Source organism: Phyllostomus discolor, chromosome 2, assembly GCF_004126475.2.
Source record: "Phyllostomus discolor isolate MPI-MPIP mPhyDis1 chromosome 2, mPhyDis1.pri.v3, whole genome shotgun sequence".
Taxonomy (NCBI): domain Eukaryota; kingdom Metazoa; phylum Chordata; class Mammalia; order Chiroptera; family Phyllostomidae; genus Phyllostomus; species Phyllostomus discolor.
Window position 1 is genome coordinate 167541763 of NC_040904.2, and position 70001 is coordinate 167611763.

Below are 70001 nucleotides of genomic sequence, written 5' to 3' on the forward strand. Positions count from 1 at the left end.
TTCCCCATGTGTAAACAATCTCTCCCGCATTTTTCTTCTGTTTTATCTTGAATTTTCCTTTATGGTGATGGAGAATAATATTAGGCACCAGTACTAAATGAATTTCATAAGAGTTGGCATCTAGAATGCTATATTTAGCTGTCAGTTCTAGCTTAGACTGGGTAACCCATAAGAAGTTCTCAAGCAAAGATTCTCCTTAAAGTATCTTTCTAGGGAGATTCGGGAAACTTCAGTGGTAGGCTTAGAGACAACAGGACTTCTGGTTGTCTGTATCATGCGGCAAGTCTCTATCATGACCCCAGCCCTTAAACATGCTACTTGAGACAGCTGCATTTGAGTAATTTTATTGAGGCAGAGATGGGGGAACATTCAGAGCTTCTAAAGACCTTAAAGAATTGCCCTGCTTTCTGGGCCACCTTCTTCAGGAGCCATTTTCAAGGACGGTCTCACAGGTCACAGCTGGCCAGGTATTTGGACAGATCGTTGTTTTCGCAGTGATTTACCCAGGCCACCCTGAGGACAGAGAAATAAAACATAGATCAGAGGCATGGTCAGAAGTCTGTAAGGGGCTGGGTTGAGAGGGAATGCAGGGCCTGTGGGTTGGAGTCCATTTATGCTGTTGGGAGAATCCCAGGTAGGGATTCTCACCCAAGACACATGGTGGGTGCTGCAGTCATGCCTGGGGTGAAAATGTCACAATATTATTCTGCTTCATTTCACACCAGGAGAACAGTCTCCTTACAAAGTCCTGGCAAATCCTATAGCACAGATGCTGCTTACATGAGCATCCCAGATACAGTCTGGGTGCGTCTCCGGCAGAGTGGCTGGTCTCTGCCCTCCATGTTGCCCTTACCAAGCAGACATCCCATTATCTCGCACAACCCTCTTGGCACAGGCAATGTCATCACTGATGTCATCATCCAGAAATTCTGAAAGGAAAAGTGGATGAGTGGGGAGGGAAAAATCCCTTTTGCTGTTTTTAACAATCATTTTTGAGAGGAATTCCCAGAGGAAACAGCCTTGAGATTCAGAAACTCTTTATCTCTGGAGTGCTTCAGTGGGTTTGCCTTTCATTTGCTGGGTTATTGTGCTTTTGCCAAGAATCTGTCTTTGAGCCTTCTTCCCTCCAGAAGGCACCCAGCACTTGAAGGGCTAGGGAGAGCCTTTGTTTCAAGTGACTGCTTAGTGTGTCTTGAGTAGCATGTGTGGGTTTGTGGAATGGTGATGCAGTAGTGTCTGTGTGAGGAACAGGATAACACGTCTGGATAGATGGGGACCCATGACAGTGAGGCTTAGTCAAGGGTCAGTGTATCTCTCTCCCTTCATTTTGGCGGGAGGATCTCTGGTGGAATCTTGTTTTAGTGTGACAACTGCTTAGGGCCCTTTTCTTCTGTAGAGTTAGCCCTCGCAGCACAGGCCAACGGGCAGGTGTTAGGGAGCAGTGTGTTCAGCATGGCACCTGTTTTACCTGCCCCCACACCACCTGGGCCCCAGAGGGCATAGAGTCCTTACTGCTGCACATTTTGTTGCAGGTATTGCTGAGGGAATCTTGTCTTTGCACCACCACTTGTTGTTCAGCTGGAAGAGCCCATAGTCACTACTGCATTGGCATTTTTTCATTAAAGGCCCTGGTGTTGAAGTTGCTCTCATGCTCAGCCATGCAGACCCCTGTGTCCAAGACAGCAAAAAGTGTGGGTAAAAAAGAGAGCGTGCTCCATAATGAGATTCATTTGTGCTGTATTAGAACTACCAGAAGTGAAAGCCCGTTAAGACTGAAATGCAAAGACCTCAAGATCCTCAATGTTAGAGGTCATTTATAATCCAGGTGTAGTTCCCAGGCTTAAGCAACAATAGCCTATGTTAAATGTGTGCATTTGGAATGCCCAGTCATCAGTCAGTCACAGTCTAACCTTTCCAGTCTCACCTTCCAGCCAAATATCTAGTTCTTGCCATGGTTTATGCAAGGGAAGAGGTGGAGTGGTGGGAGAATCCCAGGAAGGAATTTCAGAAAAACTATCCTTGGGGGGTAATACAAAAGAGAAGGTTTGGCATGGAGAACAATTAAGATATTCAAGAGAAGCTAAAATAGTTTCAGTTGTGCCTACCAATGAGATGGATGACTCTCAGTTCTTGCACCCTTGTCACTGCCTCGCCTTCTGTTCTCACGACGCCCACCTAACTCCCTGTGACACTAGTAGAACAACCTTAGACAAACTTAGCAGATGTGGGTTATTCTTTGGCAGACAAAAGAGCAGGGGGAGGGTAGGAGGCAGCACCTGTTGTGCTCCAGAGGCCTGGACTAAAAAGAACACAGAAGAAAGCAAAGCTATGGCAGTAAAACTAGAAGTGCGTCCGTTAGTCCCTGGGTAAGTCCAAGGAAGTATTCCAGGCCATTGGTGGGAAGGTGATTTGGGGAAGAAGCAGAAGAAAATCTATTATAAGTAAGATAATAGGTGGAAAGAGAGAGAAGGAAAATGAGATAGGAATTATAAGGCAGAGGGGAAGGAGAAAAGAAGAACAGGCAGGGGGGTGGGAGAAAGCTGAGTTGGGGAGAGCTTGCTGGGTTGTAGAAGAGAGCCTTTTTGGGCAGGGACAGAGAAAGGACAGAAGAGTAGTTCATACTCACAGTTTGCCAGGCTGTAGCCATGGAAGCCATCCATTCCATGAGCCTTCAGCCTGCGGGCCAGCTCACACTTGGAGAAGATTTTGGCATTGTAAGCTGCAAAGAAGCAGCTGAGGAGGGAGATGATCAGCACTGACCTCATTTTTTGCAGCTAGTGGAACCCGCAGACTGGTATGTCCAGGATGCTGTTGTCTCTTATACTCTTTGAGCACAAAGTGTCTGCGTGGGCAGTCGTGCTGGCATCTGTGCCAGGAAGAAGGACTTGGCTGCCCAAGGCTAATTCCCCAAACTGCCAGTGCGAATTTCAGGGAAGGGGATGTAACCAAGAATGGTACCAGGAATAATGTCTGGTGCGGGGAGCAATCCTAGATTTGGACAAATGCATGGAAAGGGGGGGATGGCAAGAGAAGGGAGTTGGTAGGAGAAAGAAGTGTGATTTTCAAGGCTTGTTCTTTGTTGGAATGTCCCCAGAGGGGGTTGTCCTTATATGCTCTGCTGAACTTAGGCTCATTATCTGTGTTTGGCTAAAGGTATTTTCCCACTTGATCTGGTGGGAGACCCATGATGACCATCACTGAGTTTGGAGGGATTAAGGCTCTTGGCATCTGCAATCAGTAAACCACTGGTTGAACAGAAGACCACTACAGATTAAGTTCATAATATCTCTACACCTGAAAGAAGTCATTAGATCACCCAATTATACTATACACCCAACTATACTTGAATTCTCTTTAACATCTGTATTCACTGATATATGTGTGTATATTATTATAAATAAATAAATGTATATTTGTGTGTGTAATCACTTATTATCAGTAATTTGTTCATAAGATTATGGAGGCTGAGAAGTCCAGATCCAGAAAAGCCAACATTAAAGTTCTAGTACAAGTCTGAGTCTGAGAACAAGGAGAGCTGATGGTGTAATTTCCAGCCTGAGATGGAGTCTGAAAACAAGGAAAGATCAATATCTCAGCCTTTTATTCTATTTAGGCCTTCAACAGATTGGCTGGCTGAGCCTAGAGATCACTCTTTTAGTCACTGCCCAGAGTACTTCCAACGTCCTTCTCCATGTCCCTAAAGATTACCACCATGTTCCCACCACAACTATTGATTTCTAGCCACCGTTGCTTGTTTGATAAGAGTTTCTTCTTCATCTCTTGCTCATTTCCAGTCTAGGTTACCAATATTCTTAAATATAGGGTCTGGAGCTAAATGAAAAATACATCAAAATCTCTATGATTCCTGATAATTTGGAGCTTTTGGGGAGAAAGTGAAATAAATTCATCCAATGCAAAAGAAATTTTAGGAAGATCTGAAATGACTCTGGGAGGGTGCAAATAAATGGCCAAAAAGAGAAATCACATAATTTGTGTTTATAAGTAGATGGCTTTTAGTTGCTTGAACCATCCTTTTATCCCAGGGATAATTTCCACTTGATCATGGTGTATGATCTTTTAATGTACTATTTGTTTTACTAGTACTTTGTTGAGCATTTTTACATCTATATTAAGTGTATTGGCCTGTAGTTTTCTTCTCTTGTAGTATTCTTATTTGGCTCTACTCTCAGGTAATACTGGCCTTATAAAAAGAGATTGGGAGGGTTCCTTCCTCTTCAGTTTAGGAAGAATTTGCAAAGAATTGGCATTCACTCTTTGAATGACTGGTAGAATTTCCCTTGAATACACCTGGTCCTGGGCTTTTCTTTCTTGGGAGGTTTTTGATTAATGATGCAATCTTTTTGCTTGTTATTGGTGTGTTCAGATTTTCTTTTTTCACCACTCATATTTGGTAGTTATGTGTTTCTAGGAATTTATCTGTTTCTTCTAGGTTGTCCAATTTGTTCTGTATAATTATTCATAGTAGTCTCTCATGACCCTTTATTTTTGTGGCATCAGTTTAATGTCTCATTTATAATTTATTTATTTTAGTTTTCTCCCTCTTTTCTAGCTAAAGGTTTGTCAATTTTATCTTTAACCCCCAGCTCTTAGTTTAATTGTTCTCTTCTATTGTCTTTTAAAATATATTTTATTGATTGCGCTATACAGTTATCCCATTCCCTTCCCCTTGATTCCCTCTGCCCTCCACACACCCTCCCACCTGCATTCCTCCACCCCTAAGTTCATGTCCATAGGTCGTATGTATAAGTTCTTTGGCTTCTACATTTCCTATACTATTCTTGACCTCCTCCTGTCTATTTTGTACCTACCGATTGTGCTTCTTGTTCCCTGTACCTTTCCCCTGATTCTCACCCCTTCCTCTCCCTGCTGATAACTCTCCATGTGATCTATATTTCTGTGATTCTGTTCCTGTTCCAGTTGTTTGCCTAGTTTGTTTTGTTATATATATTTAGGTTCAGTTGTTGATATTTGTGAGTTTGTTATCATTTTACTGTTCATATTTTTATCTTCTTTTTCTTAGATAAGTCCGTTTAACATTTCATATAAGGGGTTGGTGATGATGAACTCCTTTAATTTTATCTTATTTGGGAAGTACTTTATCTGCCTTTCCATTCTAAATGATAGCTTTGCTGGATAGAGTAATCTTGGATGTGGGTTCTTGCCTTTTATGACTTCAAATACAGTACTTCTTTCCAGTCCCTTCTTGCCTGCAAGATTTCTTTTGAGAAATCAGCTGATAGTCTGATGGGAACTCCTTTGTAGGTAACTATCTCCTTTTCTCTTGCTGCTTTTAAAATTCTCTCCTCTTTAATCTCGAGTAATGTAATTATGATGTGCCTTGGTGTGTGCTTCCTTGGGTCCAATTTTTTTGGGACTCTCTGAGCTTCCTGGAAGTCTATTTCCTTTGCCAGATTGGGGAAATTCTCTTTCATTATTCTTTTAAATAAGTTTTCAATTTCTTGCTCTTGCTCTTCTCCTTTTGGCACCCCTATGATTTGGATGTTGGAATGTTTAAAGTTGTCCTGGAGGTTCCTAAGCCTCTCCTCATTTTTTTGAATTCTAGTTTCTTCATTTTGTTCCAGTTGAATGTTTATTTCTTCCTTCTGGTCCAAATCACTGATTTGAGTCCTGGTTTCCTTCCCTTCACTGTTGGTTTTCTGTACATTTCCTTTATTTTACTTTTCATAGCTTTTGCCTTTTCCTCTATTTTATGACCATACTCAACCATTTCTGTGAGCATCCTTATTACCAGTGTTTTGAACTGTGAATCTGAAAGGTTGGCTATCTCTTCACTGCTTAGTTATACTTTTGGAGTTTTGATCTGCTCTTTCATTTGGGTCACATTTTTTCATCTCTACGTGCCTGCTATTTAGTAAGGGGCTAAATATAGTGGTGCTATATGTGGGGGAGGGGTTGAAGAGAGAACAGTGCTGCTTGCCAGCTCTCAGCTGGCTTTCAGTCACTTCCCCTTCTACCCACAAGCAAATTGGATCCTTCTAGTGCTGATTCCTGGGTGGGTGGGTTTCTGTGTGTATGTTCTAGGACCCTGTGGGTCTCTCCAACGAGCTCTCCCTGTGAGGTTGGGAGCTTCTCCTGCTGCCACAATCCCTATAAGTTTTTATAGCAGAGGTTTCAAGGCTTTAGTTTACCATGCTGGAACCCTGGGTTGAGTGGTCTGTCTCGCTCCCCAGTTGTTCCTCTCAGTTTATCTGAACACAAATGTGAGACTGCCTGGTCTGCCAGCAGCCGCCTTTCCCACTTGGTCCTCCAGTCACCATCTTGCCATATGTCCTCTCCAGCCCACCTGCCCATTTCTGCTCCTCCTACTGGCCAAAACGAATGTTTCTTCTTTAACTCCTCGGTTGTCAGACTTCCATACAGTTTGGTTTTCTTGCAGTTCTGTTATTTTTTGCTTTTAAATTTGTTGTTGTCCTTCTTTTGGTGTGTAAGGAGGCAAAGTATATCTACTTACCTCAATCTTGGCCAGAAGTCCTGTTATGTGTGGTTTTAAGTTTCAAATAAATGGCCTAGTAGTATGCATATCATTCTGCACCTTGAAACATTTTTCATTCAAGGTGTTTACTGTTTTTGTTTTTGTTTTTCCTGCAAAAATGCTCTGTTGATTCTATTGGGTCCCAAGCATGGGAGAGGACTCCGGAGTGGTTAAAAGGATGCCTAATGGTTTCAGGGAGAGGCTCAGGCAGAAGCCAGACACCACAGGGATGCAGATGGGCCCCTCAAACTTCTTTGGGCTCCAAAGTCTCATAGTTGTGCTTGAGGGTGAGCCTTTCAAAGAGACACTCTCCTAATCCAGCCTGGGGGCTTGCCAGCCTGCAGAAGTTAGCAAGATGGTTACTCATCTTCTTGATGAGTTTTACCTCTTCATCCAGGAAGTGGTTCTCCAGGAAGGCACTGAGATAATTTTAAATAATTTGCTTCCTTGAATGCAAAAATCCTGCCTGGGGAAATATCCACCTTCATAGAACTGCTTCCTGTATCCTCATATCAACTTGCTGCTATAAGCATCAAGATTGACTGGAGAGGCCCTGGCTGCTGTGGCTCAGCTGGTTGGAGCTCCATCCTATAACCAAAGGGTTGTGGGTTTTATTTCCAGTCTGAGCACATACCTAGGCTGTGGGTTTTATCCCTGATTGGGGTCTGTATGATCCACAGTCTGGGCACCTATAAGTGGCAACCAATCAGTTCTCTCGCACTGATGTTTCTTGCTCTTCCTCTCTCTCCAAAAAAAAAAAAAAAAAAAAAAAAATAAGGAGGAGGAGAGGTAAAAGAAGAAAGATAGGGAGAAGTAGAATGGTAAAGATTTAAGAAATAAAAATAGATATTTTATAAATTGAGAATGAAAAATCTATTAAGATTTGCATATAAATTTTATTGCCTTTTAATTTCATGCATATCAATTTATTTTCACTAATATTAAAATGTAAAGTTCATTTTAGTTAGTATATTTTAAAATAATTTGTGTTTTTAAGGGAGAAAGGAAGAGAAACATCAATGTGTGAGAGATAAATTGATGGGTTGCTCTCCATGCTCCCCAACTGGGGACTGAACCTGCAACCCAGGCACATGCCCTGATGAGGAATTGAACCTGTGACCTTTCACTTTGTGGAGCAATGCCCAAGCAACTGAACCACAGCTGTCAGGGCAAAATAACTTGTGTGTTTTGATTTACATTTGTTTATTTGCATTTTTATTGATACTATTCTCAATTTAAAAGTAAATCTATTATTAGTATGAGCATAAAAGCAGTTTTAGAAGTAGTAATGCAATGCAACAATTTAAAATAATTCTATACAAATTGGCAGCAGTCCTTTGGTGTGGTTATAGAATCTGAATCAATTGTACTAAGTTACTTTGCAAAGATGTTTGTATAAGCAACCAAAATGGAAAGTGCCAATAGAGAGCGCCCCCTCTCCAAATTTTATTTCCTTTAAATCACTCTATAACTTAATTAAGAATTTGTCTAACATTTGGGTTTCAAGTTCAAGATCTAGCTTTATTCATCTAGTGATAATTTACCTGAATTATGGGAGGAAGTAGAACAGGGGGAGGATTAACTATTAGAAGTAATGATCAATATTTGTGGCCTTTAGGGTGTTCTTCCAACTGGTTGCCCTTGACTGTATGTATAAACAGTATGTACAAACTATAGTTTTGGCTGGTTCCTGCCAAATGTATTTTGAAACAGATACTTCTGATTTCTTAATCTCTAGCAGTCCTCCAAAAAAGATAGTGGTTTGAGAAACCTGATTTTTACCATAGCATCTGAGACAATGAACATAGCTTCCTAGAATATTTCTGAAAAATCCAGTGTGTTGTAAATGTCTCTTCACTACCTAGATTCACATCTCAGCCTGCAAGCAGAGCACCCTAACTAAGCCTCTTTGGGATATTGGCAGGAGCTTTTTTCCATTAGCTGTGTGCACATCTTTCCACATAGTCCCTCTTCCCATGCTGTGATCATTGCTGTTCTTGTTTGGTCTTTTTCCAAGAACCTGCATCTTTCTCTGAATGTTTGTAACTGTTCCCATTAGACATCTATCTTCTTTTTCTGATGATCCCAGTTACACTATTTTACAAACATTTCTAGGAAACGAATGGTTCTTATTGTCTGAGGCACATTTATTTTCTTTTCTCCATTTAGCTGTGATTTCTGACCTGAATACAGCTTTTTATTGCTTACAGGGAAGGGAAGAGATACAACCAAGTTATAGGCAAGCAGTCTGCTGCCATAACATCCTCCTTCCTAGAACCTGTCTTATAAGAAACAAAGGTATAAATAAAGCCAAATAGGAAACAGGACCATGCTTGGAACTCTCTGTGGATGGAGAACAAATAATACCTGTATGGACTAGAGATTAGGAAAGGGGAAGGAAAAGTGGGGCGAAATTACGGAAGGAAGTTGGCAGGCTCTGTGTTTCTTTGTGGCACGGCCAGTTTCTCTTCATCCTTTTCCCAGAACTAGGGCTTGGTGCCAGGGCTCCTGAGGCGTTCTTCACAAATAAAAGGAGGTGAAGCTGTGTGGTGCCCCCATTTCAGATTCTTGGGTAAAACCAACATGATGTCCTTGGTCTCTCTGTTCCTGGTGAGCACTCTATTCCCTGCCCTCCAGGCCAAGCAATTTACAAAATGTGAGCTGTCCCAGGTGCTGAAAGACATGGATGGCTATGGAGGCATCACTTTACCTGAATGTGAGTTTTCTGCTGCCTTGCTTCATCCCACTCTTCATCTGATTCTCTCCTCCACCCTCCTTTTCCTCCCACTTTTGTCTCCACTTTCATTGGATTATCCAATAATCTTCTTACCTTTTCTGTTTATCTGTTTACTCTTTTTCAATATATTATTTATGCTATTGCAGTTGTCCCAATTATTTTCCCTTTGCCCCCCTCTACCTGGTACCCCCATTCCCTCCAGCAATCCCCCTATAATTCATGTCCATAGGTCATACATATAAGTTCTTTGGCTACTCCATTATCTATACTGTTCTTATCATCCCCCTGTTTATTTTGTACCTACCAATTTGTGCTTCTTAATCCCTGCAAATATACCCCCATTTTTCCTGTTACCTCTCCCAACTGATAATTCTCCTAATGATCTGCCTATCTATGATTCTGTTCCTGTTCTGCTTGTTTGCTTAGTTTGTTATTTAGATTCAATTATTGAGAGTTGTGAATTTATTGCCATTTTAATGTTCTTTGTTTTGATCTTCTCCTTTTCTTATATAATTCCCTTTAGCATTTCCTATAATAATGGCTTGGTGATGATGAACTCCTTTAGTTTTACCTTGTCTGGGAAGCACTTTATTTTCCCTTCAATTCTCAATGCTAGCTTTGTTGGATAGAATAATCTAGATCACAGGTCCTTGCTTTCATTGCTTTGAGCACTTTTTGCCAGTCTGTTCTAGCCTGCAGAGTTTCTTTTGAGAAATCAGCTGACAGTCTCATGGGAACCCCTCTGTAGGTAACTCTCTGCTTTTCTCTTGATACTTTTAAGATTTTCTCTTTGTCTTTAACCTTTGGCATTTTAATTATGATGTGTCTTGGTGTGTTCCTCTTTGGGTCCATCTTGTTTGGGCCCCTCTGTGCTTCCTGAACTTGTACATCTATTTCTTTCATCAAATTAGGGAAATTTTCTTTCATTGTATTTTTACAAGATTTTATTTATTTATTTTTTTTAGAGAGGGAAGGGAGGGAGAAAGAGAGAAAGAGAGAAACATCAATGTGTGGTTGCTGGGGGCCATGGCCTGCAACCCAGGCATGTGCCCTGACTGTTTTTCAAATAAGTTTTCAATTTCTTGCTCCTCCTCTTCTCCTTCTGACACCCCTATGAGTTGGATGTAGGTACATTTAAATTTGCCCCAGATATTCCTAACTCTATCCTCATTTAAAAAAATTTTTTTTCTTCCTGCTGTTCTGATTGAATGATTTTTCTTTCCTTGTGTTCCAAATTGTTGACTTGATTCTCTGGTTTATCCTCTCCACTGTTGGTTCCCTGTAGATTTTTCTTTTTTTTTTTTAATTTTAATTTTTTTTAAAAAATATTTAAAAAAGATTTTTTTATTTATTTTTAGAGAGGGAGGGAGAGGAGAAAGAGAGAGAGAGAGAGAAGAGAGAGAGAGAGGGAAGAAGAGAAAGAGAGAGAGAGAGAGAAACTCAATGTGTGGTTGCTGGGGGCCATGGCCTGCAACCCAGGCATGTGCCCTGACTGGGAATCGAACCTGCGATGCTTTGGTTCGCAGCCTGAGCTCAATCCGCTGAGCTACACCAGCCCAGGCAGATTTTTCTTTATTTCACTTAATGTAACCTTTATTCTATCTGGGATTTCTTTATGTCAATGAAGTACCCAATGAGTTCCTGGAGCATCCTGATGACCAGTGTTTTGAACTGTGTATCTGATAGGTTCTTATCTCCATTTAATTTTTTTTTTGGGTTTTGTTCTGTTCTTTCATTTGGGCCATATTTCTTTGTCTCCTCATTTTGGCAACTTCCTGTGTTTGTTTCTTTGTATTAGGTAGAGCTGCTTTGACTCCCTGTCTTAGTGTATCTGTTAAGTTTTATGGTAAAGCCTTGGGTAATCACCAGGGCAGGGCAACCTGTGTCACCACTCTGTTGCTGTGTCGGGAGGAGGGCTCACAGAGGGGATAATGTTGCTGTCTGGCCTCTGGAGTTTTGCCTAGGAGGAAGCTGTCTTCCCACTCACACTTCACTTTCTCCCTGTATGCCACTGGTACCCCTGCAGCTGTGCTCTGGTGCTGAATACCAGAGGGAGTGGGTCTGCATGAGTCCTAAGTTCATTGTGAGTCCTTTAAGAAGAATCTTTCTTCTGCCACCCCAATCTCCACTGTTTTTTACAGCCAGAAGTTATGCGGACTTATCTGTATGCCACCTGGATCCTGGGCTGAGTGGTCTGGACTGGGGCTGGGATCCCTCACTTCTGAGGTATCCCTCCCATTTTTTATCTACCACATGTGGATGTGGGACTGCCCATTCCATCTCCATGCCTTTCCATGTCTCCATCCCTCCTACCCATCTGGATGAATGTGGCTTCTTTAAATCCTTGATTGTCAGACTTCCACATAGCTGGATTTTCTGACAATTCTGGGTGAAATTTGTTTTGTAGCCTGGTTGTATTTTTTCCTGTAGCTGTGTGTGAGGCAAGGTGTGTTTACCTATGCATCCATCTTGATGGGAAATCTGTTTACTCTTCTAATACATTTATTCTCCTATCTTTTCTTTTTCCCCCAATGTCATATCTTTTTGGAATCTCTTTTGAAATCTCATCAAAATACTCTGTGCTTTGCCATATTTGGGAATTTGCTGGAGAGCCTTTTTCTCTCTAGGAACACAGGTGCTCATTTATGCTGCACCAGGCCATCTCTGTGACACCTTTCTTCTCTTTCCTCAGGGATCTGCACCATATTTCATATGACTGCTTATGACACACAAACCATAATCCATAACAATGGCAGAACAGAATATGGACTCTTCCAGATCAATAATAAACTTTGGTGCAGGGACAAACATATACATCAGTCAAGGAACATCTGTAACATCTCTTGTGAGAGTGAGTAGCCTTTTGTACCATATTTCTCTGTTTTTCTGGAACCCACCCCTGGGATAATCTCTGGATTCATTGCCTTGGACTTCACATCAACTGTGGGACTTGAATTGAGAGCACTGAGTACGATGCTACTAGAGTTAATTATAAGCACCAAATCCCCAAACAGTCCCCTGAAGTTCACGGGTAGATAATCTGAGCTGTCTGAGAGTCTTGAAGTCCAATACCCTCCATTTTCAGAGTAAGTCAATTGATGAAGTTGATATTTACTCCATAGATGCCCTTCACCTAGGGGGAGGCATTACTGTGTTGGCTTTCTTATGGAGGAAGGCAACAGTTCAGAGAAGGACCAGACCTACTAGATCCTGGGAAGAGGAAAACTCATTACCTTTCTGGGTAATACTTAGCTCTCTCTTTTGTTCCCTGCCAGAGTTTTTGGATGATGACCTTACTGATGACATGATGTGTGCCAAGAAGATCCTGAATAGTGAAGGAATTGACTACTGGTGAATTCTTATCCCATTTTCTATGTTTCCTTTCCCTTCCTTCTTCTCATCCCTTTAGCTCCAGCATCCTTCCTCTCCTCTCTATCTCCTGGTCATTTAATCTAGAGTATAGTCTCCAAATCAACACTCATCAAGCAGACTCAGTTTTCCAAGTTTTAAGCCTCCCTCACTTCACTCCTGTTTGGCAATTGTTCTCATAAGGCTGAGACTCAGCCTCTTTTCACCTAGACTTGGACATCTAATTGTACTTGTATAGTCCTAGACCCTAAAGTGAACCCTTAGTACCACTCTATGCCTTTTCTAGCCCTACAATTGTTTTTTTTCTTTTTTTTTTTTGAGTTTTAAAAATGAACCCTACTCCACTAGTGGCTCATCAGTTTAGGAATGTCTTTCTGTAATTTTCATCCATATTGTTCCAACTCAGCCCCTTGGGGATAAAGCTAAATGAGAGTTTGAGCTAAGGTCCAGTCAACCAACTTGCCCTGTCTCCTTTCCATTATCAGGTTGGCTCATAAACCACTCTGCTCTGAGAAGCTGGAACAATGGCTCTGTGAGAAGCCGTGAGTGCCTGCTGGATGTCCTTGTTGCTTTGGCCCTTTATATGCTCCTGGAACTTCTCTTCCCCAAAGACACCTCAGTCTGCATCTTTCTACTCTCTTGAAGCTATTTTGCCTTTGAGGCCTGGGCCCTGTAGTAACAACATTGGACACTTGAGGACTATTCTCCAGGGATGCCTGACTGGTGCACTGAACTTTTGTCCCATGCTCAGTGCCCCTGATGGCACTTTCACTACAACAATGGATTCCACCTCTGTCCTAAATAAAGGGCCTGATTTTGAGTAACTGGCTGTATTTTCTTCCTGGAGGGAGAGGGAGGAAATAGGGTGAGTGGGTAAACACTGAAGCCATAGGTCATAGCCACCTTCCATTTCTACTGAAGAGGAAATAGGTTGAACTTATAACAGAAAGATGGATTTATTTTCTGTAGCAATTTATTCAACAAACTTTTATGGATCACCCAGCATATTCAAGGAACTATAGAGGGGATCCAAAATTGGCTAAAAGGCCTAATAAGAGAGGGGAGATAAACATCAGTAAGTAATTACATACAAGGAATTAGTATAATAAACATGGGAGAGGTTAGAAATATACCCTGAGCATCCACAAAAGGAAAGGCAATTTATATTTGGGTATGTATGGGACAAGGGATCAAAGAAGGATTCATGAAAGGAGTGGCATTTGAGTTGGCTTTGAGTGGTGGGTGGGATTTTGACAGGTGTAGATGTGGGATGGGAAAAGACAGCAAGGATAGGGCCTCCAAGAATCTCAAATGGCTGACTTGAGGGTTTGAGGTTTCTTTACCTGTGAGATAAGGAAATATTCTTCACAAAGAGCTGTAAGAGGAACTCTCTCTGGAGACTGGAGATAAGAAAGAAGACCCTTATAGTCAGTCAGCTTAGTAATCAAAGAATCTGGGCAGCTGGGTCCTTTTTGTTTGGACCCTGCTCTGTTACTCCTCCTTGCTGCTTCACTTGTTTTTAAGGAGGATTTTCACAGAACCTTATTCCAATGATTATGAGGGATGTGAAAGAAGGAAAATCTAGAGATTTGAGTCTGTTACCAAACAGCAATCAGGGTCCTGTTGCCTGCCACCACCCACTAGGCAAAATTCCAGAGGCAAAGTTTTGGTTATAAAGGAAAGAAATCTTTATTCAAAAGCTTCACAATTTTGGAACAACAGCTTTCCACATGCATTAGTCACTTATACCTATCAATTATGGCTAAACTCTAACACCTGAGGTCTCCTCTCATTTCCCCGTTAGTTTTAATTATCTTATTTCTATAAAGTTAGTTTACAAACTAAAACAAGATACAAAAGCTACACAATTTTGGAATAATGGCAGGCTTCTACCTCAGAGGTTGTCCCCTATAGAACACTCAAAGAATAACCCTGCCACCGTCTGTCAGACCAGCCCAACCCTAGGCTGTGCACAGATCTTATTCCCACACAAAATTCATCCAAAATGCCATCTGTTGGGAAATGCAGGCAGCTGCCCCATGATCATACAGGCCTCCTTGAGAAAGATAGCCTGAGAGCGAGCCCCAGAGCCAGCCCATCCAGGAGACCAAGAGCCCTTCTTTTATTTCAAATCTTCTAGCCCACAATTCTATGCACTCTGGAGGCACTCAGCTTCTCAAACAATCCTGTTCTAGGCAGTTTACCATTGCCTCCACCTATGGCCCCTCCCTACTTCTCCCCAGTGATCTGATCAGATCTCTCTGTGTCAAGTCTTAACATCGGTTTATGCTACTCATTGATGGGTCAAATCTGGGCAGGTGATCTCCATTCTCTGTACCTCAATTTCCTCTTCTTCAAATGAGTGTTTTAATCTAGATGGTTTTTCAGAGATCTCTTCCTGCTTTGATAATCCAGTATTCAAAAACTCCAATTTAATTTACCACATTTCTGAATTAGCTGAGTTATCTTCTAATTTATGTCTTCGTCCTGCTTTCCTAAAATACCTAATATAGCTAATTATACTGCTCCCACCTGATACACCTACTGGGGCTTTAGGCAATCTAACCTTACGCCTCTGGTTTCAGAGACTAGCAGCTCCCAAATGAGGCCCCTGGCCTGTTTAGGGACCTGTAGGGTGGGTCAAAGTGTAGAGGGACCATCTCTCAGGAAATAACTTGTATTCATCATATGATTTTAGTGTGAATTAAAACATAATGTGATGAATCTCCCAGGGGTATTGCATGCTATTCTCCTCTTAATTATGGGACAAAAAGCTGTCCCCCAAGTCTCCAGTGTTTTAGGAGTAACCCCTGTGTATGGGTATATGGTCAGGATTGGATGTTCATTCCCCATATTGAGCTCACACATCTACTTTTTAACTTATTATCCTGCCTTGGTTATACTCCCAGGGAGCCATATTCTCTGGAAAATGTAAGGGATCAGCTCAATTAAGTGGCCACAGAAGAAATGCAACTAAAGTTGAGGCTGTTTGGGGCTCAGCCTGATAGCCTTGGCCTTCATCATACAGAGAGGATCAGGAAATTTCACCTGTTGGTATACATTTATGAGGCCATAATCTTCAGATGCCTTTGCTGAAAGAAACTGACAATAAATTTGTGCAGAGGATTGTAGCCTGAGGGTCAGAGGATCAAGGACAGAGATAAGCCAGGGAGCTGGCGAGGAGGGAGTTTTGACTGATGTGGTGGTCTTGGCCTTTGGGTAGAAACAGAAAGAAGCTGCTATTGTTTATTTTATTTTTATTTTTTATTGTCTTTTTTTCCATTACTATTACCTGGTTCCCCTGACAATCATCACACTGTTGTCCATGTCCATGAGTCCTTTTTCCTTTTTGCTCCATCCTTCTACCCCTTAACTGCCCCCCCACCCCACCCCCAGCTGTCATCCTGCTCACTATCTATGAGTCTAGCTGCTCTTGTTTTCTTCCTAAGTTTCTTGGGAGCTGAATGGGAGGTGTGATGGTGGCTAAGCACTTGTTCTGCTCTCTCCAGCTCCTTCTCATTCCTATAGGCCTGCAACATCTTGAACCAGGCAGGGAGCTGCAGAGGTCCAGGCTGAGGTGGGCTGTGGGGAGGCTCAGGGGAGGGACCATCACAGTGTGCACTGTCCACAGAGCTCTGTGTGAGGACTCTGGACAGTGTCCCAAAACATGGATTCTATTTCTCTCTTTCTATCCCAGCTTTTCTTCCCTGCCTCTTTCCTCTGACATCTATATTGTTGTAAATGCAGGAATTTAAGTGGATTAATTTAAAAATGTTCATTTTAATAAGTTTTTTCCCTCACTCCCCCTTCTCTCTCATTCATTCATTCTTTTCACTTATCTAACACTAATTAAAAACCTATTAAGTGACAGGACTACTCTAGACACTGGGGATACAAAAGTTAGTAGATAGGGGCTTTGCTCTCAAGAATTACATGTTAGGAAAGGATATTTCTAAATGTGTCCCATTTTCTAGGATTATCTAAGAGAAAGGACTCTTCAGACAGACTCAATTATGCTATTACAGTTGTCCCCTTTTCCCTCTCCTTTATTCCCCTCTGACCTGTACCCCCCTCCCCCCATATTTCCCCACTGTAGTTCATGTCCATGGGTCATATATGTAAGTTCTTTTGCTTCTCCATTTCCCATACTATTCTTAATCTTCCCCCACCTATTTTGTATCTACCATTTATCTTCTTATTCCCTGTACCTTTTCACCCATTCTCCCCACTCACCTTCCCCACTGATAACCCTCCATGTGATCTCTATTTCTGTGAATATGTTCCTTTTCTAGTTGTTTGCTTAGTTTATTTTTGTTTCTGTTTTTATTTTTGTAGGTTTGGTTGTTGATAGTTGTGAATTTGTTGTCATTTTACTGTTCATAGTTTTTATCTTCTTTTTCTTAGATAAGTCCCTTTAACATTTCATATAAGGGGTTGGTGATGATGAACTCCTTTAACTTGACCTTATCTGGGAAGCACTTTATCTGCCCTTCGATTCTAAATGGTAGCTTTGCTGGATAGAGTAATCTTGGATATAGGTCCTTGTTTTTCCTGACTTCAAATACAGTACTTCTTTCCAGCCCCTGCTTGCCTGCAAGGTTTCTTTAGAGAAATCAGCTGACAGTCTGATGGGAACTCCTTTGTAGGTATCTGTCTCCTTCTCTCTTGCTGCTTTTAAGATTTACTCCCTCTCTCTAATCTTGGATAATGTAATTATAATGTGCCTTGATGTGTTCCTCTTTGGGTCCAATTTTTTTGGGACTCTCTGAGCTTCCTGGACTTCCTGGAAATCTATTTCCTTTGCCAGATTGGGAAGTTCTCTTTCATTATTCTTTCAAATAAGTTTCAATTTCTTGCTCTTCCTCTTCTCCTTCTGGCAGCCTTATGATTTGGATTTTGGAATATTTAGAGTTGTCCTGGGGTTCCTCAGCCTCTCCTCATTTTTTTGAATTCTAGTTTCTTCATTCTGTTCCAGCTGAATGTTTATTTCTTCCTTCTGGTCCAAACCATTGATTTGAGTCTGGTTTCCTTCCCTTTACTGTTCATTCTCTATACATTTTCCTTAATTTCACTTTTTATAGACTTCACTTTTTCCTCTATTTTGAGACCATACTCAACCATTTCTGTGAGCATCCTAATTACCAGTGTTTTGAACTGTGCATCTGAAAAGTTGGCTATCTCTTCATTGCTTAGTTGTATTTTTTCTGGGGCTTTGATCTATTCTTTTCTTTTGGGCTATATATATATATATTTTTCTTTTTTTTTTTTTGTCTGGCATGCCTGTTACATAGTAAGGGGCAGAGCCTTAAGTATTCGCCAGGGCGGGGACACCCAGGTTGCTTGGCTCTGCCGCTGTAAATGTTGGGGGAGGGGTCCGAGAGGCAACAATGCCACTTGCTCAGCTCTCCATTGGCTTTCAATCACTTCCTCCGTTCCCCACAAACACACTGGGCTCTTCCAGTGCTGATTCCAGGGTGGGGTGGTTGTGTGTATATTCTAGGATCCTGTGGTTCTTGTAGCATCCAGCACACGCGAGAAACCAATATCGGAGACTTTCAGGGGGTTCAAAGATGTTATTTTATTGGCCAAGTTTAACCTGTGCAGGGGCAAACTCTCAAAGTGTCCAGCGACACCAGTGCCCACAAGGAGCTGCAAACGAGAGCCACCGAGAGCCGCGTACAACTATTTTCTTATATAGGGGCAGGCAAGCAAGCGTTATACAGAAGCAGACATGGCAGTTAGCAATTCGCTTACAGAGACCGCGCGTGCGGGAATTTCAAACCAAGCATTTTGCATAAGGCGGGAAGGCAGGCTGTTTGTTCATTAACCTAGTAATCTCCTGGCTCTAGCTAAGCTAGTTTTCTATTTTCTCATTAAAAACTACAAAGCACTGCTTATCTAGCCTACTCAGGGGGAGAGCGTCTGCTAGCACAGGATGTTTGCTTAACTGCCCTATGTCTCCCTTATCATTTCCTTTTAGCTACAATGTGGTTCTTGTCTATTAGAGGAAATTTAGTTCTTAATTTCCTCATTCCCAACAGTTCTCTGCAACAAACTTTCCTGTGAAGCTGGGAGTTTCTCCTGCCACCTCAACCCCCCAAAGATGTTTTAGTAGAGGTTTTGAGACTTTATTTCCCATGCTGCAATCCTGGGTGGTGTGGTTTGTCCCGCTCCCCACTTGTACCTCCCAGTTTATCTGCATGCAAATGTGGAACCACCCACTCCACTAGCCACTGCCTTGCCTGGTCTGCCAGCTGCTGCCTTGCTGCCAGTCCTCTCCACCCTGGATGCCCATCTCTACCCCTCCTATATGTCTGGATGAATATTTCTTCTTTAACTCCTCAGTTGTCAGACTTCCATACAGTTCAATATTTTCTGGCAGTTCTGGTTATCTATTGTTTTTAAATTTGTTGTTGTTCTTCTTTTGGTTGTGTGAGGAGGCAAACTGTAACTACCTATGCCTCCATTGGCCGGAAGTCCCAATTTCTACTTCTTAATCCCTTTACCTTTTTCTCCCATCACACTGACACCCCTCCCATCTGGCAACTGTCAGAACATTCTCTGTATCTGTGATTCTGTTTCTGTTCTGCTTGTTCATTTACTTTGTTTTTAATTCAATTGTTGATACATATGTATGTATTGCCATTTTATTGCTCATATTTTTATCTTCTTAGAGGAGACCCTTTAACATTTCATATAATACTGGTTTGGTGATGATAATCTCCTTTAGTTTTTTCTTGTCTGTGAAGATTTTTTATCTGTCCTTTGACTCTAAATGACAGCTTGCTGGGTAGATTAGTCTTGGCTGTAGATCCTTGCCTTTCAACACCTTGAATATTTCTTGCCAGTCCCTTCAAGACTGCAAAGTTTCTTTTGAGAAATCAGCTGGCAATCTTATGGGAGCTCCCTTGTAGATAACTAATGGTGTTTTCTCTTGCTGCTTTTAAGGTTCTCCCTTTGGTGTTTTCATTATGATGTGATTTGGTGAGGACCTTTTTGGGTTCATGTCTCTGTGAGTCATGGACTTGTATGTCTATTTCCTTCATCAAGTTAGGGAAGTTTTCTGTCATTATCTTGTCAAATAGGTTTCTAGTTTCTTGCTCTCTCTCTCTTCTCCTTTGGGAACTCTCATGATGTAAATGTTGGTATGCTTGAAGTTGTCCCAGAGGCTCCTTACACTATCCTCATTCTTTTTTTTTTTTTTTCTTCATGTTGTTCTAATTGAGTATTTTTTGCCTCCTTACATTCTAAATCACTGATTTGGTTCTCAACTTTATATACTCTACTCTTGATACCCTATAAATTGTTAAATTGTTCTTTCTTTCAGTTAGTGTATCCTTCATTTCTGCCTGGTGCTTTTTTTATGATTTCCATGCCCTGTTTTATGCTGTTGAAGTACTAATTTCACCTACTGTTCCCCTATGTTCATTGAGCATCCTTATGACCAGTGTTTTGAACCTTGCCTCTAGTAGATTAGTTGTCTCCATTTTGTTTACTTCTTTTTCTGGAGTTTTGATGTGTTCTTTCACTTGGGCCAGGTTTCTGTGTCTCCTGCTTTTGGCTACCTCCCTGTGTAGTTTCACTCCCTGTGTAGAAACCACCCTCCCTGTGTTTGTTTCTATGTATTATGTAGAGCTGCGATAACTCCTTGGCTTGGTAGAATAGCCTAATGTAGTAAATGTCCTATAGAGTCCCGTGGTACAGTCTACCATATTACCCCATAGGGCCCAGTGGGTCAAGGAGTACCCACTGTGTACCCTGAGTATACCTTCCTCTTGTAGTTAATACTTAATTGATATTGGCAGATCAATGGGAGGGATTTACCTAGGCCAGTCAGCTGCAAAGATTAGTTATGACCACTGACACCAACCTCTGACCACCTTGAAGAATCAGCTGTGCAGGGACCCACTCCACAGGGCAGGACTTACTTTAGCAGGGAGCTGAGTCTTCCCCTTGGCTGTGCCCACTGAGTTTGTCCCTTGAGTGTGTTGCTTGTGGTTCTGTGGTGGTGCTCCACTGTGGTCTGTAGCTGTCCACTGGCTGTGCAGGCTCTGGGGTCTCCTGAGAGGTGCAGGCAAAGGTCAGCCACCACCTGTGTTCTGACTGGGGCTACCTGGCATAATCTACAAAGTGATCTGCAGTTGGCTGCTACTTGTGCTGGGTGTGGAGATGTCCAAGTGAGTCCAAGATGTGAGCCAAGGCAGGCTGCTGTTAATCCTGGGCCTGGGGCTAGCAATAGGCATAGGGCATGCTGAGGCCAGATACTGTTTATTTGAGAGAATTTAGGAAAATCTGAAGCATGAGCCAAACAAAGCCAGGCTTGTATGGAAACAGCTTGGGTGAGCCTGAAAGTTGGGTTGCGCAGAGTCTCAGGAATACACCAGGGTAAGGTAAACAGTGTGAACCAGGTTGATGGAACCTCAGATAGGGCACCTGCCTGCCTGCTTTGTGGCTCTGTGGGTGGGTGGAGGGCAGTATGGGAGTTTTCAGAAAAGGAACAGTGGCCTCTGCTAGCATTTCTGCTGGGAGAAAGCTGCTCCACAGCTCTTGGCATGATGCTGGACACTTCAGTTTCTCCCTGTATGCCTTTGGTGCCTTCCAATATCCTGCTCCTGTGCTGGAGCTCAGAGGGAGTGAGTCCAGGTTAGTCTGTGCACAGGCCCTTTAAGAGGAACTTGCTAGGCTTTACTTTATGTTACTTGTCAAGAACAAAGACATGAGAAGACACACTTATTTTATTTCTTTCTAAGTTATCATGGAGCTGTAAATCTTCCCAGGAATATTTTGGGAAGGAAACAAAGGAGAAATTGGGTCTCACAGTACCAAGATGGGGATTTCCCAGAATGCAGTGGAATATTTGCTAGTGGTCAGATAGGTTGGATTACACTTTGTACATAGACCGAAGTAAAAGAGTGAGGGAGAGGCAGACAGAGGAAAGGTAGAAAGGACAAGAAATGAGCAATTGTTGTAGAAATGGCTAGTGAGGCTGTAATGACTTTCCTGTGTGGTGACTGGGCCCCTGTTGGATGGATGCCATCTGGTCTATGGAATCTTCCCCATCTCACTTGACTGGGGTCAGAAGAACTAAGGCTTCTGTTTTGGAAAAGAGTGAGATAGCTGCATGGTGATAGCTCTTTTCACCTCTTCTTTCCTGTTATGTTTTCTCCTGGTGAGGCAGTGGAGGCTGGGTTAGAAGGTCAGCCTGGACTTCCTGGCCAGCACCCTTTTCAGAGCTGCCTTCACCTCTTGATTCTCCAGACTGTAGATGAGGGGGTTTAACAGAGGTGTCACCACACTGTACTGCAGGGAGAGCACTTGCTCCAGGACTGAGCCAGATGCTGGAGTCATGTACCTGGAAGGTAGTTGCACAAAGGGATAAGCTGAGCTCAATACTGTTGGTAGCTGCTGCCCATCCTATCCTGGAGAATCTTCAGAGAGGGTCCTCAGGGCTGAGCTGACTATCGCTGGTAGCAGCACACAGAAATGACTGTATGGTCAGTGAGAAGTCAGGCATTTCTGTCTTGGAATGCCTCCAAACCTGAATGATCTTATGCAGAACATTACAGGAGCTGCCCTGGGGGAAAGTTAGTTCTGTGGCAGATGAAGTGCAGGAGGTTTGAGCAGAACTAATAATAGTTCCATGCAGTTCCCTAGTACTTCATACTCTTCAAAACATCTTTCTGTATTAGCTATGAATAATATAAGGAATTTTTATCTTCTTTTCCTTATATATACAACTACGTTTTCTCAACCTGCGATCATTGTTCCTTGCAAAACTGCATGCCTAATCCAATAAAACAGGCATTGTTCCCAACATTCCAAACTCTGGGAGCTACCCTCAGAATCATAGCATATTATTTTCATAATGCTTAGTGGAACAAACATTTATTTTTCGGTGCATTTTTCTCAGGCTTAGAAAAGAAGCCATGCAAGGTAAATAATGTGAAGTATAAAAATGTGTTAAGCACAATCTATGAGTCCAAAATAATAAGATTGTGGGAAAATGCAGACAACTGTACTTGAACAACAATAAAAATAAAACAAAATAATAAGGCAAAAATTTTGGATGCATGATGTTAAATAACACTGACAGTATTTCCCAAAGAAGGATTACTTTTTCTTTTTGTTTAAGCAATGGTACCATCATCATTGAAATGTTCTTTGTGGGTTCTGGTGTGCTTGGTTGAAAAAGATATTTGTTTTATTATGCTTTTTCATCATCTAATTTCTTTCTCCCAATATTTCTGTGAGGTAGGTAGGAGAAATCTTATTATCCCCAATGGCATATGAGGAAACCGAGACACAGAGATGAGGACATTTGTTCACAGGCTCAGATGAGCTCTCCTAGACCATTCTTTACCATCCTTTTCCACCCCTGGCTTCCCTCCAAGTCACAAGCATGTGACAAAAATATGGAACAATTTGTACAAATCCACCTCCATTTTACTTCAGAGAGCACAGACCATAATCATTGTGTCTCCTAGTAAGCGAGGACTTGTGAGCTGTAGCTGTTTATGTTTGAGGGAAGCGTGGTAGAGAAGGGCATGAGGTTTGAAGTCAATGACACTTGTTTTAAATTATGGCTCCATTACTAGCTTGTTCTGGGGCCTTCAAGAAACTCCCTGTTACTCCTGAAACTCAGGGTCTTTACCTGAAAGTGGAGTTAATATTTCTGTTGTTGCATGATACATGCTAATTACAGCTAAGATACATACTAAGATTGACCAGGTAAAGCAGCTGGTGTCTTGCAGGTACCTAATAGATAGTTACAGCATAAATAGGCTTTGGAAACATAATCTTCCCACAGGAAAGATGGCATCTATTTCAAGCATATGTTTTATTTTTTTGTCTTGCATTGAATAAAAATCTACCAAACTTTAAGCAAGGTTTCTTGATTTCCTTTATGAGACTCCCAAATCATAGGTTAATGAAAGCAGGAACATTTTTACTTCTTGTATAAACTCGTATTTTTTACTTCTCATATTTACTTCTTGTATAAACTTGTATTTTTTAGAGTAGCCCACTGAGGTCCGAAAAAGAAAATAGACTTTTTGTAATTCACAGTTTGTCTACAGCAGAGCCAATACTAGAACCTAGCCTTCTGAATTTCATCTTAAGTGTTATCCTGCTATTTTGCAACATTCCGTTCTACAGATCAAGGCCACTTAGGGTAAGGAATATCCTATGTTTACTTTCAAGAGGCATAGTATAACATACCTGAACATTCCTGAACCATAAAAAATGATGACCACAAGAACATGAGAAGAGCAAGTGGAGAAGATCTTGCTTCGACCCGAGGTAGAATTGATGCCCATAGCTGTCATGATGATGTGGGTGTAGGAACCCAACAATAGGGCAAGGGTGCCAAAGCCCAGGACCACTGTGGTTATCAGGATGGCAACATTGCTAATGTAGGAGTCAGAGCAGGCCAACAGGAGCACTGGAGGAAGCTCACAGACAAAACTGCTGATGAGGTTGGGACCACAGAAGTGCTGTTGAGCCAGCAGAAGGGTGTTTGCTAGGCTAGCACCCATTCCTATGGCCCAGGATACTCCCACCAGGCCAACACATACTTTCCTGTTCATAGCCACCATGTACAACAGTGGGTGGCACACAGCCTGGAACCGGTCATAGGCCATGACTGAAAGGAGGCAAGCTTCAGTGGCTCCAGAAAATATGACCAAGGAAATCTGGGTGAAACACTCAAGCAGGGCTATAGTCTTTGACTTGGAAAGAAGGTTCTCTAGCAGTTTAGGCACAAAGACCGAGGAATAGAAAGCACCCAGGAAGGACAGGTGGCTCAGGAAGAAGTACATGGGGGTGTGGAGATGGGAATCAGCTCTGATCACCAGCAGCATCAGCAGGTTCTCCGTGAGGGTCAGGAGGTAAATCACCAGGAAGAGTACAAAGAGTATTGCCTGGATCTGAGGGTTGTTGGATAGTCCTAGGAGAACAAATGCAGTGACTGTGGTTATGTTGCCAATTTCCATGGAGCAGTCAAGTTTTCCTTTAGAGGAACACAAATGGTAAAGAATGCTCAAAGGGGTTCAGTGTCAGAACATGCCTGGTGATGAGGCATTGTGAGTAAAGCTTCATATCCAACCCAGGACAGATCATGCAGCAAAGGCAACCTTGCCATGTGAGACCTCATCAACCCTTCCCAGCTTAAGGCAGGAACTTATTGGCCAAGGTGGAGAGGTGGGGAGGAAGAGTGCAGATAATCAGACCTAGGAAGGAAAGAGAAGAGAGCAGAGATTATCCAGACAGGAGAAGGAAAGGCCAGGGGTTGGTAACAGAGGCCAGAGCACTGAGAAGTGCTGTTCTCCAGCTTCTCTGGTCCCAGAAGGAACTGAGATCAACCACAGGGGGGCTGACTGGCATGGTGAGTGAGTAGTAGTAAATGTTCAGGCTGACCATCTGGCTGCCAGACCATGATGATTATTTGAATGATTGACAGTGGTATTGTGACACCTGGTGATGGTACAAGACCTTTCTCTGCTGCTGTAAATTTGTGAGTTAAAACAACAACAACAACAAATTCATTAAAAGAAAACAGTTTGGAAGAACCATACAATTCTAAAGTCCATTCCAACTTAGAAATCCTAAGGTTGTGGAATGATCCTCCTTGGCTTTTTGTGGTAATACGTAGAAAATTCCTTGTCTTCTGTGCCAACCCAAGCAGAAGTGGCACACAAGGGTGCTTGCTGGTTTCATGAAGGTGGGCAGGAAGAAGTCCTCAAAGTGGAAGTAAGGGCTGTGCACACCAAGTCACTGCAGGGCCTTCCAATCCCAGGGTTGTTGTGAATCTGTAATGTCCAGTATTTGCCCTGTAATCTCAGGCCTTGACATGACGGTCCTCAATGACTGCTTATTCCCTGAGCTGGTACCAGGAGATTCATATGAAACCAAGTCAAACTTGGACCATCTTCTCCACATTGCAGGAATGGAAAAGCCAAAAGAAAAAAAGGACAAAAAATTAAAGAATACCCAGAACACCTGGTAAAATGGACAGTGATACGGTTTAGTCTAGGTCAGAGGAAGGCAGAGTGGTCAGCCCTCCCTCCTGGATGGTAAATGAGGACCTAATTTCTATTCATGGCCGTATATTCACAGGTTCCCAGAGTGGACAGTTTTTGGCAAAGATGGGTTTTAATAAGAAGGTGATTTCTCTTTACCTGGGCTCCCTAGGCCACCAAGAGATGCTGTCAGTGGAATGGTGTCCTGAATGGTATCTGTTCCAACACTGGAGCAAAAGCCACAGATGTGACTATGGCTGTGGCTTCCCTGACCTTGTCCTTCCTTTAGGAGACACAAGGATGGAACTTGTGAGCAGGGAAATATCCCTGTAGTCTTTCTGTCCAAAGGGAAGCCTTTTTGACTCTGCTGCCCAAGTAACAATGACTGGAGGGACTTGATCCAGGTAGACCTAGACAGTGAGAGAGGTCCCTGGAGAGGCCCTTAGGCAGAGGGCTTGCTCTGAATCTGAGTGGGTTCTCCAGGGCCACCTCTTCCCTGCTGTATCAGTCTTATTTCAGTGGGTTGCATCATATAAGAAGGGCCCCAGGGTGGCCAATAATTTCTAAAGATAAAAGTACAGAGTTCCAAGGTTTCCTAGGCCCAAAGGTTAGAATTCCCTCCCTGTCTCACAGCCTGCCTCCCACCCCTTTTCTCTTCCTACCTACCTGTGTTCTTCTCTTCCTTCCCACTTTCGTATGTTTAAATTTATATTTGTGGTTATAAAGATATGATAATGATAAACAACAAAAATAAAAAATATATTGAACATATTTTAGAAATGAAAAAGTTATTAAAGATATTTCAATGATAAAAGAAAAAATAAAAATATATCATGTCGTCCATAATTAATTCTTTCATTTATTGCAATTCAAATAAAATCCAAATAGATTAAAAACTTTAAAACAAAATTGTAATTGTTGTGAAAACTTTTAGTTTTATTTTTATTTTAATCATTGTTCAAATACAGTTTTCTCGTTTTTACTCCCAATCCAGTCCCCCTCCCACCCTCCCCACTTCCCTCCCATTACCACCCTCCCCTTAGTTTCTGACCACGTGTCCTTTAAGTTTGTTCCTGGGAACCCTTCCCACTGTCCCCTTAATTTCCCTCTTCTCTCCCTTCCGGTCACTGTCAGCCTGTCCTCTATTTCAGTGTCTTTGGTTATATTTTGCTTGCTTCTTTGTTTTGTTATTTAGGTTCCTGTTAAAGGTGAGATCATATGGTATTTGTCTTTCACTGCCTGGGGGAGAGACATTGTTAACTTGGTAGAGAGGTGGCTTTAGACTCTCACAGTTGTCATATGCAATGTGGCTGTTAGGGGAGGATTCTTCTGTAGCAAGAGCCTATGCAGTGCCGCTGGTACTGCAGAAGGGGTAGGATAGAGGAGAGTCAAGAGAGCCAAGTGTTCTAGGTCAGGGAACTGTGCAGTGAGAAGGATCAGCAGGACCTTCCAAAGAACTCCCACATCTTTGCATTAGAGCCAATGCTTGTAGAACTGCTGACTAGAAGTCATTATTTTCAGCCATGGGTACAGAGAACATAAGCAAACAATCAACACTGAGAGGAGTTCTGGCCAAGGTGGAGGTGGAGGTAGAACTGCTTTGTTTCTTCACACAACCAAAAGAAACATAACAAACAATTTAAAAACAAAAAAAAAACAACAACTAGAACTGCCAGAAAATCAAACTGCATGGATTCTGACAACCAAACAGTTAAAGAAACATTCATCCGGACTGGTAGGAGGGGCAGAGACTGGCAGCCAGGTGCAGAGGATGCCCAGCAAGGGAGCCCACCATGGGGGAGTGGTGGGGGCTGGAGGAGCAGTGGTTCCTCATTTGTGCACAAATAAGCTGGGAGGAACAACTAGGGAGTGAGACAGACCAGAAAACCCAGGGTTCAGCATGGGAAACTAAACTGAAAACCTGTGGCTGTAAATCCTGTGGTGTTTGTGAATGCAGGAGAAACGCCCAGTCTCATAGTAGTCTCTTGGAGAGGCCCACAGGGTCCTAGAATGAACACAAACATACACACCTGGGAATCAGCACCTAAAAGTGTACAATTTGTGGGAAGCTAGGGAAGTGACAGAAAGTGGGGTGAGATCTGAGCAAGTGTCATTGTTCCCTGTTGGACACCTCTCCCATAGACAGTGTCACAATGCAGCAAAGAGGGTTACCCCACCCTGGCCAATACCTAAGCCTCTGCCCCTTACTCTGGAACAGGCATGCCAAGACAAAAAATATCAGTCAAATGAAAGAGCACATCAAAAGTCCAGAAAAAATACAACTAAGCAACGAAGAGATAGCCAATCTATCAGAAGCACATTTCAAAACACTGGTAATCAAGATGCTCACAGAAGTGGGTGAGTATGGTTGCAAAATAGAGGAAAAAGTGAAAGCTATGAAAAGTGAACTAACCGAAAATATACAAGGAACCAACAGTGAAGGGAACGAAACTGGGACTCATCAATGGTTTGGAGCAGAAGAAAGAAGTAAACATTCAACTGCAACAGAATGAAGAAATAAGAATTCAAAAAAATGAGAAGAGGCTGAGGAATCTCCAGTACAACTTTAAACTTTCCAACATGTGAATCATAGCAGTTCCAGAAGGAGAGAAGAAGAGGAAGAAATTGAAACTTATTTGAAAGAATAATGAAGGAGAACTTCCCCAATCTGGCAAAGAAAATAGACTTGTAGGAAGTTCAGAAAACTCAGAGTCCCAAAGAAGTTGGATCCAAGGAAGCACACACCAGGGCACATTATAATTACATTACCTAGGATTAAAGAGAAGGAGAGAATCTTAAAAGCAGCAAGAGAGAAGGAGACAGATACCTACAAAGGAGTTCCCACCAGACTGTCAGCTGATTTCTCTAAAGAATCCTTGCAGGCAAGCAGGGGCTGGAAAAAGTATTTAATGTCATGAAAGGCAAGGGCTTACATCCAAGAGTACTCTATCCAGCAAATCTATTTAGAGGAAGGGCAGATTAAGTGCTTCTCAGATAAGGTCAAGTAAAGGAGTTCATTATCACCAAGCCCATAGTATTTGAAATGTTAAAGAGACTTACCTAAGAAAAAGAGGGAGATCAAAACTGTGAACAGTAAAATGACAACAAATTCACAACTATCAACAACTGAACCTAAAGCAACAAAAACCAAAACAAAAGCAAAAATAAACTAAGCAAACAACTAGAACAGGAACAGAATCACAGAAATAGAGATCACATGCAGGGTTCTCAGAGGTGAGGAGTGGGTAGTCATGTTCCCCAGGGAGAGCTGACACCACCTTTGCCCACCAATCAATATGTAACTCCCTCACCCCATTTCTGCCAACTACATGAGTCCCCAAGACAAAGGACTGATACTCTGGCCTCCCTTGCTCTTGCTGCCCTTTCTTTTTGTCACCCAAGCCTATGCTTTTCAGCCATCCCTCAGCAAGGTTGGTTCTGTTCCATGAGAACTTGCCACAATAAGAAAAAGGAAATAAAAGAGACAGAAAAAGGGAGGGAAGAAGAGGGAAGAACTCTTTAAAACAATTGCTAGATAACTGATTGAGTGACATGGGGAAACACTGCAAATATTTATAGGGAAATTGTTAAATAAACTATGGCTTTTTGTTCTTGAGAAAATGTGACACAGACTACAATATTATTGAAAATGCTGGAGTTTTATTTTATGATGAGAAAAATGACAGAGACAAAATTCTTACAAATTATAGTCCCAGGTATGTATAAAAATGCACCCTAAAGACATTGGTCATACAAAAATTGGGCAGAGGTATACCTAAATATTAATAGTGGTTTTTACTGTGTAGTACAACCATATTTCCATATTTTGATAATTTCCAATTAAAATATGTAAAGAAAAAATATTAATATTTTACACAAATCAATAATACTTATGATTTCAACACAGTGAAAAGTAAAATAAAAAAATAATTTAAACTACTTAGCAGAATCCATAAAATATTTTCAGTCTTGTGGTTTGTAATGTGGAAAATAACAAATAACTGTTTACTTGCTTCATAAATCTATCTAATGCAAAAATTGCAAATATGAGAAAATATCTAAAAGCAATTATGTAGCTTTAATGAATTACATACTAAGAGTTAAATATTTGGTAAATACTCCTTTTAAAATGTCATTAAATGGAAAAGCATGTTGGCTGAAAACTTTTGAAATTTCCCAAGTAGGAAAGAGACCCAAAGGAGGGCACAATATTGGAAAGAGCTGAAACAGGTCTATCTTGTATGAAATTCTGATATTACAAAAGAATAGATATTTTATAAATGTTTTGTTAGTAGAGGTGATTATAAGACAAAATTGCTTTAGCCAAATTTCCTTAAAAAAGAAAAGAAAAGAATACAAAACGAAGAACAAAACCTTAGGTGAATTAGCTGGATCACTGAAAGAGCCAGGGCAGGGTCTGCAGAGGGCCGTGCCCTGGTGGGAACATGAACACCCCAAGTGAGAGGGTACAGAAAAGGAACAGGGGGCCTTAGCAGTCTCTTTCTGAAGGCTGCCTGGTGATTTCCGAAGTTTCCAGAGTTTGGAGAACAAATCCACAGGCCTCTTAGAGCCCCCAAAATGCATTAGTTTGCCTTTGAGTAGAGTTACAGAAATCACACGTCTCCTTTGCCTGCATTCCTGTGCTTTCACTGGGACAGTGAATACCTCAGCTGTAGCTCTGTGGGGTAGGTACAGAATCAGGTTCTCAATTCCTGTCCTCCCAAGGTGTCCCCTTGCTAATCTTCTTTTCTTGTCCAGGAGTGTCACATTTACAAGCTCTATATTCATTCTTGTATTCCTGACTTTACAATGTTTTGGCTGGAGGCTTGAGCAGGACATTCCCCTGAGTCTCTTGCTAATTGTCTTCAGGATACAGTTAACCATTTGGAGACAGTGGCCTGTTTAAGAAAATACTAATAATGAAGAAAAAGAAGAAGGAAGAGCAGAAGAAGGAGAAGAAGAAGATGAAGAGGAAGGAGAAGGAGAAGGAGGAAAAGGAAGAGGAAAAGAGGAAGAAGAACAGAGGATTGAGGAAGAGGAAGATGAGGATGAGCAGACACCACTGCAGCCATATTCTGATTCTGGCAGGAGCAGCACAGCCCTTCTTCAGCAGTCTGGCAGCATCTGCAGTTCCTCTCCTAAATGGTCCTGGCTCTGATGCCCCCAGCAGCGCAGCAGCCAACTTAGATTCATCAGCTTCAGTCTAGGGTTGGTCTAGCTTCATTCTTTTTTGCTTCCCTGGGACCCCCTCATTACAATAACCCGTATTTTTTTTTAAAGATTTTTATTTATTCATTTTTAGAGAGAGCGGAAGAGAAGGAGAAAGAGAGGGAGAGAAGTATCAGTGTGTGGTTGTCTCTCAAGTGCCCAGTATTGGGGACCTGGCCCACAACCTAGGCATATGCCCTGACTGGGAATCAAACTGGCGACCTTTTGGTTCTCAGCCCCTGCTCAATCCAGCCAGGTCTAACAACTTAGTATTAAATGCACCTTCACTTAAGATATTCAGAATAAATAACACTGTGTGTATGGATTTACATTTCGGTTTCTAAGATGGTTTAGCAGCAGATTCATGTAGATGTATATGATACTTTGGTAGGTGGCTTTATGCAGTTCTTCTGATTGGTCTTCTTCTCTATGACCATCCTTTTGTCTGTCAGGAAACCCCTACCTAGGATCCTCTTCACTCCATGCCTTTCTGTTCTAAACCTCATCACTTTCCCCAGAACAAGCTTTACCAGACTTCTTCCTTGCCACCAGAAAAACCTAGAAGGGGAAAGAAGCAGGACTTCTATACCACCCTAGAAGGAGTGGCATTGGCTCCACTTGTCACATAGCAGATAATGCTTCACATGGCTTGTGGATGCTGTCTGTCAGCCTGGATCAACCCTGGACCAGAGGAAGCTGACTTCCTCTCTCAGACACTTAAGCTGCATCTGCCTTGCCCCTAAGACCCTTTTCAGTCAGAGCTCATCTTAAACCCACCTTCCACCCACTCCTCCATGATTCTCAAGCCTATGTCTTTCTTCCTTCAGAGACCTTGGTTTTTCACTTTGAAGCAAGGCTTTAATTCTAAGTTCATAGCAACAGGAATCCAGGTGAGCATTCAGGACATGAACAGTTTTTCCAGTGCTTTTGGTAACATTTCACAAACAAAAGGAAAAATATACCTCTATGCTTGCAGCCAAATGATTTGGATTGAAATAGTTGTCTGATATATATTTTTCTGCCACTGAGAAAGATGAAACACAAAACAAAGCAAGCAAGTGATTTTCTGCATTTCTGTGTGCATTTCCAAGAAAGGAGGCTTTACAAGATAGCTTGTTATGTCTGACATTATGAGGGAACAAATTTTTCCTTTGTGTCTATTACTTAGGTATCTTGCTATAATTACACTGTTTGTCAATCATCCTCTACCTGTTCTCTGCTACCTAGCAGAGAACTTTGTAAACTCTAAAAAAGATGTAAACTTTTTTGCAACATGCTTTTCAGACCTGCTTTCACTTCTTTGTTCTTGAAGCTATAGACAAGGGGATTCAGCAGGGGAATGACCACACTGTACTGCATGGAGAAAACCAACTCCCATGGGGAACCTGAGGTGGACATAAGATAGCGAAGGATGCCTGAACCATAAAGTAAGGTCACTGCAGTGAGGTGGGAGGAGCAGGTGGAGAAGGCCTTGCTTCTGCCTGAGGTGGAGCTGATGCTCAGGATGGTGGAGACAATGCGGGCATAAGAGTAGAAAACCAGGAAGCAGGTCCCAAAGGCATGTAGAAGAGCTGAGCAGAGAAGGACAGCAAAGTTATTGGAGCTGTTGGAACAGGAGACGGGGAAGAGAGAAGGTATCTCACAAAGGAAGTTGGAGATGACTCGAGTCTCACAGAAGCCTAACTTCCAAGTTAGAAGGGTATTGATGAGAGCATCCAGAAAGGCCAGGCCCCAGGATCCCCACACCAGCCCCACACACAGCTCATCACTCATCATCTGACCATAGTGTAGAGGGTGGCAGATGGCAGCATAGCGGTCATAGGCCATCACTGCAATGAGGCAGATCTGTGTTCCCCCAGAGTCAAACACGAAGAAGGCCTGGGCCAAACAGTCCTCTATGGAGATGGTTTTCTTCTCAGACAGGAGGTTCTCTAACATCTTGGGCACCTTGACTGAAGAGTAACAGAGATCCGGGAAAGAGAGGTGACTCAAGAAGTACATGGGGGTGTGAAGGTGAGAGCTGGTCCTGATCACCAGGATCAGCAGTAGGTTCCCTGACAGAGTCAGGAGGTAAATTACCAGGAAAAGCACAAAGAGTAGGGCCTGGCTGGCATGATCAGCAGGCAGCCCAAGGAGGAGGAACTCAGTCATGGTGCTGTGGTTCCTCAAGGCCATTGAAGGATGATAACTCTTTGGAAGAAAACAGAAAGAAAGTAGCATTAACTGCCCCCTCTAGCAACCCAGAGTTTCCACCCATTCTGTGAATGCACACTTTTCCCCTTCAACCTCAGTATTGCTACAGTTGTCTAATAGCTCTCATGGTGTCCCTTGAAGTATGGCTTTCCCTTTGTGTATAACCTGTCCCACAAGTCTCAACTCACTGTGCTCTTTCCATTTGTTGCTCTTCTTTTACAAAGAGCTCTATGGAAATTTAAATTTTCTTTTTCAGATTTGACCTTGAGTAACTTTGTATCTCCCTAAACTGAGCCTTTGATTTTGTTCTGTAACATTGTGGTCATGAGCTAACTTTCTCCAGAATACCTTCTAATCCTTCTTATTCTTCTTAGTTTCAGTCTTTCACTTTCAAGTCAAAACTCTAATAGTTTCTTACTACTAAACTATGAACTATGTGTGCTATTTTTCTCATTATTATCTTTCATACATTTGAAATGTTTAATCTTAAAATCAACTTTGAAACTTTGTGTGTGTGTGTGTGCTGGAACATTGATATAGGAAGAAAAATGCTAAACCTATTTTTTAAAATAAAAAATTAAATGAAAAGACAACACAGGTAAAACAAAAGTGAATTATCCATCAAAAGAAATCATTAAGAGAGAATAGGCAAGCTAGAGCTGGGAAAAATATCAAAAATAGTGCACATCTATGTAACATATACCTATGAATCAATACTAAATATGCCAATTACACTAAATATTATAATGATTAAAAAGTCAAATATCCAATACAAAAAAATGGGCCCATGATGAGAAAAGACTCTCAGAAAGGAAAACATCTGAATGAGCAGAAGGCTTGTAAAAAGTTGCCCAACATAGTCATTGGGGAAATGCAGACTCAGACCATGATGAGGAGCCACTATACACTCACCAGAATGGCTGACATTGCCAAATGCTGGCAGAAAGTGTGGAGCACCTTCTTGTAGAATGTAAGGTAATATAGTCACTTGGGAAAGTTGGGTGGTTTCTCACAAAGCGACACATATACCTACTCTGTGCCCCAGCAATTTTGCTCTTTGAATGAGTGAATGTGTTGACAAAAAGACTTGTACAAAAATATTCACAGCACCATTTTACCCTAACTGACATAAACTGGGTGGGAGAAAAAACTCCACATGAGCATCAAAGACAGTAGATTAAACAATGGATAAAAAAGTGGTAGTTTATTTTTAGAAAAGAATTCTGTTTAGCAAGGAATACATACACTAGTGATACATGCAACAATGTAGATAAATACTAATAAAAATTTAATGCATGCACATTCATATAAATGAAAAAATTGTACATGTAAACATTTTTGAAAAATTTGCACATGACTGTAACTATTATCCTGATGAAGATACAGAGCATTTTCTTGATTTTTTGTTTTTTAAAGTTTTATCTATTTATTTTTGGAAACACAGAAAGGGAAGGAGAAAGAGAGGTAGAGATACATCAACCAGTTGCCTCTCCCCCTAATTGGGCACCTGGCCCACAACCCAGGGATGTGCCCTGACTGGGAATCAAACTGGCGACCTTCAGGTTTACAGGCTGATGCTAATATGCTCACCCACACCAGCAAGGGCACAGAGCATTTTCATTGTGCCAGAAAGATCTCTGTGTGTTCCTTCTCAGTCATCTCCCCATCAGATCAAACCACTATTCTGATTCTTTTTCACACCTTTGTTTTTCTGGAAATCCATAAACATGGAATCATACATTTCGTTGGTGCCATTTGTGTTCTAGGTATTGTTGCTTATCACAACAAAAACAAGAGGGCTGCATTATCTTAATTTTTACAGTGAGGAAACTGAAGCAAACAATATTGCCAGTACCAATGGGTTAATGAGTAGAGGTGCCTCACATCCATACATAACCACAATATCTGTGATTTTTTTATCACCTTGGCTACCTGTCTTCCATTTCTTAAGCATATTAGCTTCTCTTCACTGTGTGTCCATTCCAACAATGCATGCTCCCTGTTTCTGTGTGTGTGTGTGTGTGTGTGTGTGTGTGTGTGTGTGTGTATGCCTTCATTTGGATATCTATTTTGTTTTGGCTTTTAGTAGTAGGTGTTTTCTTTTTCAGTGAAATAACATGTTCCTTAAAGATAGGAATTAAGCTCTATATTATTTTGAAGACTGAATACACATTGCAGTATGAGGCATGTGATGAGTCCTTAATCCAAATTTGTTAAATGTAGAAGGAATAGGAAGGCTAGGTTGGGCCTCTCCTTGAGAAAGTTCCCCAGCTTGAATTCCAGCTTCAAAAGCAAACTAAGCAAGGAGACTGGAAGGAAAAATAAATGCAGAGGAGTGTGGAGCCCATCTTCTAGTTGTAAAGGATTGCAAGAAGACTTACCTGATAAACAACAGTGCTTACAGACCCTGATCCACAGGGAGCATATCACATATACTAGCTCATTTCTGTACATACATGGTGGTTGCTAAAACCCACAACATTCAACCCTCTATCTATTCACACTTTCATCCTTACGTCCTCTAATCATCCATCTGATTTGTTCATTCATCCACTTCAGCATTCAGTCATCTATTCATACATCCATCCATCCATCTATTCAACTATACCTACCTCCTTCCTTTTCTTTATCCCACCCTTCATTCATTCATTCATTCATTCATTCATGCATGCATGCATGCATTCCATAATCAATAGATATTTGGAGACTGCACAGTGTAGGGTGTTGTGCTTGAAACAAATGGACAGCCTGGCATAGTCCTGTCATGAACTACTGTATGAATGCACTTATTTGACTTACATTTCAAATAGAATGTTCCCAACATCCAAAGCTGAATTCCCTTTTGAGCGTTTCTTTATATCAAGGTCGAAATCTGACCCATTGTCATACACTTAAACTCTGCCCCTTCAAGAACCTGCTTGCCTGGAGTGGTAACTTCTTACAATGATCCCACTTGCCCACCGACACTCTGAATTACCTGTGAATCCTTTGGCTTTCACCTGGCATGAAGTGGTCTGGTGTTGGTATTGTGCATAGGACTCAAGTTCTCTTTCTGCTGGGGCAGCCCATGAATTAGTCCTTGCTCTTCCTGGCTTTCCTCACTCATGCTATGCAGCATTTAGGCATCTTCCCATATTTCAGGCCCTTCTCAGGTATCAGATCCAAGTTACCTCTCATTTGTGTCCAGTGGGTAATGTGTGGTCTAGGGTGTTGGCCCAAGTTAATTAAGACTCTGTGATAAAGAAGAAAATCAAATGGAAAAGTCAATTTTTGTGTTTTTCTCATCTATGTGCTTATAGAATCCTGTTGAAATAAACATTCTGTCTGTCTTCTTCATTAGCATTTTAAATCCATTCAATCCAATAGAAAAATTTCTAAGCATTTTCAATTTCCTGCCTATCCTTGAGCTGATAATGGCTTTGATTCTACCACATATACATACAGTGTATATCCAGCCATGCCACCCATCAGCAAGGTAGGTAGAAGCCCATGTTGTAGGGTTCCAGACTTTCTTACCCTAGTCCCCAACACAGATCCTTTGGTGACAAAATAGGGACAGACTTATTTTAACAGCATAGTAAAAGATACACACAAATTCCAAATTCTGCTCAGTAGCCTTTCAAGAGGGAACAACGGACCCTCTTGACACCATGTTTTCGTAAACCATTGAAACTAATGACTATTGACTATTTTTGAGATTCAGGAAAGGGGGGAGAGGGACAGGCTTCTTCGTTGACAGAGAATGGTGGGACCAAAATTGGATCCCAGCACTTTCCTGTTAATATGATGCTTATTTTGCCTGTTTTCCAGGGATAGCTCTGCTTGAGCACTTCTCAGGTGGCCACTGATTATCTTGTCTACATTCTTTTTTCGGATTCTACCTTAAAGAGAAGTGGAGCAGAAAGTTGATTTTTTTGAGACACTTTAAGAAGAATATTTAATTCATTTTAAGAAAAAAATCAGATGATTTATGGCTGGAATTTCACTATTGTGAATTCACATTAAAAATAATTTGTGTCTCCATTTAAAATTCAATCAGGTCTGGGAGACATAACACATTGTTTTATTTATAAATTAATAAATCCTTTATGTCAAATGATCTTATCCTATTATGCAAAGATATAGGTAGCTGAGGACTGTTCTATGTGTAACATTTTACCTGCTCACTATATTGACACAGAAAGGGTTTAATTTGAAGACATGTCTGGAGGATGAGTAATGGGGTAGGAGGAATGACAGTTGTAGTACTGGAAGGCAGAACTTTGCCCCTGTTACCTTGGAGGGGAGGGCGCTCCTGGAATGGGGAGAAATAGTCAGTATGCATGAACGTTACACTTCACATACCTTAGTACCTCCCCCCGAAACTCTTCTGTCCTTCCCTTTTTCTCCTTTCACCACATACAATATTGGTCTCTAGAATTGATAGGGAGGTAAATAAGAACAAAAAATTGAACTCTCTTTAGCAGATGTGATTGGACTTTTGGAAGATGTGGGGGATTCTAGGCCCCCAAGGAGCTCCAGGTCTACTCTGATATGTTTTCCCATAGGTAGGAACCTGCTTGGTTCAGCTTCTCTTAAACCTGAAATTTATGATTAATGCAATTTGTAGCAACAATGCAAGAACTCAACAAAACCAAGTTTTAACAATACTTTGGAAGCATAGAGAGACATGATTGAGTAGCTAGTAAGAGTAACTGATGACAAAACCCTTGGAGAAAAACTCTTAAAGCACTGATACATCTGGTGCTCAGAGTCCAGAGCTGAGCTCCAGCAGAAGGAAAGAATGATGCATAGGCCCCTGTGAGAAGAGTGTCATCAACACAACCTTTAAATCTCTGGGTATGGTGGCAGTGGCTTGGATGAAGACCGTTACAGAAATCATGAAGTACATTACCCAGCTCCTGACATTTCTGGCACAGAAGACACATTTTTGCTCTGGTCTTTCCATGCAGCAAGGAGTTATCCATAGTTCAGTGCTCTTTTTGTACACAAGAACCAATACTTCTACAGCTCATGTATTGAACCAGCAGACAATTTTCATTTTCCTTAGTTGAAAGTCTCAATGATGGCAGGAACACAGATTGTCTCTAACAAAGGAGCTTTCAATAATTTACACTGTTAGTTACATCTTTCTAACTAACTAAGCACAGAGGAGAACACTCATATTCTTACAAGAGGTATCAGTGAAACTTCTCATATGATCCAGATGAAATCACATGGGCCTCTGTACTTTTGTTGCCTGTGTGGGTCTAAATACCAGGCTAAAGTATCAGTGGAGCAAGCAGTTTCCACATATAATCCAGCAGGAGGGCAGTCAGTAAATTGGCCAACTGAAGCTGGTGGCTTGGGAGACAGATGAGTCCATTTTTTCAAATTCCCTGAAGTCACCACCAAATGCCAAACTCTAATTAACTAGAAGAGTTGGAATGTGTGAGAACCATCAGGCAGCCTCCTCAGGAAAAGTGTTCAAAAGTGTTGGAGCAAAGCAAGGGCCTTGACACTTAGGTGGATGTGTAGGGACTTTGAGAGGTGGCAGGCTGGGTAGCAGTTTCCTGTGGGCCTGTGAGCTGGATGCTTCATTTAGGAAATCACAGGGAAGCTATCCAGGGCCCCCCAGTTTGCTTCTAAATTCTTTTCCTCGGTCCACATGATGTGGAGAATATCAACACCAGTATTGCAAATTGTGACGATCAAAGGAGCCAGTCAGCAGAGAAGATACTCTTATGTGACCAAGTAGTTTTGCCCATGCCAGATTGATAAAACTGTGATGACTCGACCCACTTGTGGGGTGGCAGTCTCAGGCCCATGTAGTTGCATCAGTGAACATCCCCAGCACTAGAGGCATAGGATTCTTACTGTTTCATACTCTCAACAACACTTAGGAGCTTCAGTCTTTTAAATTTCTAACAACATGTGAGTACATACATGTTTTTCACCCTGTTCCTCCTCCCTGTTTGTGTCTGATCCCAAGTGGCCAAGCCTGGCAAATTCCCCCAGTTATCCCTGTGAGGTGCGACCTGAGTGGGCCTCCCAGGAAGGGTTCCCCACCCTGGGTGAGCTAGATGTCCACTGTGGGCCTCCTTTTCCCACTGGAGAAACTGTAGTCCCGGGGGGCACCCTCTTGGTGTGGCGCTGTGTTCGCTTGGTGGAGGGGTGCTGTGGTCAAGGGTAGTAGCTCCTCTTACCTTTCTAATGTGGTCCTTCTCAGTCTCTGAGGTCCTGGGCCGCAGTCAGCCTCACCCCTGGTTCTGGGATTTTCATGATGCTGTCTTGAACAAGTGCTTTACTCTGAAGAGTTACATGTTAGAAAAGGGGATCTCTAAACTTCTCCCATTTTCCAAGGTCATCTAAGAGAAAAGACTCTTCAGACAGACCCATCATCCATTCATTAATTGGTCAATACTTATTGAGGACTTATTATTTACATGGCTTTACTTTATTATTCTTTAACTTACTTTTTACAGCTATTATTATTATTTAACTTAAATTATATTTATTGTTTATTCTATCGCAGTTGTCCCAGTTTCCCCCTGTTGCCCCCCTCTAAGCAGATCCCCTCACTACTTCAGGGAATTCCCACACAGCTGTCCATATCTATGGGCCATGCATATATATTCTTTGACTACTGTATTCTCTGTGCTGTACTTTGCATCCCCATGATTATTCTGTAACAACTAATTTGTACTTCTTTTTTAAAACTATCTTTTATTAAGTTATGCTGTTACAATTGTCCCATTTTTCTCCTCCCTTTTATTCCCCTACACCCTGTAGCCCTCTCCCACCATCATTTCCCCACCTTAGTTCATGGCCACAGGTCATACATAGAAGTTCTTTGGCTTTTTCATTTCCCATACTATTCTTAACCTTCCCCTATCTTTTGTACCTACACTTTATGTTTTTTATTCCCTGTAGCTTTTCCTCCATTCTCCCCCTCCACCTCTCCATGATAACCTTCCTTGTGATCTCCATTTCTGTGATTCTGTTCCTGTTCTAGTTGTTCCCTTAGTTCATTTTTGGTTTTTTGTTTTTTTAGGTTCAATTGTTGATAGTTGTGAGTTTGTTGTCATTTTACTGTTCACAGTTTTGATCTTGTTTTTCTTAGATGAGTCCATTTAACATTTCTTATAATAAGGGCTTGGTCCTGATGAACTTCTTTAACTTGATCTTATCTGGGAAGCACTTTATCTGCCCTTCCATTCTAAATAGATTTGCTGGACAGAGTAATCTTGGATGTAGGTGGTTGCCTTTCATGACTTTAAATACTTCTTTCTAGCCCCTGCTTGCCTGCAAGATTTCTTTAGAGAAATCAGCTGATAGTTTTATGGAAACTCCTTTGTAGGTAACTGTCTCCTTTTCTCTTTCTGCTTTTATGATTCTCTCCTCTTTAATCCTGGGTAATGTAATTATAATGTGCCTTGGTGTGTGCTTCCTTGGGTCTAACTTCTTTGGGAGTCTCTGAGTTTTCTGAACTTCCTGGAAGTCTATTTCTTTTGCCAGATTGAGGAAATTCTCTTTCATAATTCTTTCAAATAAGATTTCAATTTCTTGCTCTTCCCTTTCTTCTGAGAGTTGCCCCCTATGATTTGTATGTTGGAACATTTAAATTTGTACTGGAGATTCCTCAGCCTCTCCTCATTTTTTTTGCATTCTCATTTCTTCATTCTGTTCCAGTTGAATGTTTATTTTTTTCCTTCTGGTTTATACCATTGATGAGTCCCAGTTTCCTTCCTGTTACTGTTGGTTCCCTGTACATTTTCCTTTATTTCACTTTTCATAGCCTTCACTTTTTCCTCTATCTTGCAACCATACTCAACTGTTTCTGTGAGCATCCTGATTACCAGTGTTTTGAACTGTGCATCTGATGGGTTGGCTATCTCTTCACTGCTTAGTAGTATTTTTTCTGGAGCTTTGATCTGTTCTTTCTTTTGGGCCATATATATTTTTTTTTATTTCAGTGTGCCTTTCACCTATTAAGTGGCAGAGTCTTAGGTATTCCCCAGGATGGGATAACCCAGGATGCTTGGCTGTGGTGCTGTATGTAGGGAAGGGGCCCACGAGGGAACGATGTCATTTGCTCAGCTCTCCAGCCACTTTTCAATCACTTCTTCTGTTTCCCACACACAAATTGGGCCATTCTAGTGCTGATTCCTGTGTGGGTGGTTTTGTGTATGTTCTAGGACCCTGTGGGTCTCTGCAACAAACTTTCCTGTGAGGCTGGGAGTTTCTCCCACCACCTCAACAACCCCCACTCAGTTTTTTTTCAGTCAGAGATTATGAGACTATTTCCCATGCTAGAATTCTGGATTGGGCAGTTTATCTACTTTTTCGGCTGTTCCTCCCGGTTTATCTGCACACAAATGTGGGACTGCCCACTCCACCAGCCTCTGCCTCTCCCATTCTGCCAGCTGCTGCTTTGCCCATTCCCGCGGCCATCAGTGGCCTTGACCCCGGATGCCCATCTCTACACCTCCTATAGGTCTGGATGAATGTTTCTTCTTTAACTCCTTGGTTGTTAGACTTCCATACAGTTCAATTTTCTGGCAGTTCTGGTTATCTTTTGTTTTTAAATTTGTTGTTGTCCTTCTTTTGGTTGTGTGAGGAGGCAAACTGTAAGTACCTATTCCTCCATTGGCCAGAAGTCCCAATTTCTACTTCTTAATCCCTTTACCTTTTTCTCCCATCTCCCTGACGCCGCTCCCATCTGGCAACTGTCAAAACATTCTCTGTATCTGTGATTCTGTTTCTGTTCTGCTTGTTCATTTATTTTGTTTTTAGTTCAATTGTTGATACATATGTATGTATTGCCATTTTATTGCTCATATTTTCATCTTCTTAAAGGATACCCTTTAACATGTCATATAACACTAGTTTGTTGATGATAATCTCCTTTAGTTTTTCCTTGTCTGAGAGGCTTTTTTTTATCTGTCCTTTGACTATAAATGACAGTTTGCTGGGTAGATTAATCTTGACTGTAGGTCCCTGCCTTTCATCACCTTGATATTTCTTGCCAGTCTCTTCTAGCCTGCAAAGTTTCTTTTGAGAAATCAGCTGACAGTTTTATGGGAGCTCCCTTGTAGGTAACTAATGGTGTTTTCTCTTGCTGCTTTTAAGATTCTCTCTTTGTCTTTTACCTTTGGTGTTTTCATTATGATATGTCTTGGTGTGGGTCTCTTTGGATTCATCTTGAGACTCTCTGTGAGTCCTGGACTTATATGTCTATTGCCTTCAGGAAGTTAGGGAAGTTTTCTGTCATTATCTTGTCAAATAGGTTTCTAGTTTCTTGCTCTCTTTCTTCTCCTTTGGGCACTCTCATGATGTAAATGTTTGTATACTAGAAGATGTGTCAGAGGCTCCTTACACTGTCCTCATTTTTTTGGATTTTTTCTTCTTGTTCTAATTGGGTATTTTTTGCCCCCTTATATTCTAAATCACTGATTTGGTTCTCAACTTTATGCACTCTACTCTTGATACCCTATAAATTGTTCTTTCTTTCAGTTAGTGTATCCTTCATTTCTTCCTGGTGCTTTTTTATTGTTTCCGTGCCCATTTTGTATTGTTGAAGTTCTAATTTCACCTTCTCTTCCCCTATGTTCATTGAGCATCCTTATGACCTGTCCTTTGAACCTTGCCTCAAGTAGATTACTTGTCTCTATTTTGTTTAGTTCTTTTCATGGAGTTTTGATGTGTTCTTTCATTTGGGCCAGGTTTCTGTATGTACTGATTTTGGCCACCTCCCTGTGTTTGTTCTATGTATTATGTAGAGCTGTTATGACTCCCTGGCTAAGTAGAATAGCCTAATATAGTAAATATCCTATAGGGTCCAGTGGTACAGCTTACCCTATTACCCCATCGGGTCCAGTGGGTCAAGGAGTACCCACTGTGGGGACATTATATATCCTCCTTTTGTAGGTAAGCTTTAATTGATATTGGCAGATCAATGGGAGGGATTTACCCAGGCCATTCAGCTGCAAAGATTGGCTGTGCCCACTGACACCACCCTCAGACCACTTTGGAGAATCAGCAGGGCAGGGCCCCACTCCACAGAGCAGGACTTACTTCAGCGGGGAGTTGAGTCTGCCCCTTGACTGTGCCCACTGAGTTTGTCCCTTGAATGTGTTGCTTATGGAGGTGATTCTGTGGTGGTGCTCCACTATGGTCTGTAGCTGTTCACTGGGTGTGCAGGCTCTGGGGTCTCCTGAGAGGTGCAGGCAAAGGTCAGCCACCACCTGTGTTCTAACTGGGGCTACTTGGCATAAGCTACAATGTGATCTGCAGTTGGCTGCTATTTGGCTGGGTGCGGAGATGTCCAAGTGAGTCCAAGATGTGAACCAAGGCTGGCTGTTGTTAATGCTGGGCCTGGGGCCACTTAGCAATAAGCACAGGGCATGCTGAGGCCAGATACTGTTTATTTGAGAGAATTTAGGAAAATCTGAAGCATGAGCCAAGCAAAGCCACTTGTATGGATTGAAGGCTGGGTTGGGCAGAGCCTCAGGAAATCACCAGAGTAAGGCAAACAGTGTAAGCATCTTGATGGAGTCTCAGACATAGCACCTGTCTTACTGTTCTGTAGCCCTGTGCAGAGGAGGGGTAGGACCATTCAGAAAAGGAACAGTGGCCTCTGCTAGCATTTCTGTCTGGGAGAAAGCTGCTCCACAGCTCTTGGCATGATGCTGGACACTTCAGTTTCTCCCTGTATGCCTTTGGTGCCTTCCAATATCCTGCTCCTGTGCTGGAGCTCAGAGGGAGTGAGTCCAGGTTAGTCTGTGCACAGGCCCTTTAAGAAGAACTTGCTAGGCTTTACTTTATGTTACTTGTCAAGAACAAAGACATGAGAAGACACACGTATTTTATTTCTTTCTAAGTTATCATGGAGCTGTAGATCTTCCCAGGAATATTTGGGAAGGGAACACAGGAGAAATTGGGTCTCACAGTACCAAGATGGGGCTCTCCCAGAATGCAGTGGAATATTTGCTAGTGGTCAGATAGTTGGATTACACTTTGTACATAGACTGAAGTCAAAGAGTGAGGAAGAGGCAGAAAGAGGAAAAGTAGAAAGGACAAGAAATGAGCAATTGTTGTAGAAATGGCTAGCAAGCCTGTAATGACTTTCCTGTGTGGTGACTGGACCCATGGCGGATGGATGTGATCTGGTCTATGGAAGCTTCCCCATCTCACTTGACTGGGGTCAGAAGAACTAAGGCTTCTGTTTTGGAAAGAGTGAGTGGTGAAATAGCTGCATGGTGATAGCTCTTCTCACCTCTTCCTTCCTGTTACGTTTCCTCCTGGTGAGACAGTGGAGGCTGGGTCAGAAGGTCAGCCTGGACTTCCTGGCCAGCACCCTTTTCAGAGCTGCCTTCACCTCTTGATTCTTCAGACTGTAGATGAGGGGGTTTAACAGAGGTGTCACCACACTGTACTGCATGGAGAGCACTTGCTCCAGGACTGAGCCAGATGGTGGAGTCATATACCTGGAAAGTAATTTCACAAGGGCATAAACTAGATTCAGGACAATGGCCACAGCCCTGTTGGCAGCTGCTGCCCACCCTATCCTGGACAATCTGCAAAAGGGTCCTCAGGGCTGGGCCAACTATCACTGGTAGCAGCAAGTAGAAATGACTGTATGATCAGTGAGGAGTCAAGCATTTCTGCCTTTAAATGCCACCAAACATGAATGATCCTATGGAGAACATTATAGGCACTGCTCTGGGGAAAAGTTAGTTCTTTGGCAGATTATGTGCTGCAGGTTTGAGCAGATCTAATAATAATTCCATGTAATTCCCTAATACTTCATACTCTTCAAAACATCTTTCTGTATTAGCTGTGAATAATATAAGGAACTTTTATCTTCTTTTCCTTATGTATTCAACTATGTCTCCTCAACCTGTGACCATTGTACCTGGCAAAACTGCATGCTTACTTCAATAAAGTTCTCATTGTTCCCAACATTCCAAAGTAACCATAGCACATTACTTTTAGAATGCTTGGTGGAACAAACATTTATTTTTAGGTACATTTTCTCTGGTTTAAAAAAGAAGCCATGCTTGGTAAATGATGTGAAGGATAAAAATGTGTTAAGTACAATCTATCAATCCAAAATAATAAGGCTAAAATTTTGGATGTGTCGTGTTAAATGCCACTGGCAGTATTTCCCAAAGAAGGATTACTTTTTTTTTTAAAGCAATGGTACCATCATCATTGAAATGTTCTTTGTGGGTTCTGGTGTGCTTGGTTGAAAAAGATATTTGTTTTATTATGCTTTTTCATCATCTAATTTCTTTCTCCCAATATTTCTGTGAGGTAGGTAGGAGAAAGCTTAGTGTCCCCCAATGGCATATGAGGAAACCAAGACAGAGAGATGAGGACATTTGTTCACAGGCACAGATGAGCTCTCCTAGACCATTCTTTACCATCCTTTTCCACCCCTGGTTTTGCTCCAAGTCACAAGCATGTGACAAAAACATGGAACAATTTGTGCAAATCCACCTCCATTTTACTTCAGAGAGCACAGACCATAATCATTGTGTCTCCTGGTAAGCGAAGACTCATCAGCTGTAGCTGTTTATATTTGAGGGAAGCATGGTAGAGAAGAGCATGAGGTTTGAAGTCAATGACACTTGTTTTAAATTATGGCTGCATTACTAGCTTGTTCTGGGACCTTCAAGAAATTCCCTGTTACTCCTGAAACTCAGGTTCCTTACCTGAAAGTGGCATTAATATTTCTCTTGTAGCATGATACATGCTAATTACAACTAAGATACAACTAAGATTGAACATGTAAAGCAGCTTGTGTCTTGCAGGTGCCTAATAGGGAGTTATAGCATAAATAGGCTTTGGAGACATCATCTTCCCACAGGAAAGATGGCATCTATTTCAAAGATATGTTTTATTTTTTATGTTGCACTGAATAAAAATCTACTATACTTTAAGCAATATTTCTTAATTTCCTTTATGAGAACGCCTAAATCATAGGTTAATGAAAGTAGGAACATTTTTACGTCTTGTATAAACTCACTTTTTAAAGTAGCCCACCAAGGTCTGAAAATGAAAATGAACTTTTTGTAATTCATGGCTAGTCTACAGCTGAGCCAATACTAGAACTTAGCCTTCTGAATTTCACCTTAAGTATTATCCTGCTACTTTGAAATGTAGACTACAACATATGCTGCTACTTTGCATCACAGACCAAAACCATGCAGATCGAATATTCATATATTGCAATATGATTGCCATTGTACTGATAATCAGTACCTCCAACATGTTAAATAATTAGCACTTTGCAGTGGTTATGTCCATGTAAGAAACATCAAAAGCAATGGAGAATTTTTTGTTTATTCAGCCAAACAATTGTCAGGAAGCAAAATCTCAGTGAATTGAGAAAGATGTTCCAGAGAATGGCAGTTTCTACAGATGAAGGCCACTTAGGGTAAGGAATATCCTATGTTTGGTTTCAGGATGTATACTATGACATACCTGAAAAGTCCTGAACCGTAAAAGATGACGACCACAAGAACATGAGAAGAGCAAGTGTAGAAGATCTTGCTTCGACCTGAGGTAGAGTTGATGCCCAGAGCTGTCATGATGATGTGAGTGTAGGAACCCAGCAATAGGAAAAGGTTGCCAATGCCCAGGACCACCATGGTTGTGAGGATGGCAACATTGCTAATGTAGGTGTCAGAGCAGGCCAATAGGAGCACTGGAGGAAGCTCACAGACAAAACTGCTGATGAGGCTGGGACCACAGAAGTGCTGTTGAGCCAGCAGAAGGGTGTTTACTAGGCCAGTCCCTATTCCTATGACCCAGGATGCTCCCACCAGGCCAATACATACTTTCCTGTTCATAGCCACCATGTACAACAGTGGGTGGCACACAGCCTGGAACCGGTCATAGGCCATGACTGAAAGGAGGCAAGCTTCAGTGGCTCCAGAAAATATGACCAAAGAAATCTGGGTGAAACACTCAAGCAGGGCTATAGTCTTTGACTTGGAAAGAAGGTTCTCTAGCAGTTTAGGCACAATGACTGAGGAATAGAAAGCATCCAGGAAGGACAGGTGGCTCAGGAAAAAGTACATGGGTGTGTGGAGATGGGAATCAGCTCTGATCACCAGCAGCACAAGCAGGTTCTCTGTGAGGGTCAGGAGGTAAATCACCAGGAAGAGTACAAAGAGTATTGCCTGGATCTGAGGGTTGTTGGATAGTCCTAGGAGAACAAATTCAGTGACTGTGGTTATGTTGCCAATTTCCATGGAGCAGTCAAGTTTTCCTTTAGAGGAACATGAATGGAAGAATGCTCAAAAGGGTTCAGTGTCATAACATGGCTGGTGTTGAGGCATTGTGAGTAAAGCTTCATATCCGACCCAGGACAGATCATGCAGCAAAGGCAACCTTGCCATGTGAGACCTCATCAGCCCTTCCCAGCTTAAGGCAGGAACTTATTGGCCAAGGTGGAGAGGTGGGAAGGAAGAGTGCAGATAATCAGACCTAGGAAGGAAAGAGAAAAGAGCAGAGATTATCCAGACAGGAGAAAAAAAGGCCAGGGGTTGGTAACAGATGCCAGAGCACTGAGAAGTGCTGTTCTCCAGCTTCTCTGGTCCCAGAAGGAACTGAGATCAAACCACAGGGGGGCTGACTGGCATGGTGAGTGAGTAGTAGTAAATGTTCAGGCTGACCATCTGGCTGCCAGACCATGATGATTATTTGAATGATTGACAGGGGTATTGTGACACCTGGTGACGGTACAAGACTTTTCTCTGACACTAAATTTGTGAGTTAAAACAACAACAGCAACAACAACAAAAGAAATTCATTAAGAGAAAATGGTCTTGAAGAATCATACAATTTCTAAAGTCTATTTCAACTTAGAAATCCTAAAGATTGCAGAATGATCTTGCTTGGCCATTTGTGGTACTAAATAGAAAAGTTCTCCTCTTCTCTGCCAGCCCAGGCAGAAATGGCACATGGGGGTGCTTGCTGGTTTCATGAAGGTGGGCAGGAAGAAGTCCTCAAAGTAGAAGTAAGTGGCCCACCCAGCCACTGCAGGGCCTTCCCATCCCAGGGTTGTTGTGAATCTGTAATGTCCAGTATTTGCCCTGTAATCTCAGTCCTTGACATGACAGTCCTCAAAGACTGCTTATTCCCTGAGCTGGTACCGAGAGACTCATATAAAACCAAGTCAAACTTGGACCGTTTTCTCCACATTGTGGGGAGGGTAAAAGCCAAAAAATTTTAAAATAAAAAAGTAAAAGATTAAAGAATACCTGGTAAAATGGACAGTATAGGGTTTAGTCTAGGTCAGAGGAAGGCAGAGTGGTCAGCCCTCCCTCCTGGATGGTAAATGAGGACCTAATTTCTATTCTTGGCTGTATATTCACAAGTTCCCAGAGTGGACAGTTTTTGGCAAAGATGGGTTTTAATAAGAAGGCGATTTGTCTTCACCTGGGCTCCCTAGGCCAACAAGAGATGCTGTCAGTGGAATGGTGTCCTGAATGGTATCTGTTCCAACACTGGAGCAAAAGCCACAGATGTGGCTGTGGCTGTGGCTTCCCTGACCTTGTCCTTCCTTTAGGAGACACAAGGATGGAACTTGTGAGCAGGGAAATATCCCTGTAGTCTTTCTGTCCAAAGGGGAGCCTTTTTGACTCTGCTGCCCAAGTAACAATGACTGGAGGGACTTGATCCAGGTAGACCTAGACAGTGAGAGAGGTCCCTGGAGAGGCCCTTAGGCAGAGGGCCTGCTCTGAATCTGAGTGGGCTCTCCAGGGCCACCTCTTCCCTGCTGTATCAGTCTTATTTCAGTGGGTTGCATCATATAAGAAGGGCCCCAGGGTGGCCAATAATTTCTAAAGATAAAAGTACAGAGTTCCAAGGTTTCCTAGGCCCAAAGGTTAGAATTCCCTCCCTGTCTCACAGCCTGCCTCCCACCCCTTTTCTCTTCCTCCCTACCTGTGTTCTTCTCTTCCTTCCCATTTTCTTATGTTTAAATTTATATTTGTGGTTATAAAGATATGATAATGATAAACAACAAAAATAAAAATATATTGAAGATATTTTTAAAATGAAAAAAATTATTAAAGATATTTCCATGATAAAAGAAGAAAATAAAAATACATCATGTCATCCATAATTAATTCTTTCCTTTATTGCCATTCAAATAAAATCCAAATAGATTAAAAACTTTAAAACAAAATTTTAATTGTTGTAGAAACTTTTTATTATAGACAACTTTAAGGATATACAGAAGTAGAAAGTGTGTGTAAGTGGTGTGTATTTTCCGGACATCACATTGTCATTCAATTATCCATGTAAGTCCCCAAAGAATCTACCTGCAACATCAAGAGGCAGGGAGTCATACCATTAAACACAACTGGAGTACTAGTTTGACTATTCCAAAGATTTTGCTGTTGATTTGTTCTCTTTCATAGACTACACCATGGAGATCCAAGATTTATATATGTCGCAATATGATAGCCATTGTAGCGATAATCAGTACCTCCAACATGTTAAATAATTAGCATTTTGTAGTGGTTATGTCCACATAAGAAACATCAAAAGCAATAGAGAATTTTTTGAGTTTATTGAGCCAAACTGATGACAATTGCCAGGAAGCAAAATCTCAATGAATTGGGAGAGATGTTCTAGAGAATGGGAGTTTTGCAGCTTATTTTATACATTAGAATAAAAGGAGGTGATGTAAGTATCAGGATGGGCGGGGTAGGACAAAATGGAGGCTGGACTACAATCAAACAAGGTGGCTGAACTACAACCCAGAAGAGATGCCTGATGTCACCAGGGCACGAGGGGAACCACCAATGATATGTTGCTGCTTTGTTCACAAGGGACCAATCCTCAGCTCCCACAGAGAACCAACCCAAAATTAAACCCCGCCATTTATCCTGCTTGAGGCGAATTCTTGGGCCCCCTTTCTCTGGACCAGAGAACCTCACCAGGAAACGCAAACTCCAAAAAGAAGCTTTATACTGCATAACTTTGTGGTTGATTAGCATGTATTCCTCAGCAGAGCCTAAGAAAACCTTTCATTAATGAGGGTAGATTTAGGGGGCAGGAGAAAGCAAGGCAGAGATGGAATAAGAAGCAAAATAGAGAGCCACACACTTTCACATTGGTGGGGAAAGAATGGTTAATAATTCATGCACAGCACTTGAGCTGGTTTGTGGGGACAAGATAACAATGAGGGGCTCTGTGGTCTCCTGCTCTGGTGTCTGTGCTGGTGCCCTGAGGGGTCTAGAGAAGAGAATACTCTGACAGTCCAGAAGTGTGTTGTTTTAGATGCAAAAAGACAGTAGACAGGCTCACTAGAGGCAAAGACTGGCCTTTGGTAAGGAAGCTGTAGGCCTGGGATGTGACTGCCTGCTGTGACCTGCTTTGAGTTAGAAATTTTTGAGTTCAGACTATCCCATGTGATTACTTTTGTTCTCTGAGTTGCTAAGGCCCACCACGCAGGCCTTCTCTGAGCTTGTCAAGTTTAGTATGTGGGTCTCTTTTTCCATCCACAGTTGGAATAGTGAAGTTCTAGTCTCTCAGTAAATTTTGTAACTTTAATAGAATTTTGTTGTCTATATTCAGTGAACTGTGCATTAGAGCTCTTGGACTTATTTACTCATTGCTACAAGTTTTCACCCTTAAACAACATCTGTCCTGTTTCCCCACACCCCATCTGCTGGTAACCACCAATTATTCTCTGTTTTCATGCATTTGCCTTTTTTAGATTCTACATATAAATAGTGATACCATACATTACTTGTCTTTTGCTGACTTATCTCACTTAGCATAACATAGTCAATTTCATCATGTTGTGAGTAGCAGGATGCTTTTCTTTCTCCTGGATAAATAATATTCCATTGCATACCACATTATTAATAGTGTACCACATCTGCTTTACCCATTCTTCTGTTGATGGGCACTTAGGTTATTTCCATCTCTTGGTTGTTGTGCATAATGCTGCAATAACCAAGGGAGCCCATATATCTCTTCCATACCCTGTATTTATTTCCTTTGGGTATAAACCCAGAAGTGGGATAGCTGGGTCATAGGATAGTTTTATTTTTAAGTTTTTGAGGAACCTCCATATTGCTTTCCCTAGTGGCTGAACCAATTTATATTCCCACAACATAAGTGCTCTACACTTGATAACACCTACCAATAATGGCATCACACACCCTTTTGAAGGATAGAAGAACCTGTTATGCTACCTGTAGTTATCACCAATTCCCTCCTTCCCTGACTATATAAAAAGTCTGAGATTGTAACAAAGGGTGAAGGGGGTTAATTTCACTGGTTTAATTGGGACTTTATGTTAGTGGTGAGAACTCATTTAGTTCTCTTTTGATGGAAAAGGAAATATCACTTTCCTTTTGAAGAATCCAAATGAATGGGATGCCAGGAAAAAAAACCCCACAAAAACTGGGGGTGCCTGCAAGCAGAAACAGTAGCTCTCATTTTCCTGTTGGGCTTCTGCTTCAGCAGTAACCTTGCTTACCTTTCCTCTGTGCCTGTCTGAGCCAGGGTGAGAAGAACTGGAAGAGCTGAGAGGGCAGAGAAGGCAGGTGGAAATGCAGCAACCTGCTTATACACTACTTTTCATGAGAAGAATATGTGAATTTTCAAGGGGAGAGACATTGTTTAACTTAGTAGAGAGGAGGCTTTAGACTCTCACAGTTGTCACATCCAATGTGGTTGTTGCGGGAGGATTCCTCTGTAGCAAGAGCCTATACAGTGCTGGCAGGACTGCAGAAGGGGTAGGATACAGGAGAGTCAACAGGAGCCAAGTGTTCTAGGTCAGGGAACTGCAGTGAGAAGGATCAGCAGGATCTTCCAAAGAACTCCCACATCCTTGAATTAGAGCCAATGCTTGTAGAACTGCTGACTAGAAGTCATTATTTTCAGCCATGGGTGCAGAGAACATAAACAAACAATCAACAGTGAGAGGAGTTCTGGCCGAGGTGGAGGCAGAAGTGCTTTGTTTCCTCACACAACCAAAAGAAATATAACGCCAATTTAAAAACGAAAACCAACCAGAACTGCCAGAAAATCAAAACATCATGGATTCTAACAACCAAAGGGTTAAAGAAACATTCATCCAGACTGGTAGGAGGAGCAGAGACTGGCAGCCAGGTGCAGAGGATGCCTAGCAAGGTGGCCCACCATTAGGGAGTAGTGGGGGCTGGCAGAGCAGGTGCTTTCACATTTGTGCACAAATAAGCTGGGAGGAAGAACTGGGGAGTGAGACAGATCATGAAACCCAGGGTTCAGCATGTGAAACTAAAGACTGAGACCCTGTGGCTGTAAATCCTATGGGGTTTGTGAAGTTGGGAGAAACTCCCAGTCTCACAATACAGTCTTTGGTCTCTTGGAGAGGCCCACAGGGTCCTAGAATGAACACAAACCTAAACACCTGGGAATCAGCACCTTAATGGCCACAATGTGTGGGAAGCTAGGGAAGTGACAGAAAGTGGGGTGAGAGCTGAGCAAGTGTCATTGTTCCCTGTTGGACACCTCTCCCATAGACAGTGTCACAATGCAGCAAAGAGGGTTACCCCACCCTGGCCAATACTTAAGGCTGTGCCCCTTACTCTGTAACAGGCACACCAAGACAAAAAAGTGTGATTCAAATGAAAGAAGAGATCAAAGCCCCAGAAAAAAAAATACAACTAAGCCCTGAAGAAATAGCCAATCTATCAGATGCACATTTCAAAACAGTGGTAATCAAGATGCTCACAGAAGTGGGTGAGTATGGTTGCAAAATAAAAGAAAAAGTGAAGGCTATGACCAGTGAACTAACGAAAAATATACAGGGAACCAACAGTGAAGGGGAGAAAACTGGGACTCATCAATGGTTTGGAGCAGAAGAAAGAAATAAACATTCAACTGGAACAGGATGAAGAAATAAGAATACAAAAAATGAGGAGAGGCTGAGGACTCTCCAGTACAACTTTAAACTTTCCAACATGTGAATCACAGGGGTGCCAGAAGGAGAGAGGAAGAGCAAGAAATTGAAACTTATTTGAAAGAATAATGAAGGAGAACTTCCCCAATCTGGCAAAGAAAATAGCCTTGTAAGAAGTCCAGGAAGCTCAAGGAGTCCCAAAGAAGTTGGACCCAAGGAAGCACACACCAGGGCACATTATAATTACATTACCCAAGATTAAAGAGAAGGAGAGAATCTTAAAAGCAGCAAGAGAGAAGGAGACAGATACCTACAAAGGAGTTCCCATCAGACTGTCAGCTGATTTCTCTAAAGAAACCTTGCAGGCAAGCAGGGGCTGGAAAGAAGTATTTAAAGTCATGAAAGGCAAGGGCTTACATCCAAGAGTACTCTATCCAGCAAAGCTATTTAGAATGGAAGGGGAGATAATGTGCTTCCCGGATTAGGTCAAGTTAAAAGAGTTCATCATCACCAAGCCCATAGTATATGAAATGTTAAAGAGACTTACCTAAGAAAAAGAAAATCAAAACTATGAAACGTAAGATGACAAACTCACAACTATCAACAACTGAACCTAAAGCAACAAAAACAAAAGCAAAAATAAACTAAGCAAACAACTAGAACAGGAACAGAATCACAGAAATAGAGATCACATGCAGGGTTCTCAGAGGTGAGGAGTGGGTAGTCATGTTCCCCAGGGGGAGCTGACACCACCTTTGCCCACCAATCAATATGTAACTCCCTCACCCCATTTCTGCCAACTACATGAGTCCCCAAGACAAAGGACTGATACTCTGGCCACCCATGCTCTGGCTGCCCTTTCTTTTTGTCACTCAAGCCTATGCTTTTCAGCCTTCCCTCAGCAAGGTTGGTTCTGTTCCATGAGAGCTTACCACAAAAAAGAAAAAAAAGAAAGAAAAGAGACAGAAAAGGAGAGGGAAGAAGAGGGGAGAACTCTTTAAAATAATTGCTAGATAACTGATTGAGTGACATGGGGAAACACTGCAAATACTTAATAGGGGAATTGTTAAATAAACTATGGCTTTTTGTTCTTGATAAAATATAATACAGACTACAACATTATTGAAAATGCAGAAGTTTTATAAGTAAAATGACAGAGACAAAATTCTTACAAGTTATAGTCCCAGTTATGTGTAAGAATGCACCCTAAAGACATTGGGCATAGAAAAATTGGGCAGAGGTATACCTAAATATTAATAGTGGTTTTTACTGTGTAGTACAACAAGATTTCTGTATTTTTATAATTCCTAATTAAAATATTTAAAGAAAAATATTAATATTTTACATGAATCAATAATACTTATGATTTCAACATAGTGAAAAGTAAAGTAAAAAATAATTTAAACTGCTTAGCAGAATCCAGAAAATATTTTCAGTCTTGAGCTCTGAAAAGGGAAAATAACAAATAGCTGTTTACTTGCTTCATAAATCTATCTATTACAAAAAATGCAAATAAGAGAAAATATCTAAAAGCAGTTATGAGTTCTTATACTCTGTAACTTCAATGAATTAGACATTAAGAGTTAAATATTTGGTAAATACTCCTTCTAAAATGCCATTAAATGGAAAAGGCATGTTGGCTGAAAACTTTTGAAATTTCCCAAGTAGAAAGGAGACCCAAAGGAGGGCACAATATTGGAAGGAGCTGAAAGAGGTCTATCTTGTATGAAATTCTGATATCAGATAACAATAGATATATTGTAAATGTTTTGTTAGTAGAGGTGATTATAAGACAAAATTGCTTTAGCCAAGTTTCCTTAAAAAAGAAAAGAAAAGAATACAAAACAAAGAACAAAACCTTAGGTGAATTAGCTGGATCACTGAAAGAGCCAGGGCAGGGTCTGCAGAGGGCCGTGCCCTGGTGGGAACATGAACACCCCAAGTGAGAGGGTACAGAAAAGGAACAGGGGGCCTTAGCAGTCTCTTTCTGAAGGCTGCCTGGTGATTTCCAAAGTTTCCCGAGTTTGGAGAACAAATCCACAGGCCTCTTAGAGCCCCAAATTGCACTAGTTTGCCTTTGAGTAGAGTTACAGAAATCACACGTGTCCTTTGCCTGTGTTCCTGTGCTTTCATTGGGGCAGTGAATACCTCAGCTGTAGCTCTGTGGGGTAGGTACAGACCCAGGTTCTCAATTCCTGTCCTCCCAAGGTGTCCCCTTGCTAATCTTCTTTTCTTGTCCAGGAGTGTCACATTTACCAGCTCTATATTCATCCTTGTATTCCTGACTTTACAATGTTTTGGCTGGAGGCTTGAGCAGGACATTGCCTTGAGTCTCTTGCTAATTGTCTTCAGGTTACAGTTAACCATTTGGAGACAGTGGCCTGTTTAAGAAAATACTAATGATAAAGAAAAAGAAGAAGAAGTAGAAGAAGATGAGGAAGGGGAAAGAGGAGGAGGAAAAGGAAGAGGAAAAGAGGAGGAAGAACAGAGGATTGAGGAAGAGGAAGATGAGGATGAGCAGACACCACTGCAGCCATATTCTGATTCTGGCAGGAGCAGCACAGCCCTTCTTCAGCAGTCTGGCATCATCTGCAGTTCCTCTCCTAAATGGTCCTGGCTCTGAAGCCCCCAGCAGCCCAGCAGCCAACTTAGATTCATCAGCTTCAGTCTAGGGTTTGTCTAGCTTCATTCTTTTTTGCTTCCCTGGGACCCCCTCATTACAATAACCCTGTACTTTTTTTAAAGATTTTTATTTATTTATTTTTAGAGAGAGAGGAAGAGAAGGAGAAAGAGAGGGAGAGAAATATCAGTGTGTGGTTGCTTCTTTAGTGCCCTGTACTGCGGACCTGGCCCACAACCTAGGCATATGCCCTGACTGGGAATCAAACTGGCGACCCTTTGGTTCTCAGCCCCTGCTCAATCCAGCCAGGTCTAACAACTTAGTATTAAATGCACCTTCACTTAAGATATTCAGAATAAATAACACTGTGTGTATGGATTTACATTTCGGTTTCTAAGATGGGTTATCAGCAGTTTTATAACGCTGTCTATGATGCTTTGGTAGGTGGCTTCATGCAGTTCTTCTGATTGGTCTTCTTCTCTATGACCATCCTTTTGTCTCTCACGAAACTCCTACCTAGGATCCTCTTCACTCCATGCCTTTCTGTTCTAAACCTCATCACTTTCCCAGAACAAGCTTTACCAGACTTCTTCCTTGCCACCAGAAAAACCTAGAAGGGGAAAGAAGCAGGACTTCTATGCCACCCTAGAAGGAGTGGCATTGGCTCCACTTGCCACATAGCAGATAATGCTTCACAGGGCTTGTGGAAGCTGTCTGTTAGCCTGGACCAGTCCTGGACCAGAGGAAGCTGACTTCCTCTCCCAGACACTTAAGCTGCATCTGCCTTGCCCCTAAGACCCTTTTCAGTCAGAGCTCATCTTAAACCCACCTTCCACTCACTCCTCCATGATTCTCAAGCCTATGTCTTTCTTCCTTCAGAGACCTTGGTTTTTCACTTTGAAGCAAGGCTTTAATTCTAAGTTCATACCCATGCGAATCCAGGTGAGCATTCAGGACATGAACAGTTTTTCCAGTGCTGGGGATTTGGGTAACATTTCACAAACAAAAGGAAAAATATACCTCTGTGTTTGCAGCCAAATGATTTGGATTGAAATAATTGTCTGATATATATTTTTCTGACACTGAGAAAGATGAAACACAAAACAAAGCAAGCAAGTGATTTTCTGCATTTCTGTGTGCATTTGCAAGAAAGGAGGCTTTACAAGATAGCGTGTTATGTCTGGAATTATGAGGGAACAAAGTTTTTCCTTTGTGTCTATTACTTAGGTATCTTGCTGTAATTACGCTGTTTGTCAATCATCCTCTACCTGTTCTCTGCTACCTAGCAGAGAACTTTGTAAACTCTATGAAAGATATAAACTTTTTTGCAACATGCTTTTCAGACCTGGTTTCACTTCTTTGTTCTTGAAGCTATAGACAAGGGGATTTAGTAGGAGAGTGACCACACTGTACTGCATGGAGAAAACCAACTCCCATGGGGAACCTGAGGTGGGCATAAGATAGCGAAGGATGCCTGAACCATAAGGTAAGGTCACTGCAGTGAGGTGGGAGGAGCAGGTGGAGAAGGCCTTGCTTCTGCCTGAGGTGGAGCTGATGCTCAGGATGGTGGAGACAATGTGGGAATAAGGGTAGGAAACCAGGAAGCAGGTCCCAAAGGCATGTAGAAGAGCTGAGCAGAGAAGGACAGCAAAGTTATTGGAGCTGTTGGAACAGGAGAGGGGGAAGAGAGAAGGTATCTCACAAAGGAAGTTGGAGATGACTCGAGTCTCACAGAAGTCTAACTTCCAAGTTAGGAGGGTATTGATGAGAGCATCCAGAAAGGCCAGGCCCCAGGATCCCCCCACCAGCCCCACACACAGCTCATCACTCATCATCTGACCATAGTGTAGAGGGTGGCAGATGGCAGCATAGCGGTCATAGGCCATCACTGCAAGGAGGCAGATCTGTGTTCCCCCAGAGTCAAACACAAAGAAGGCCTGGGTCAAACAGTCCTCTATGGAGATTGTTTTCTTCTCAGACAGGAGGTTCTCTAACATCTTGGGCACCGTGACTGAAGAGTAACAGAGATCCACAAAGGAGAGGTGACTCAAGAAGAAGTACATGGGGGTGTGAAGGTGAGAGCTGGCCCTGATCACCAGGATCAGCAGTAGTTTCCCTGACAGAGTCAGGAGGTAAATTACCAGGAAAAGCACAAAGAATAGGGCCTGGCTGGGATGATCAGCAGGCAGCCCAAGGAGGAGGAACCAAGTCATGGTGCTGTGGTTCCTCAAGACCATTGAAGGATGATACCAGAAAGAAAAGCCTTTGGAAGAAACCAGAAAGAAAGTATCATTAACTGCCTCCTCTAGCAACCCAGGATTTCCACCCATTCTGTGCATGCACACTTTTCCCCTTCAACCTCTCAGTATTGCCACAGTGTCTAATAGCTTTCATGGTGTCCCTTGAAGTATGGCTTTCCCTTTGTCTATAACCTGGCCACAAGCCTTAACTCACTGTGCTCTTTCCAATTGTTGCTCTTCTTTTACAAATAGCTCTAGGGAAATTTAAATGTTTTCTTTTTCATATTTGACCCTTGAATAACTTTGTATCTCCTTAAGCTAAGCCTTTGATTTTGTTCTGTAACATTGTGGTCAAGAGCTAACTTTCTGCAGAATACGTTCTAATCCTTCTTATTTTTCTTAGTTTCAGTCTTTCACTTTCAAGTGAAAACTCTGTAATAGTTTCTTACTACTAAACTATGAACTATGTGTGCTATTTTTGTCATTATTGTCTTTCATACATTTGAAATGTTTAATCTTAAAATCAACTTTGAAACTTTGTGTGTGTGTGTGCTGGAAAGTTGATCTAGGAAGGAAATTGCTAAACCAATTTTTTTTTTAAAAGTAAATTAAAAGATAACACAGGTAAAACAAAACTGAATTGCCCATCAAAAGAAACCATTAAGAGAGAATAGGCAAGCTAGGGCTGGGAAAATATATTAAAAACAGTACACATCTATGTAACATATACTTATGAATCAATAATAAATATACCAATTATTCTAAATATTACAATAATTAAAAAGTCAAATATCCAATACAAAAAAATGGGCCCATGATGAGAAAAGACTCTCAGAAAGGAAAACATCTGAATGAGCAGAAGGCCTGTAAAAAGTTGCCCAACATAGTCATCAGGGAAATGCAGACTCAGACCATGATGAGGAGCCACTATACACTCACCAGAATGGCTGACATTGCCAAATGCTGGCAGAAAGTGTGGAGCACCTGGAACTTTTCTTGTAGAATGTAAGGTAGTATAGTCACTTGGGAAAGTTGGGTGGTTTCTCACAAAGCGACACATATACCTACCCTGTGACTCAGCAATTTTGTTCTTTAAATAAATGAATATGTTGACAAAAAGACTTGTACAAAAATATTCACAGCACCATGTTTACCTGAACTGACATAAACTGGGAGGGAAAGAAACTCCACATGAGCATTAAGGACAGTAGATTAAACAATGGATAAAAAAAGTGGTGGCTTATTTTCAGAAAGGAATTCTGTTTAGCAAGGAATAGATAAACTAGTGATACATGCAACAATGTGGGTAAATACTAGTAAAAATTTAATGCATGCACATTCATTTAAATGAAAAATTGTACATGTAAACATTTTTGAAAAATTAAAAATTTGAAAAATCTACACATGACTGTAACTATTATAGTGATGAAGACATAGAACATTTTCTTTCTTTTTTCTTTTTAAAAGATTTTATGTATTTATTTTTGGAGACATGGGAAGGGAGGGAGAAAGAGAAGGAGAGATACATCAACCAGTTTCCTCTTACCCACAACTCTACATGTGGCCCACAACCCAGGGATGTGCCCTGACTGGGAATCAAACTGGCAACCTTCAGGTTTACAGGTTGATGCTAATACACTGAGCCATACCACCAAGGGCACAGAGCATTTTCATCATGTCAGAAAGATCTCTGTGTGTTCCTTCTCAGTCATCTCCCCATCAGATCAAACCACTATTCTGATTTTTCTTCATACGTTTGTTTTTCTGGAAACCCATAAACATGATATCATACATTTCTTTGGTGCCATTTATGTTCTAGGTATTGTTGCTTATCACAAGAAAAACAAGAGGGCTGCATTATCTTAATTTTTACAGTGAGGAAACTGAAGCAAACAATATTGCCAGTACCGATGGGTTAATGAGTAGAGGTGCCTCACATCCATACATAACCACAATATCTGTGATTTTTTTATCACCTTGGTTACCTGACTTCCATTTCTTAAGCATATCAGCTTGTCTTCACTGTGTGTCCATTTCAACAATGCATGCTCCCAGTTTGTGTGTGTGTGTGTGTGTGTGTGTGTGTGTATTTGCCTTCATTTGGATATCTATTTTGTTTTGGCTTTTAGTAATAGGTGTTTTTCTTTTCTTTTTCAGTGAAATAACATGTTCCTTGAAGATAGGAATTAAGCTCTATATTATTTTGAAGACTGAATACACATTGGAGTATGAGGCATGTGATGAGTCCTTAATCCAAATTTGTTAAATGTAGAAGGAATGGAAAGGCTAGGTTGGGCCTCTCCTTGAGAAAGTTCCCCAGCTTGAATTCCAGCTTCAAAAGCACACTAAGCAAGAAGGAGACTGGAAGGAAAAATAAATGCAGAGGAGTGTGGAGCCCATCTTCTAGTTGTAAAGGATTGCAAGAAGACTTACCTGATAAACAACAGTGCCTACAGACCCTGATCCACAGGGAGCATGTCACATGTACTAGCTCATTTCTGTCCATACATGGTGGTTGCTAAAACCCACAACATTCAACCCTCTATCTATTCGAACTTTCATCCTTATGTCCTCTAATTATCCATCTGATTGTTCATTCATCCACTTCAGTAGTCAGTCATCTATTCATCCATCTATCTATTCACCTATACCTACCTCCTTCCTTCTTTCCTTTATTCCTCCCCTCAATCACTCACTCATTCATTCATTCATGCATGCATTCACTGAATAATAATAGATATATATAGACTGGACAGTGTAGGGTGTTGTGCTTAAACTAGATGGACAGCCTGGCATAGTCCTCTCATGAACTACTGTATGAATGCACTTATCTGACTTACATTTCAAATAAAATGTTCCAATATCCAAAGCTGAATTCCCTTTTTAGGCTTTCTGTATATCAAGCTCGAAATCTGACCCATTGTTATACACTCAAACTCTGCCCTTTCAACAACCTGCTTGCCTGGAGTGGTAACTTCTTACAATAATCCCAATGTGCACACCAACACTCTGAATTATTTGTGAATCCTTTGGCTTTCACCTGGCATGAAGTGGTATGGTGTTGGTATTGTGCATAGGACTCAAGTTCTCTTTCTGCTGGGGCAGCCCATGAATTAGTCCTTGCTCTTCCTGGCTTTCCTCACTCATGCTATGCAGCATTTAGGCATCTTCCTGTATTTCAGGTCCTTCTCAGGTATCAGATCCAAGGTACATCTCGGTTGTGACCAGTGGGTACTGTGTGGTCTAGGGTGGTGGCCCAAGTTAATTCAGACTCTGTGGTAAAGACAATCAAATGGAAAAGTTGATATTTGTGTTTTTCTCATCTATGTGCTTATAGAATCCTGTTGAAATAAACATTCTGTCTGTTTTCTTCATTAGCATTTTAAATCCATTCAATCCAATAGAAAAATTTCTAAGCATTTTCAATTTCCTGCCTATGTTTGAGCTGATAATGGCTTTGATTCTGCCACATATACATACAGTGTATATCCAGCCATGCCACCCATCAGCAAGGTAGGTAGAAGCCCATGTTGTAGGGTTCCAGACTTTCTTACCCTAGTCCCCAACACAGATCCTTTGGTGACAAAATAGGGACAAGCTTATTTTAATGGCATAGTGAAAGACAAACACAAATTCCAAATTCTGCTCGGTAGCCCTTCAAAAGGGAACAGTGGACCCTCTTGACACCATGTCTTCATGACTATTTTTGAAATTCAGGAAAGTGGGGGGAGAGGGACAGGCTTCTTTGCTGACAGAGAGAAGAGTGGTAGGTCCAAAATTGGAACCCAGCACTTTCCTGTTAATATGATGCTTATTTTGCCAGTTTTCCAGGGACAGTTCTGCTTGAGCACTTCTCAGGTGGCCACTGATTGTTTTGTCTACATTCTTTTTTCGGATTCTACCTTAAAGAGAATGGAGCAGAAGGTTGATTTTTTTGAGACACTTTAAGGAAAATATTTAATTCATTTTAAGAAAAAAAATCAGATGATTTATGGCTGGAATTTATTGTGAGTTCACAATAAAAATAATTTGTGTTTCCATTTAAAATTCAATCAGGTCTGGGAGACATTAACACATTGTTTTATTTATAAATTAATAAATCCTTTGTGTCCAATGATCTTATCTTATTATTTTCAAAGATGTAGGTAGCTGAGGACTGTTCTATGTATAACATTTTACCTGGTCACTATATTGACACAGAAAGGGTTTAATTTGAAGACATGTCTGGAGGATGAGTAATGGGGTAGGAGGAATGACAGTTCTAGTACTGGAAGGCAGAACTTTGCCCCTGTTACCTTGGAGGGGAGGGTGCTCCTGGAATGGGGAGAAATAGTCAGTGTGCATGAACGTTACACTTCACATACCTTAGTACCTCCCCCCGAAACTCTTCTGTCCTTCCCTTTTTCTCCTTTCACCACATACAATATTGGTCTCTAGAATTGATAGGGAGGTAAATAAGAACAAAAAATTGAACTCTCTTTAGCAGATGTGATTAGACTTTTGGAAGAGGAGGGGGATTCTAGGCCCCCAGGAGCTCCAGGTCTAGTCTGATATGTTTTCCCATAGGTAGGAACCTGCTTGGTTCAGCTTCTCTTAAACCTGAAATTTATGATTAATGCAATTTGTAGCAACAATGCAAGAACTCAACAAAACCAAATTTTAACAATACTTTGGAAGCATAGAGAGACATGATTGAGTAGCTAGTAAGAGTAACTGATGACAAAACCCTTGGAGAAAAACTCTTAAAGCACTGATACATCTGGTGCTCAGAGTCCAGAGCTCAGCTCCAGCAGAAGGAAAGAATGAGGAAAACACCCCCATGAGAAGAGTGTCGTGAACATAACCTGTAAGTCTCTGGGTATAGTGGCAGTGGCCTGGATGAAGACCATTACAGAAATCATGAAGTACATTACCCAGCTCCTGACACTTCTGGCACAGAAGACACCTTTTTGCTCTGGTCTTTCCATGCAGCAAGGAGTCATCCATAGTCCAGTGCTCTTTTTGTACACAAGAACCAATACTTCTACAGCTCATGTATTGAACCAGCAGACAATTTTCATTTTCCTTAGTTGGAAGTTTCAATGATGGCAGGAAAATAGACTGTGTGTAATGAAGGAGCCTTAAATAACTTACACTGTTAGTTACATCTTTCTAACTAAGTAAGCGCAGAGGAAGAACACTCATATTCTTACAAGAGGTATCAGTGAAACTTCTCATATGATCCAGATGAAATCACATGGGCCTCTGTACTTTTAGTTGCCTGTGTGGGTCTAAATACCAGGCTAAAGTATCAGTGGAGCAGGCAGTTTCCACATATAATCCAACAGGAAGGCAGTCAGTAAATTGGCCAACTGAATTTGGTGGCTCCAGAGACAGATGAGTCCATTTTTTCAAATTCCCTGAAGTCACCACCAAATGCCAAACTCTAATTAACTAGAAGAGTTGGAATGTGTGAGAACTATCAGGCAGCCTCCTCAGGAAAAGTATTCAAAAGTGTTGGAGCAAAGCAAGGGCCTTGACACTTAGGTGGATGTGTAGGGACTTTGAGAGGTGGCAGGCTGGGTAGCAGTTTCCTGTGGGCCTGTGAGCTGGATGCTTTATTTAGGAAATCACAGGGAAGCTATCCAGGGCCCCACAGTTTGCTTCTAAATTCTTTTCCTCCATCCACATGAGTTGGGGAATAGCAGCACCAGTATTACAAATTGTGACGATGAAAGGAGCCAGTCAGCAGAGAAGATACTTTTATGTGACCAAGTAGTTTTGCCCATGCCAGATTGATAAAGCTGTGATGACTTGACCTACTTGTGGGGTGGCAGTCTTAGGCCCATGTAGTTATATCAGTGAACATCCCCAGCACTAGAGACATAGGATTCTTACTCTTTCATACTCTCAACAACACTTAGGAGTTTCAGTCTTTTAAATTTCTAATAATATGTGAGTACATACATGTTTTTCTCCCTGTTCCTCCTCCCTGTTTGTGTCTGATCCCAAGTGGCCAAGCCTGGCAAATTCCCCCAGTTATCCCTGTGAGGTGCGACCTGAGTGGGCCTCCCAGGAAGGGTTCCCCACCCTGGGTGAGCTAGATGTCCACTGTGGGCCTCCTTTTCCCACTGGAGAAACTGTAGTCTCGGGGGCACCCTCTTGGTGTGGTGCTGTGTTGGCTTGGTGAAGGGGTGCTGTGGTCAAAGGGCAGTAGCTCCTCTTACTTTTCTAATGTGGTCCTTTTCAGTCTCTGAGGTCCTGGGCTGCAGTCAGCCTCACCCCTGGTTCTGGGATTTTCATGATGCTGTCTTGTCTATTCCAGGTGACAGGACTATTCTAGACACCAAGGATACAAAAGCTATTAGACAGGTGCTTTACTCTGAAGAGTTACATGTTAGAAAGGGGCTTTCTAAACTTCTCCCATTTTCCAAGGTCATCTAAGAGAAAAGACTCTTCAGACAGACCCATCATCCATTCCTTAATTTATCAACACTTACTGAGGACTTTATGATTTACATGGCTTTACTTTATTATTCTTTAACTTACTTTTTACAGCTATTATTATTATTTAACTTAAATTATATTTATTGTTTATTCTATCGCAGTTGTCCCAGTTTTTCCCCTTTGCCCCCCTCCAAGCAGATCCCCTCACTACTTCAGGGAATCCCCACACAGTTGTCCATATCCATGGGCCGTGCATATATATTCTTTCACTACTATATCCCCTATGCTGTACTTTGCTTCCCCATGATTATTCTGTAACAACCAACTTGTACTCCTTTTTAAAAAATATATTTTATTGAGTTATGCTGTTACAGTTGTCCCATTTTTCTCCTTTCTTTTATTCCCCTCCACCCTGTAGCCCTCTCCCACCATCATTTCCCTGCCTTATTTCATGTCCACAGGTCGTACATAGAAGTTCTTTGGCTTTTCCATTTCCCATACTATTCTTAACCTCCCCCTGTCTATTTTGTACCTATACTTTATGTTTTTTACTCCCTGTAGCTTTTTCTCCATTCTCCCCCTCCCCCTTCCCATGATAACCTTCCATGTGATCTCCATTTCTGTGATTCTGTTCCTGTTCTAGTTGTTCCCTGAGTTCATTTTTGTTTTTGTTTTTTTTTAGGTTCAATTGTTGATAGTTGTGAGTTTGTTGTCATTTTACTGGTCACAGTTGTGATCTTGTTTTCCTAGATAACTCCCTTTAACAGTTCTTATAATAAAGGCTTGGTCGGGATGAACTCCTTTAACTTGATCTTATCTGGGAAGCACTTTGTTTGCCCCTCTATTCTAAATAGCTTTGCTGGACAGAGTAATCTTGGATGTAGGTGGTTGCCTTTCATGACTTTAAATACTTCTTTCCAGTCCCTTCTTGCCAGCAAGGTTTCTTTAGAGAAATCAGCTGATAGTTTTATGGAAACTCCTTTGTAGGTAACTGTCTCCTTTTCTCTTTCTGCTTTTATGATTCTCTCCTTCTCTTTAATCCTGGGTAATGTAATTATAATGTGCCCTGGTGTGTGCTTCCTTGCATCTAACTTCTTTGGGAGTCTCTGAGTTTTCTGAACTTCCTGGAAGTCTATTTCTTTTGCCAGATTGAGGAAATTCTCTTTCATAATTCTTTCAAATAAGATTTCAATTTCTTGCTCTTCCTTTTCTCCTGAGAGGTGCGCCCCTATGATTTGGATGTTGGAACATTTAAATTTGTACTGGAGATTCCCCAGCCTCTCCTCATTTTTTTTGCATTCTTATTTCTTCATTCTGTTCCAGTTGAATGTTTTTTTTTTCCTTCTGGTCTAGACAATTGATGAGTCCCAGTTTCCTTCCCTTTACAGTTGGTTCCCTGTACCTTTTCCTTTCTTTCACTTCTCATAGCCTTCACTTTTTCCTCTATCTTGTAACCATACTCTACTGTTTCTGTGAGCATCCTGATTACCAGTGTTTTGAACTGTGCATCTGATGGGTTGGCTATCTCTTCACTGCTTAGTAGTATTTTTCTGGAGCTTTGATCTGTTCTTTCTTTTGGGCCATATATTTTTTTTTTATCTCAGTGTGCCTTTCACCTATTAAGTGGCAGAGTCTTAGGTATTCCCCAGGATGGGATAACCCAGGATGCTTGGCTGTGGTGCTGTATGTAGGGAAGGGGCCCACGAGGGAACGATGTCATTTGCTCAGCTCTCCAGCCACTTTTCAATCACTTCTTCTGTTTCCCACACACAAATTGGGCCATTCTAGTGCTGATTCCTGTGTGGGTGGTTTTGTGTATGTTCTAGGACCCTGTGGGTCTCTGCAACAATCTTTCCTGTGAGGCTGGGAGTTTCTCCCACCGCCTTAAACCCCGCCCCCAGTTTTTTTTTAGTCAGAGGTTTTGAGACATTATTTCCCATGCTAGAATTCTGGATTGGGCAGTTTTTCTAGCTCTCAGTTGTTCCTCCCAGTTTATCTGCACACAAATGTGGGACTGCCCACTCCACCAGCCTCTGCCTCTCCCATTCTGCCAGCTACTGCTTTGCCCATTCCCTCAGCCATCAGTTGGCTCGACCACGGATGCCCATCTCTACCCCTTCTATAGGTCTGGATGAATGTTTCTTCTTTAACTCCTTGGTTGTCAGACTTCCATACAGTTCAATTTTCTGGCAGTTCCGGTTATCTTTTGTTTTTAAATTTGTTGTTGTCCTTCTTTTGGTTGTGTGAGGAGGCAAACTGTAAGTACCTATTCCTCCATTGGCCAGAAGTCCCAATTTCTACTTCTTAATCCCTTTACCTTTTTCTCCCATCTCCCTGACGCTGCTCCCATCTGGCAACTGTCAAAACATTCTCTGTATCTGTGATTCTGTTTCTGTTCTGCTTGTTCATTTATTTTGTTTTTAATTCAATTGTTGATACATATGTGTGTATTGCATTTTATTCCTCATATTTTCATCGTCTTAAAGGAGACCCTTTAACATGTCATATAACACTAGTTTGGTGATGATAATCTCCTTTAGTTTTTCCTTGTCTGGAAAGCTTTTTTATGTGTCCTTTGACTCTAAATGACAGCTTACTGGGTAGATTAATCTTGACTGTAGGTCCCTGCCTTTCATCACCTTGATATTTCTTGCCAGTCCCTTCAAGCTTACAAAGTTTCTTTTGAGAAATCAGCTGACAGTCTTATGGAAGCTCCCTTGTAGGTAACTAATGGTGTTTTCTCTTGCTGCTTTTAATATTCTCTCTTTGTCTTTTACCTTTGGTGTTTTCATTATGATGTGTCTTGGAATAGGCCTCTTTGGGTTCATCTTGTTTGAGACTTTCTGTGAGTCCTGGACTTGTATGTCTATTTCCTTCACCAAGTTAGGGAAGTTTTCTGTCATTATCTTGTCAAATAGGTTTATAGTTTCTTGTTCTCTCTCTTCTCCTTTGGGCACTCTCATGATGTAAATGTTGGTATGCTGGAAATTGTGCCAGAGACTCCTTATACTATCCTCATTTGATTTTGGATTTTTTCTTCTTGTTGTTCGAATTGGGTATTTTTTGCCTGCTTATATTCTAAATCACTGATTTGGTTCTCAACTTTATGCACTCTACTCTTGATACCCTATATATTGTTCTTTCCTTCAGTTAGTGTATCCCTCATTTCTCCCTGGGGCTTTTTTTATGGTTCCCATGCCCTGTTTTATATCGTTGAAGTTCTAAGTTCACCTACCCTTCTGTGTTCATTGAGCATTCTTATAACCAGTGTTTTGAACCTTGCCGCTAGTAGACTACTTGTCTCCATTTTGTTTAGTTCTTTTTCTGGAGTTTTGATGTGTTTTTTCATTTGGGCCAGCTTTCTGTGTCTCCTGACTTTGACCACCTCCCTATGTTTGTTTCTATGTATTATGTAGAGCTGTGACGACTCCCTAGCTGGGTAGAATAGCCTAATATAGTAAATGTCCTATAAAGTCCAGTGGTACAGCTAATCCTATTACCCCACCGGGTCCAGTGGGTGAAGGAGTACCCACTCTGTGGACTGTGTATACTCTCCTTTTGTAGTTAAGCCTTAATTGATATTGGCAGATCAATGGGAGGGATTTACCCAGGCCAGTCTGCTGCAAAGATTGGCTGTGACCACTGACCCCAACCTCTGCTCACCTTGGAGAATCATCTGTGCAGGGACCCACTCCACAAAGCAGGATTGAAGCATTAGCAGGGAGCTGAGTCTGCCCCTTGACTGTGCCCACTGAGTTTGTCCCTTGAATGTGTTGCTTATGGAGGTGGTTCTGTGGTGGTGCTCCACTTGGTCTGTAGCTGTTCATTGTGTGTGCAGGCTTTGGGGTCTCCTGAGAGGTGCAGGCAAAGGTCAGCCACCACCTGTGTTCTGACTGTGACTACCTGTCATAAGCTACAACGTGATCTGTAGTTGGCTGCTACTTGTGCTGGCTGTGGAGATGTCCAAGTGAGTCCAAGATGTGAGCCAAGGCTGGCTGCCTTTAATGCTGGGCCTGGGCCACTTAGCAATAGGCATAGGGCATAAAGATACTCTTTATTTGAGAGAATTTAGGAACATATGAAACATGAGTCAAGAAAAGCCACTTGTATGGAAACAACTTGGGTGAGCCTGCAAGTTGTGCTTGGCAGAGCCTCATGAATACACCAGGGCAAGGCAAACAGTGTAAGCATCCTGATGGAGTCTCAGACATGGCACCTGCCTTACTGTTCTGTAGCCCTGTGTGGGGGAGGGTTGGGAGCATTCAGAAAAGAAACAGTGGCCTCTGTCAGCATTTCTGTCTGGGAGAAAGCTGCTCCACAGCTCTTGGCATGATGCTGGACACTTCAGTTTCTCCCTGTATGCCTTTGGTGCCTTCCAATATCCTGCTCCTGTGCTGGAGCTCAGAGGGAGTGAGTCCAGGTTAGTCTGTGCACAGGCCCTTTAAGAAGAACTTGCTAGGCTTTACTTTATGTTACTTGTCAAGAACAAAGACATGAGAAGACACACGTATTTTATTTCATTTTAAGTTATCATGGAGCTGTAAATACTCCCAGGAATATTTTGGGAAGGAAACAAAGGAGAAATTGGGTCTCACAGTACCAAATGGGGCTCTCCCAGAATGCAGAGGAATATTTGCTAGTGGTCAGATGGGTTGGATTATACTTTGTACATGGAGCGAAATAAAAGAGTGAAGGAAAGGCAGAAAGAGGAAAAGTAGAAAGGAGAAGAAATGAGCAATTGTTGTAGAAATGGCTAATGAGGCTGTAATGACTTTCCTGTGTGGTGACTGGGCCCCTGTTGGATGGATGCCATCTGGTCTATGGAATCTTCCCCATCTCACTTGACTGGGGTCAGAAGAACTAAGGCTTTTGTTTTGGGAAAGTGTGAGATAGCTGCATGGTGATAGCTCTTCTCACCTCTTCTTTCCTGTTATGTTTCCTCCTGGTGAGACAGTGGAGGCTGGGTCAGAAGGTCAGCCTGGACTTCCTGGCCAGCACCCTTTTCAGAGCTGCCTTCACATCTTGATTCTTCAGACTATAGATGAGGGGGTTTAACAGAGGTGTCACCACACTGTACTGCACAGAGAGCACTTGCTCCAGGACTGAGCCAGATGCTGGAGTCATATACCTGGAAGGTAATTGCACAAAGGGATAAACTACATTCAGGACAATGGCCACAGCCCTGTTGGCAGCTGCTGCCCACCCTGTCCTGGAGAATCTGCAAAAGGGTCCTCAGGACTGAGCCAACTATCACTGGTGGCAGCACACAGAAATGACTGTATGACCAGTGAGAAGTCAAGCATTTCTGCCTTCAAATGCCACCAAACATGAATGATCCTATGCAGAACATTACAGGTGCTGCTCTGGGCAAAAGTTAGTTCTATGGCAGATTAAGTGCTACGGATTTGAGCAGAACCAATAATAGTTCCATGCAGTTCCATAATACTTCATACTCTTCAAAACATCCTTCTGTATTAGCTATGAATAATACAAGGAAGTTTTATCTTCTTTTCCTTATGTATACAACTACATCGTCTCAACCTGCGATCATTGTTCCTTGCAAAACTGCATGCTTACTTCAATAAAGTTGTCATTGTTCCCAACATTCCCAACTCTGGGAGCTACCCTCAGAATCATAGCACATTACTTTTATAATGCTTAGTGCAACAAACATTTATTTTTAGGTGCACTTTTCTCAGGCTTAGAAAAGAAGTCATGCTTGGTTAATAATGGAAAGGATAAAAATGTGTTAAGTACAATCTATCAATCCAAAATAAT

General features: G+C 41.7%; 7 protein-coding genes across 7 annotated transcripts in view; 1 reads left to right on the forward strand and 6 right to left on the reverse strand.

Annotated features, from left to right (window-relative positions):
• Positions 1–343: 343 nt before the first annotated feature.
• LOC114514181 (lysozyme C, milk isozyme-like) lies at positions 344–2772 on the reverse strand. The gene is given in 6 exon segments (XM_028533470.2): positions 344–513; positions 854–929; positions 1513–1548; positions 1551–1618; positions 1620–1668; positions 2627–2772. Coding segments are annotated over 6 exon segments (435 nt in total). The 5' UTR covers positions 2766–2772; the 3' UTR covers positions 344–446.
• A 5166-nt stretch (positions 2773–7938) lies between these two features.
• Positions 7939–13444, forward strand: LALBA (lactalbumin alpha). Its single transcript, XM_028532152.2, has 4 exons — positions 7939–9230; positions 11944–12102; positions 12527–12602; positions 13106–13444. The coding sequence occupies exons 1-4, from the start codon at positions 9098–9100 to the stop codon at positions 13164–13166; spliced, it is 429 nt and encodes a 142-aa protein (XP_028387953.1). The 5' UTR covers positions 7939–9097; the 3' UTR covers positions 13167–13444.
• Positions 13445–21337: 7893 nt separating this feature from the next.
• On the reverse strand, positions 21338–26026 carry LOC114513050 (olfactory receptor 8S1-like). The gene is made up of 3 exons (XM_036019111.1): positions 25796–26026; positions 23838–24847; positions 21338–21972 (listed from the first exon to the last, which is right to left on the reverse strand). Exons 2-3 carry the CDS (start codon positions 24608–24610, stop codon positions 21810–21812), a joined length of 936 nt encoding a protein of 311 aa, XP_035875004.1. The 5' UTR covers positions 24611–24847; positions 25796–26026; the 3' UTR covers positions 21338–21809.
• Positions 26027–31790: 5764 nt separating this feature from the next.
• Positions 31791–33059, reverse strand: LOC114513051 (olfactory receptor 8S1-like). Its single transcript, XM_028532154.2, has one exon. It carries the CDS (start codon positions 33017–33019, stop codon positions 32090–32092), a length of 930 nt encoding a protein of 309 aa, XP_028387955.1. The 5' UTR covers positions 33020–33059; the 3' UTR covers positions 31791–32089.
• An 11084-nt stretch (positions 33060–44143) lies between these two features.
• Positions 44144–48627, reverse strand: LOC114513052 (olfactory receptor 8S1-like). The gene is made up of 3 exons (XM_028532155.2): positions 48470–48627; positions 46508–47515; positions 44144–44505 (listed from the first exon to the last, which is right to left on the reverse strand). The coding sequence occupies exons 2-3, from the start codon at positions 47278–47280 to the stop codon at positions 44343–44345; spliced, it is 936 nt and encodes a 311-aa protein (XP_028387956.1). The 5' UTR covers positions 47281–47515; positions 48470–48627; the 3' UTR covers positions 44144–44342.
• Positions 48628–56861: 8234 nt separating this feature from the next.
• On the reverse strand, positions 56862–57794 carry LOC114513053 (olfactory receptor 8S1-like). Its single transcript, XM_028532157.1, has one exon. The coding sequence runs from the start codon at positions 57792–57794 to the stop codon at positions 56862–56864; it is 933 nt and encodes a 310-aa protein (XP_028387958.1).
• A 10983-nt stretch (positions 57795–68777) lies between these two features.
• The window catches only part of LOC114513054 (olfactory receptor 8S1-like), a 4954-nt gene continuing 3730 nt past the window's right edge, over positions 68778–70001 (reverse strand). Inside the window, exon 3 of the mRNA XM_036019112.1 lies at positions 68778–69351. Coding sequence (XP_035875005.1) covers positions 69189–69351 — 163 coding nt within the window. The 3' untranslated portion in view covers positions 68778–69188. The remainder of the gene's footprint in view (positions 69352–70001) is intronic.

Excerpts from the sequence above, each read along its gene's own strand:
- LALBA (XM_028532152.2), top strand. The coding sequence starts at position 9,098 with ATGATGTCCTTGGTCTCTCTGTTCCTGGTGAGCACTCTATTCCCTGCC. Across the intron at positions 9,231-11,943 it reads AGGCATCACTTTACCTGAAT|GGATCTGCACCATATTTCAT; the intron begins GTGAGTTTTCTG and ends CTCTTTCCTCAG. Across the intron at positions 12,603-13,105 it reads AGTGAAGGAATTGACTACTG|GTTGGCTCATAAACCACTCT; the intron begins GTGAATTCTTAT and ends TTCCATTATCAG.
- LOC114513050 (XM_036019111.1), bottom strand. The coding sequence starts at position 24,610 with ATGGAAATTGGCAACATAACCACAGTCACTGCATTTGTTCTCCTAGGA. Across the intron at positions 21,973-23,837 it reads TATGGTTCAGGAATGTTCAG|GTACATGACTCCAGCATCTG; the intron begins GTATGTTATACT and ends ACTACCTTCCAG.
- LOC114513051 (XM_028532154.2), bottom strand. The coding sequence starts at position 33,019 with ATGGCCTTGAGGAACCACAGCACCATGACTGAGTTCCTCCTCCTTGGG.
- LOC114513052 (XM_028532155.2), bottom strand. The coding sequence starts at position 47,280 with ATGGAAATTGGCAACATAACCACAGTCACTGAATTTGTTCTCCTAGGA. Across the intron at positions 44,506-46,507 it reads TACGGTTCAGGACTTTTCAG|GTATATGACTCCACCATCTG; the intron begins GTATGTCATAGT and ends ATTACTTTCCAG.
- LOC114513053 (XM_028532157.1), bottom strand. The coding sequence starts at position 57,794 with ATGGTCTTGAGGAACCACAGCACCATGACTTGGTTCCTCCTCCTTGGG.